This window comes from Jaculus jaculus, chromosome 9 (genome assembly GCF_020740685.1).
Source record: "Jaculus jaculus isolate mJacJac1 chromosome 9, mJacJac1.mat.Y.cur, whole genome shotgun sequence".
Taxonomy (NCBI): Eukaryota; Metazoa; Chordata; class Mammalia; order Rodentia; family Dipodidae; genus Jaculus; species Jaculus jaculus.
Window position 1 is genome coordinate 88093314 of NC_059110.1, and position 71375 is coordinate 88164688.

Genomic DNA, 71375 nt, shown 5'->3' on the forward strand with positions numbered 1-71375 from the left:
ATGCACCACCACACCCAGTTTATACGGTGCTGAGAATTGAACCCAGGGCCTTGCGCATGGTTAGCCCAGCCCGTGCATGGCCCTCCGCAGCAGCCATTACCACAGCGCTGCAGTTTCGGTTCCCCCAGCACGCAGGCTTTGGCAGTGCTTCCGTGACGGGGTCTCACGATTTCGGTAGGGTTTCCTCAGCATCTTCCACTTCCCATAGCTTCTCTCCAGCTGCGGCCAATTCATGTTAGCCTCCCCTCCCCCAGCTCATCCACCCAAGACGAACATGACAAGGGGACCAGAAGAGACTGGGCTGGCCATGGTGGCGCACTCCTTCAATCCCAGCACTTGGAAGGCAGAGGTAGGAGGATCGCTGTGCGTTCGAGGCCACCCTGAGACTACATCGTGAATTCTAGGTCAGCCTGGGCCAGAGTGAGACCCTACCTCGAAAAAGCAAAAGAGAGAGACAGAGAGAGAGAGAGAGAGAGAGAGAGAGAGAGACTGTTCCGGAGAAGCTATTGGTCGGGCCTAATGTTGCAACACCAGGGAGCAGCACAGGAGGGCACCCCCTGGTTGGCTCAAAAAGTGAACTGGTCAGCAGAGGACAAGGTTCTAGAAGGCTTTCTCTGATAGTGTGCAGCTTCTATTGTGTAGGAAGTGGGCCCCAGATCATGGAAAACTGAAGTGTAATCAGTTTCGTGGGTTTTTTTTTTTTTTCTTTTTGAATTAACAAACTGGAAAAGTAGGAAGAGCAAGTGAGTGCAACAACCTGATTGGATGCATGTTTGTATGTATGTGGGGTGGATATGCACACACGTGTATGGGCGTATGCATGTGGGGGACAAAAATTGATGTCCAGTGCCTTCCTTTATTGCTCTCTACCTTATTTTCTTTTTTAAAAAACACTCTTATCCATTTATTTGAGAAAGAGAGAGAGAGAGAAGGGGTGTGCCAGAGTTTCCAGCCACTGCAAGTGAACTCCAGATGTATGTGGTATCTTGTGCATCTGGCTTATGTGGGTCCTGTGGAATTGAACCTTTGGCTTTGCAGGCAAACACCTTGGCCACTAAGCCATCTCTCCAGCCCTCCACCTTATTTTCTAGAGACAGGGTCTCTTTGAAGCTAGAGCTCATTGCTATCACTAGTCTTTTAAATTGGCCTGTTAAAGATGGGGAGGATAGATGCTACCTTGTTAGGGCTGCCAGAGCCCAGGTTCTGACCCTGACAATGCCAGTAGCAACCAGGGGAATGCTCTTACTCCTTAGGACCTGATTGAAGACAGCTTTGGCCAGGTAGATTGGGGCCCTCTGGGGTCTTGTCTTCAACAGCCGTCATTATAATTTTCCTTGAGTTGGAGTGAAGTCCTCTCTGGACAACTTCCCCCCTCATAGCTGGCAATTGCAGGGGAAGGTTCTATGGAACCACTCCCCACAGCTTCCTTCATTACAAACAGACACCACAGGGCACTCAAAAAAAAAAGAAAAGAAAAGAAAAAGAAAGAAAGAAAGAAAGAAAGAAAGAAAGAAAGAAAGAAAGAAAGAAAGAAAGAAAACACCTAACAAAAGTTTAACTAAGCTTGGAGTGGTGGCGCACGCCTTTAATCCCAGCACTCAGGAGGCAGAGGTAGGAGGATTGCAGTGAGTTCGAGGCCACCCTGAGACTACATAGTGAATTCCAGGTCAGCCTGGACCAGAGTGAGACCCTACCTCAAAAACCAGAAGAAAAACAAATCTTAACTAGTATTCCCAAAGACATTAAACAGTGTTTGACAGGTTTTTTTTGTTTGTTTGTTTGTTTTTTGTTTTTTTTTTTTACCAGTGCTTAACCTCTGCTCTAGTGCCCTAGGAAGAGTTGGCATCCTCTGATCTAGCTCAGTTATGAAACTGGAGGGCAGCCGGTGGTCAAGCTGGTGGCCATGTTGGTTAGAACCGGCCTGGTTCTGTGGGGCCCAACATCTTGTTTTTTCACAGAAACTCAGCACCGTGAAGTAACCATTCCTAGTGCATGTGCTGATCATGCAGGGCTGTGGGCTCAGGGTTCAGTGAAGAGAAGCAAGGGAAGACAGAGTGTGGGGATGGAGAGAAGAAAAGGAGAGATCTCTGGGGATTCTAACTCAGCCCCTCTGCTCTGACCAGTTCCCACCCAGGGTCTTCATTCTTCCCAGCCATCCTGCTCATTTGGGCCCAACATCAGTCTGTGTTCACGCTCCAGCCTACGATGGTCACCGTGTCTGCCATGCTGCTATGGGAAACTGAGGCTCACAGAGCCAGAGAATCAGGATGAAAGTTCATTTTCACACCAGCATGGGCCCAGGGAAACCTCTTCCAAAGCCTGGACCCTGATTCTTGGTGATTCAGAGCTTATATAACTTATCTTGGACTACTTTCATTGTTATTATTATTAAGTCTCGGAGCTCAGAGCCCCAGCCTAGTGCCAGAGACCTTGAGTATGTGATAAGCATGTTTTACAGAAGACAGGAAAAAAAAAAAAAGGTTAATTTGCAGACAGAGGCCTGCAGCTGTGCTGTGGAGATAAAAAAAAGATGATTTTCAGTGTAGGTCACAAGCTGCAATACAAATCATGGCCTTGATAAAAGTGTTAGGACAAAAAAAAGCTATTATACAGTACAACATAACCAGTACAAAAGTCACAGTAAATGGGCTGGAGAGATGGCTTAGCAATTAAGGCAGTTGCCTGCAGCCTGCAAGGGGTATGAGTCCCCAGGACCCACATAAGCCAGATGCACAAGGTGACACACACATCTGGAGTTCATTTGCAACAGCTGGAGGCCTGGCATGCCCATTCTCTCTCTCTCTCTCTCTCTCTCTCTCTCTCTCTCTTTTTCTCTCTCTTCCTTTTTCTCTCTCTTAAATAACTAAATAAAAATAAAATATTTGGGTCTGGAGAGACAGCTTAGTGGTTAAGGCTTGCCTGTGAAGCCTAAGGACCCTGGTTTGAGGTTCAATTCCCTAGGATCCATGTAAGCCAGATGAACAAGGTGGCGCATGCATCTAAATTCGTTTGCAGTAGCTGGAGGCCCTGGTGCACCCATTCTCTCTCTCCCTCCCTCCTTCTCTGTCTGTCATTATCAAATAAATTAATTAAATAAATAAAAAACAACATTTTTTTAAGTCTATAGTACAGGACATAACTTTGAGGCAGGGGTTTCTAAATCACCTCACCCCAATTTCCATCTCAATGCCACCCAAGCCCATCTAGTCCCCTCTTATTTCTACCTCTGTCCTGAAGTGTCTGGGGGGTGGCATTTCTTTTTCCTCCCAAATCATCACTTTTTGCTAAAAAAAAAAAAAAAAAAAAAAGGACACTTTCAGGCCGGGCATGGTGGCGCACGCCTTTAATCCTAGCCCTCAGGAGGCAGAGGTAGGAGGATTGCCATGAGTTCGAGGCCACCCTGAGACTACGTAGTGAATTCCAGGTCAGCCTGGGCTAGAGTGAGACCCTACCTCAAAACAAAACAAAAAAAAAAAAAAAAGGACACTTTCATCACCTGGTCCAAAGGTATGATGAGCTGCAAAGCCTTAGCAAAACCGGAAGCAGCCTGCACAGACCAGATCTGTCCAGCTGCACGGGAGACAGCTGGAGATGGCTGGAGAGACCCAGGTGGGATGGGCACCTCCAGAGAAGGGAGCAGGGAACTGCTGGCATGCATGGTGGAGCGAGGCTGTGCCCCCGTGGGAGAGCAGCCGGGAGGCCATCACTTCCTTCTCTCCTGCCTCTTCCCCAGCACCCTTGAGGTTGGACCCAGCCGACATTGCAGGGTTGTTCATGGAGCTGGGCTACCGCCTTGCATGCTGGGTTTTGTTAGCGGTTGTTATCTGACCCACCCACTCTCCCCAAAGCCTGTTTCTAGGGGCTCCAGGGCATGTGCCTGCACCTTGGGTAGAAAGGAGCCACATCATTTCAGGAACCATGGCCAGCAGGAGGGTACCCCAGAGGATGAGGTGAAAATGCTGGGTTGCCTTTGCTGCTACAACACTGCTCGTGTCATGGAGTTGAAGGCAACAATTTGTCTTCAGCATTTAATTTTGTTGTTGTGTTTGTTTCTCGAGGTAGTCTCTTTCTCTCTCTCTCTCTCTAGTTCAGGCTGACATGAATTCACTACATAGTCTCAGGGTGGCCTCGAACTCATAACGATCCTCCTACCTCTGCCTCCCGAGTGCTGGGATTAAAGGCGTGCGCCACCACGCCCAGTAAGTGGCCCTTTAAAAGCTTGCTGTTGCCAGCGCTGACAGGTGCAGGAAAAGCCACATGGAATCACCACACTGTGGGGTGCGAAGTCTCAGCCTCCAGCGTGCCCTCCCTCACCAGCTGTTTTCCTGAATCCCAGGCTCCCTTGTCCTTGAGCCTAGAAGTGGTCAGATAGACAAGCGTCCCATCATGGAAGATTCTCCAGTCCTGCTATACATTGGAAAACTCTCCCTTTTGTAGGTTTGGTAACACACACCTTTCCCTTCTTTCTAAGGAAATGACAAGGGTTGGTAACAGAAGGACGGAGGCTGGTGACATGAAATGATGACACTATGGAGGATTTCTTGTCCCTGAACGTTTGGGTGAAATGCCATCATGCCATCTTTCCTTTTTGACCTGGATGTGTCTGTTCATGACTATCTGTTCTCTGCCCAAATAAAACACCACTCCCTGCCTCAGTTTTCCCTTCTGTAAAATAGGGCAATCATGATTATAGTAGAACCAAACTTATGAGATCATTATAAGAATTAGAGGGGGTATCTGGGCATGGTGGCACATGCTTGTAACCCCACAGATGGGAAGACAGAGGTAGAAGAATCACTGAAAGTTCAAGGACAGTCAGGTCTATAGTGAGTTTCAGGCTACATATTGAGACCTGTTCTCCCCAACCCACCCACTCCCCCCCACTACATTTTTTTTTTGTTGTTTTTGTTTTTGTTTTTGTTTTGAAGCACAGTATCTCACTAGCCCAATCTGACATGGAACTAAGTCTGCAGGCCAGGCTGCCCTCAAACTCCCAGTGACCCTCCTACCTCAGCCCCTGAGCGCTGGCCTTGTTCCAATTTGAGTGTGCTACACGCCTATAATCCCGCACTTGGGGACTGAAGCAGACATAACAAGATTGCCTCAAAAAAAGTTAAAGATTCTGACAAACAAATATTAAAAACAACAACAACAACAAGGGCCGGAGAGATGGCTTAGCAGTTAAGTGCTTGCCTGTGAAGCCTAAGGAACCCAGTTTGAGGCTCAGTTCTCAGGACCCGCGCAAGCCTGATGCCCAAGGTGGTGTACGCGTCTGAAATTTGTTTGCAGTGGCTGGAGGCCCTGGTGCACCCTATCTCTCTCTCAATGCCTCTTTCTCTCTCTGTCATTCTCAAATACATAAATAAAAATTAAAAATTAAAAACAACAATAAGTCAAACATGGGAGTGCATGACACCTGTAATCCCATAAATTAGGAGTCTGAGACAAGAGGGTCAGGAGCTCAAGGTCATCCTCTACTACATGAAACCCTATGGAAGATAGAAAGAAAGAAAGAAAGAAAGAGAGAGAGAGAGAGAGAGAGAGAGAAGGAAGGAAGGAAGGAAGGAAGGAAGGAAGGAAGGAAGGAAGGAAGGAAGGAAGGAAGGAGGAAGGAGGGAGGGAAGGAGAGAGGGAGGGAAGGAAGAAAAGAGGGAGGGAGGGGGGAAAAGAAAGAAAGTGGGTGAGCCTGGTGTGGTGGGGCACACCTTTAATTCCAGCACTTGAGAGGCTGAGGTAGGAGGATTACTATGAGTTTGAGGCCACCCTGAGACTACAGAGTGAATTCCAAGTCAGCCTGGGCTAGAGTGAGACCCTACCTTGGGTGGGGGTGGGGGGAGGAAGGGAAGGAAGGAAGAAAAAGAGGAAGGAGGGAAGAAAGGAAAGAAAGGAGGGAGGAAGGAAAGAAGGAAGGGGGAGTTTGACAAGGTAGGAGTCGTGAAGAATGCAGACAAAACACTAAAGTGTTCTTTTCCCATCATACTTCCCCGGGTTGGATGAGGTCTGAATCCATCCATTCTGAAGGCTTCAAATTATACCAACAGCACTGTCCTATATGAGTGATTGATTATGCTTTCTTTGGTCTACAGTCATGCTACCCTACCCCCCCCCCCACACACACACACAGGTAGGGTCTCACTCTAGGCCAGGCTGACCTGGATCTCACTCTGTAGTTCCAGGCTGGCCTCAAACTCTCATGATCCTCTTACCTCAACCTCCCCAGTGCTGGGTTAAAGGTGTGTACCACCATGCCTGGCTATGGCCTACATTCTTTAATAAATTTATCTTATTTTTGTTTATCAGAGAGAGAGAAAGAATGGGTTCACCAGAGCCTCTAGCCACTGCAAATGAACTCTAGACACATGCACCACCATGTGCATCTGGCTTACATGGGTTCTGGGGATTTGAACCTGGGTCCTTAGGCTTCACAGGCAAGCACCTTAACCACTAAGCAATCTCTCCAGCCCTGGCCTACATTTTCTTTACTCCATGGTGAAGTTGAGGTTTATAAATCAGAACAAAAAAACTAATTGGTACAATTTATAGAGAACTCACAGTACCTATGACTTTTTAAAACTAGGATCTGTTTAAAACAAGTCTATTTCAACAGATGACCATGTACAATGCCATGTGGTGATAGTGAATTGAGACTTTTAAATATGAGCTTGGAACAAAAGGGCGGGCGTGGTGGCATACACCTTTAACGCCAGCATTTGGAAGGCAGAGGTAGGAGGATCACTATGAGTTCAAGGTCACCCTGAGACTACATAGTAAATTCCAGGTCAGCCTGGGCTAGAGCGAGACCCTACCTCAAAAAGCCAAAATAAGCCAGGCATGGTGGTGCACACCTTTAATCCCGGCACTCGGGAGGCAGAGGTAGAAGGATCGCTGTGAGTTCAAGATCATCCTGAGAATACAAAGTGAATTCCAGGTCAGCCTGAGCTAGAGTAAGACCCTACCTTAAAAAAATAAAATAAGGGCTGGAGAGATGGCTTAGCGGTTAAGCGCTTGCCTGTGAAGCCTAAGAACCCCGGTTCGAGGCTCGGTTCCCCAGGTCCCACGTTAGCCAGATGCACAAGGGGGCGCACGCGTCTGGAGTTCGTTTGCAGAGGCTGGAAGCCCTGGCGTGCCCATTCTCTCTCTCTCCCTCTCTCTGTCCTTCTCTCTGTGTCTGTCGCTCTCAAATAAATAAATAAAAATTTAAAAAAATAAATAAATAAAATAAAATAAAATCATATAAGGTTTAGGAGGAGGACGGAGGGGTAAGTGCAGCGAGGAAGGGCGGGGAGAGGGTCCACGGTGCAGGAAGCCTAGGCTAGGGAAGGGTGTGCAGAGGGAACTTTCATGAGGCCTAATCAGGTCTGATTTGCATTTAAAGAGTAAACTGTATGAAGGTCTGTGGGGACAGCATCAGCAAGTCAATGCCAGAAGGTTATATCTGGCATGGAGAAAATGAACACAGAATTTGGAGTGCATGCATTTTTCTCCAGAGTCAAAGGCTTCTGTCTCCATAAGGTTACTAAGAGGGCCTCACTGGGCTAGGGTATGGCTCAAGAGTAGAATTTTCACTCTTGCTGGTGTCTGGTTAAATGCATATATTATGCTCACCAAACTGCCCTGTAAGCACATTTCTTAACATTCATACCCATATATTAATGCTACTCTCACTTTTGGCTAGAGCTTCTCCTTTCAGATGGTGGTGACCTTTGGGATGACCAAAAAGGCACCACAGTGCTGAGAAGAAGTGACAGAGGGGCGCTCAGCACTGAAACATCTCTATCACATCTTCCAAGGATCAGAGTCCATTGCGGGAAGAGGTGGTGGGAAGAATGTAAGAGCCAAAGTAATGCACTCTTCCTGACACAAAACGGCCTGGATATCCATGACCTCACAGTGCCTGACACTACCTACACAAGACCATCATAATAGGAGGAAAAGATGATGACATCAAAATAAAAGAGAGACTGATTGAGAGGGGGAGGGGATAGGATGGAGAGTGGATTTGCAAAAGAGAAAGTGTTGGGCGAGGGAATTGTCATGGGTTGTTTTTTATAATTATGGAAGTTGTCAATAGTAAAAATAAAATAAAATGAAATAAAAAAAGAGTGGAATTTTTGAGCAGGGTGTGGTGGCTCACACCTTTAATCCCAGCACTTGGGAGGCAGAGGTAGAGTATTGCTGTGAGTTCAAGGCCACGTGAGACAACAGAGTGAATTCCAGGTCAGGCTGGGCTAGAGACCCTATCTCAAAAAACCAAAAAAAAAAAAAAAAGAGTAGAATTTTTGTCTTAACATGCCCAAGCCCCAGGCATTGTGGGGGGGGGGGGGAGAGTTAATTGTGGGGAGAATATGGTCTCCCTCATCAAGGATGGAGGAAAGATAGATATAGATTGAAGCTTGCAGAGGGCAGCTGGGCCAACTCCTTAGCAGCCAAGCTCCCAGTCAGAGGGAGACGCTCTGGTTCTAACTCTCCTGCCTTGACCTTCTTCCTGCCTGGTCAGCTTGGCCCCAAATGCACAGACTCAGCTCTGTGGCCAAGCCCTAGGGGTCTAAGGGGTGTTACAACCACCCATTCTCCTCACTGTGCCAGGAGCCAGCACCCCAGCAGTGCGGTCAGTGAGGGGGCAGCGGGGGGCATGGAGGTGGACCCTGAGCCTGCTGGCAATGGGAAGAGGCAGCCCGCAAGGGCAACGGATGCTGCCCAGATGCTGTTCCCCAGCTTCCTGCCTGGCTTCTGGTGGTTTCTGCTGTGACTTCCCTCCTTGGGGAGTCCCCATGTGCAGCTGGGGGCAGGGACAAAGCGCCAACGGACCGGGCATGGCCTGGGTTGGTACCGAGACCCAGAGTCTCTCACCAGGAGCCCGCCAGGTACAGTTTCAAAACTTCTGCAAGTAACTGTGAGGGTCAGCGTCGCTCCTAGCGCATGCCCGGAGCCCATTGCCATCTGGAAGAGCTCGCTCTAGGAAAGGCCCATCTGCCTGTACTGGGCGCTGTTTCAGGTCCCATTTCAGTGTTAGGACTCTCAACCTTCCAGCCCTCTTAAATAGACCTACACGGATGTAACTATTATTGTCTTCATTATTTGTTTTTTTTTTTTATTTTTATCTATTTATTTTTGGTTTTTCGAGGTAGGGTTTTGCTCTCAGCTCAGACTGACCTGGAGTCCACTATGTAGTCTCAGAGTGGCCTGGAACTCATGGCGATCCTCCTATCTCTGCCTCCCAAGTGCTGGGATGGGCATGTGCCACCATGCCCGGCTATTCTTTTTTTTTAATTTTATTTATTTGAGAGAGAGAGAGACAGAGACAGAGAAGTAGACAGAATGGGCATGCCAGGGCCTCTAGCCTGCAAATGAACTCCAGATGTATGTACTACCTTGTGCATCTGGCTTACATGGGTCCTGGAGAATGGAACCTGGCTCCTTTGGCTTTCCAGGCAAACACCTTAATTGATAAGCCATCCCTCCATCGCCCCCCCCCCCCTTTTTTTGAGGTAGGGTCTTGTTCTAGCCAAGGCTAACCTGGAATTTACTATGTAGTCACAGGTCTCAGGGTGGCCTTGAATCACGAAGATCCTCCTACCTCTGCCCTCCCCACCCCCCAGCCCTGAGTGCTAAAATTAAAGGCATGCCCCACCATGCCCAGATACTTTCTAATTTTTATTTTTTATTTATTTATTTGCAAGCAGAGAGAAAAAGAGAGAGACAGAGAAGGGGCGGGCATGCAGCAGGATCTCTAACCACTGTAAAAACACCCCAGATGGGCTGGAGAGATGGCTTAGCGGTTAAGCGCTTGCCTGTGAAGCCTAAGGACCCCGGTTCGAGGCTCGGTTCCCCAGGTCCCACGTTAGCCAGATGCACAAGGGGGCACACGTGTCTGGAGTTCGTTTGCAGAGGCTGGAAGCCCTGGCGCACCCATTCTCTCTCTCTTCCTCTATCTGTCTTTCTCTCTGTGCCTGCCGCTCTCAAATAAATAAATTAATAAATAAATAAATTAATTAATTAATTAATTAAATTTAAAAAAAAACACTCCAGATGCATGTGCTACTTTGTGCATCTCCTTGGCCTAGTTTTAACAGTAAGAATGCAGTAAATTAAGAGACTCTGCCACCACCGAGTCTCTGTTGCCTCCTGTGACAAGATAGTCTGGCCCTACCTAGGGACGGTCTTTTCCTCAGCTCGACAATGGTGTGTGACAGAGATCTGTGACCTCTGCCCTTAAGGTTGGAATCTTTGGGGGAAGAACGCAGACTGGCCTGCGCCCAGCATGGCAAGATCTCAACTGCTGCTGTGAATGACTGAGCGCGCATGATTGAGTGAGTGAAGAAATGAATGAGCAGTGATGGGAGAGAGGCGGGCGGGAGGGAGGCCCAGGATGTCAAGAACAGCCACTGCGGGGCCCAGGCTCTGGGTCAGGCCCGAGTGTCAGTGTGAGTGTGCGTCTCTACTTGAGGAGCTCCCAAACATTGCCCTCAGCCCGCCTCAAGGAATGGTCCAAGTTCTGAAAGAGCCTCCACCCCTCCTGGGCTGCAGCCTGCCCAGCCTGGCCCAGCTCGCCCTGGGAGGAGGCTGCTCCAGGCCTGGGCCTTAGGGAAGGGAACCCGACCGGGGTTTGCATCCACTTCTCTGCCTCCCTTCTGCCCTCCCTCCCTGCCCTCTCCCATCATACGGCACTCACTGAAGGTCCAGAGAAGGAGGTAGTTGTTTTTAAGGCCTTCAGTGGTTGTTTGGGGGAAAAACCCAAGTCAATAAACAAAACTACTACTCAATGCACTAACAACCCTGGAACTCTGATTTGCTTCAAATGTGTGTGGCTGATGAGATCAGCATAAACACCCAAGGCTGGTGCTGTGGAGATGTGGTCCTCCAGACAAATTAATAACAGCTCCCTTCTGGGTGTAGGCGAGGCCCTGGTCCGAGTGCTTTTGGGGTGGGACAGGCCTGGGCTAGAAGTGTGATTATCATGTCTGTTTTGTAGGTGAAGATGAGGTTGAGAGAGGTGAAGGGATTTGCCCAGGGTCAAGAAACTAAAATTACAGCAAAGATTTGAAGCCAAGCTTTTGTTCGTTTTTTTTTTTTGTTTGTTTGTTTGTTTTGTTTTGTTTTGGATTTTCGAGGTAGGGTTTCACTCTAGCTCAGGCTGTCCTGCAATTAACTATGTAGTCTCAGTGTGGCCTCGAACTCACGGCAATTCTCCTACCTTTGCCTCCCAAGTGCTCGGATTAAAGGCGTGCGCCACCATGCCCGGCAAGAGGGGGAGGTTATTTTTGAGGTAGGCTCTCGCTGTAGCCAAGGCTGACCTGGAATTCACTATGGAGTTTCAGGGTGGCCTCGAACTCACAGTGTACCTCCTACCTCTGCCCCCTGAGTGCTGGGATTAAAGGCGTGCGCCACCAAACCTGGAGCTATTATTATTAAAAAGAAACAAAAAGCCGGGTATGGTGGCGCACGCCTTTAATCCCAGCACTCAGGGGGCAGAGGTAGGAGGTACCAGGGCAGCCTGAGCTACAGTGAAACCCTACCTCAAAAAAAAAAAAAACCTAAAAATTATTGTGTGTGTGGTTTACATGTTTGTCTATTGGCAAGTGCACATTAGGGTACAAGTGTGCATGCACATGTGTGTGTGAATGTGTGTGGAAGCTAGAGGTCAACATCAGGTATCTTGTGCTATTGCTTTCTACACTTTACTTTTTAAAAAATATATTTTTAATATTTTATTTTTAATTATTTGGGAGAGAGAGAGAAAGGCAAATAGAAAGAAAGAATGGCATGCCAGGGCCTCCAACCACTGCAAACAGACTCCAGAAACATGTACCACCTTAGGCATCTGGCTTATGTGGGTCCTGGGGAAATTGAACTTGGGTCCTTTGGATTTGCAGGCAAGTACCTTATCTGCTAAGCCATCACTCTGGCTCTTAAAATATATATAATTTGACAGAGAAAGAGGGAGAGAGAGAGAGAATGGGTGCGCCAGGACCTCCAGCCACTGCAAATGAACTCCAGATGTGTGTGCCCCCTTGTGCATATGGCTAATGTGGGTCCTGGGGAATTGAACCTGGGTCCTTTGGCTTTACAGGCAAACACCTTAACTGCTAAACCATCCCTCCAGCCCTTAAAAATATTTTAAATTTATTTATTTATTTATTTATTTATTTATTTATTTATTTATTTATTTATTTATTTTGCAAGCAGAAAGAGGTAGACAGGAGACAGACAGAGAGAATGGGCACACCAGGACCTCCAGCCACTGCAAATGAATTCCATGTACATGGGTCACTTTGTGCATCTGGTTTTACATGGGGACTAGGGAATTGAATGCAGGTCATTAGGCTTTCAGGCAAGCACCTTAACCGCTGAGCCATCTCTCCAGCCAGTATTTTCAAAATTTTATTGTAAGGAGAGAGAGAATGAGAAAGAGAAAATGGACATACTAAGGCTTCTGGCTGCAAATGAACTCCATATGCATACGCCACATTGTGCATCTGGCTTTACATGGGTAATGGGAATTGAACCCAGGCTGTCGGGCTTTGCTAGCAAGCTCCTATAACTGCTAGACCATCTCTCTAGTCCCCACATACTTTTCAAGACACGGTCTCTCACTAAACCTAGGCCTCACCAATTGGGCTAGACAAACTACCCCCGAGCCTATGGCATCCTTCAGTTTCTGTTTCCCCAGAATTGGGATTGCAGGTATGTGCCACCTTGCCCAGCAGTTTACGTGAGTGCTGGGAACCTGAGCACAGGTCCTCATGCTTACATGGAATCAGAGGGCCTGGGGTTGACTCCTGACTCTGCTATTTAGGATAAAGTGCTTTTCAGCAGTTACTTAACCCCTCTGTGCCTTAGTTTCATTTACTTATTTTATATTATTATTTTGGTTTTTCGAGATAGGGTCTCGCTCTAGCCCAGACTGACTTGAAATTCACTACATAGTCTCAGGGTGGCCTCAAATGCATGACAATCCTCCAACCTCGGCCTTCTGAGAGTGCTGGGATTCAGAAAAGGTATGCCCCACCATGCCCAGCCTTTTGTTTCATTTATAACAATGTTCACGGGGTTATTATGAGGATTAAACTCCACAGATTAAGCATTTACTGTCTGAATTATAGTACACGTATTTCTTTTCTTATTTTGTTTTTTTCAAGGTGGGGGCCTCACTCCACCTAGGCTGATCTGGCATTCACTCTGTAGTTCCAAACTGGCCTTGAACTCACAGCTATCCTCCTACCTTTGTCTCCCAACTGCTGGAATTAAAGGCATGTGCCGCCGCACCTGCTTGTTTCTTGACTTAATATGATTCAGTTGGCTGTAACTGTCATTTTTCAGGAAGGTCTCACAGATAAATGTCAAATGCCTTAACTTGCCTCCTACCTCATGCTTCACTTACTACCTGTCTGGCATGTTTTATTCTTGATATTATAGTATATATATTATATTATACTACCTATGTTATATATATAATGTTTTGTTGTTTTGTTTGTTTTTTGAGGTAGGGTTTCACTCTACTCAGGCTGACCTGGAATTCACGACATAGTCTCAGGGTGGCCTCAAATTCATGGCAATCCTCCTACCTCTGTGCCCAAGTGCTAGAATTAAAAGGCATGCGCCACCATGCCCAGCTTTTTCTTTTCTTTTGAGACAAGGTCTTAGGTAGCTCAGCCTAGCCTCCCATTTACTATGCAGCTGGGGGCTGACCTTGAATTCCTGATCCTTCTACCTCTACTTCCCAAGTGCTGGAAACACAGGTGTATGGCTACCATGCTAGGAATAGTGAGAGGAATGAAAACATAGCTTTTGACTAGTGAAATATGACAAAACAATGATTAGAGTTTTGTTACTGACCGGGGCCTTCCCAGTTCTGAATCTGCTCTGCTCTTTCAATAACATTTGTGAGTTGACCTGGCCAGTGAGACCAGCCTTGCCCCACACAGCTGGTACAAGCAGCTCATACCAGTTTACTGCTTGGCCAGGTATTGATCAACACCAGCCCAGTCAGCTGACTTCCCACCTCCAGGACTTACGATCTGCTGCACCCTGCTACAGTCTGTTTCAGCTGGATTTGTCACACGGACAAAAAAATGATTTGTTTTAGATACGTGCTCAAGGAGAGCAGAGCAGAGAGAAAAACTAACCAACATCTAGTGTAATTTTCCTGGACAGAAAACAGGGCATAATAGTCATTGCATTCATTTTAGTCAACAAACTCTGAAGTCATTCTGTTCTTCTGATTCAGTACAAGGCAGAGTGTTCTGAAAAAAGGGTTAGCCTAGCTGTGCGTGGTGGCGCACACCTTTAATCCCAGCAGTCGGGAGGCAGAGGTAGGAGGATCGCCGTGAGTTCAAGGCCACCCTGAGACTCCAGAGTGAATTCTAGGTCAGCCTGGGCTAGAGTGAGACCCTACCTCAAAAAAAAAAAAAAAAAAAAAAAAACCAACAGAAATAAAAGGGTTAGCCTGACATCGAGAGGCTGGCTCCGGGGATGGGGGATGGCAAGGACACAGGGAGGGACTTGTTGAGGAAACTGATGTCGACTGCTTTCTCTAAACCCCAGTGTCCACCCATGGTCATGACGAGAGCTCAAGGTCATCATATCAGCTTTATCTGGAGAATTGGTCTCTGAATCTCCACAGCCATAAAATGAGGACAAGAATACTTTACAGGGGCTGCAGAGACGGCTTAGCTGTTAAAGTGTTTGTCTGCAAAACCAAAACACCCAAGTTCAGTTCCCCAGGACCCACATAAAGCCAGATACACAAAGTAGCACATGCGTCTGGAGTTTTTTTTTGCAGTGCCTAGAGGCTCTAGTGTGCCCATTCTCTCTATTTCTCTCTAATAAAAATAAAAGCCAGGCATGGTGGCACATGCCTTTAATCCCAGCACTCGGGAGGGCAGGGGTAGGAGGATTGCTGTGAGTTTGAGGCCACCCTGAGACTACATAGTGAAATCCAGGTCAGCCTGAGCTAGAGTGAGACCCTGCCTTGAGAAAACAAAAACAAAACAAAACAAAATTAAAAAAAAAATTTTTTTTGCTCATTTTTATTTATTTATTTGAGAGTGACAGGACAGAAAGAGGCAGAGAGAGGGGGAGAGAGAGAGAGAGAGAGAGAGAGAGAGAGAGAGGGGATGGGCACGCCAGGGCTTCCAGCCACTGCAAACAAACTCCAGACGCATGCGCCCCCTTGTGCATCTGGCTAACGTGGGTCCTGGGGGATTACGCCTTGAACCGGGGTCCTTAGGCTTCACAGGCAAGCGCTTAACCACTAAGCCATCTCTCCAGCCCCAAAATATTTTTAAAAACAACGAACACTTGACAGGACTGTTGAAAAGGCTGTGATCAGTGCTCAACAAATGGGAGCAATGAAAGTCAAGTGTCTGCCTTGACCCAGCACTGTGCAGACAGGAAGTGAGAGCCAAGTATCACCCCTGCAGATAGGTATTATTACAGTGTCTTACACATATCAAAGCTCTAAAGTTACAAGCTGCTAAGCAGCCAGGTTAGCAATCGCCTAAGCCGTTAAGAGTGCAGCCCCAGTCACCATCTCTGCAATGTCCTCTGGGCAGCAGTCCCTGGGGCCAGGAACCCAGCCAAGCTGCTATATGCACATCCTCTTGACCCTAGGCCAGATGGGACAAAGCCCAGAGGACTGGACCTCTGCCAGTTGTGGAGCAGTGTGACCCAGTTGAGGGAGTTACTCTCTCCACCCGGCACAAGCTGGGTTAGTGTGCCCGTCCCCGCGGCTCTCATCCAAACTCCCGACACTTCAGGGGCACGTCCATGCCTGCTGACCGGGGGGGCTAGTCTCTCATCTAGCCTTGGCACCAACAGTCACCGTGACCCAAATACCAGACAAGGCAAGGACAGAGCCCATGGCAAGTCTGTGGAATCCCCCCAGGTGTGAGGAACTGGCCTTCTAAATGAGCAATCACCATCTAAGAATGATTAACTAGCGGCAGGGCATTAGCTAAAGTCCAGGGAGGTGAGGCGGGGGCTGATGGAATGTGAAAAAGAAGTGTGAGGCTAGGCTACCTTGACTGCAGGCAGTTTATAACCACCTAAAAAGAGGTCCTGATGTAGGTAATGGGTCATAAAATGTGAGGGGGGGAGCGGGGAGCCTGGTGAAGTTGGTGAAGACAGACTGTCATGTAAAGGGATGGCGGGAGGGGGGTGTCTTTTGTCTTGGGGCTTCCTTGCTCTTCATCTCCCAGGCACTCCCTCAAGACCATTGCTACACAGAAGACCCATGGTAGCAACCAATTCTCTTATGAACTTCACTGGCATCCAAGAGAATGTGAAGATGGGATCTCTGCCAAATGATGATAGAAGCAGACATTCGTGGTTGATGAGTGACTTTTGTTTATTTTTATTTTTACCTTTTTTTTTTTCCTAATTGAAAGTGAGAGAGAGAGAGAAAGAGAGAATGGGTGCGCCAGGGCCTCCAGCCGCTGCAAACAAACTCCAGATGAGTGCGCCCCCTTGTGCATCTGGCTAACGTGGGTCCTGGGGGATGGAGCCTCGAACCGGGGTCCGTAGGCTTCACAGGCAAGCATTTAATCGCTAAGCCATCTCTCCAGCACGATGAGTGACTTTTGTAATACTGACAGAAACAACTTAAGGAGGAAGTTTATTTTGGGAAACTATGAGACTGCAGTTCATCATGGCCCAGCGGGCTTTGAGCAAAGGAGGGTCTAATCAATTGTCTGTTATTCCCTCCAAATGTCTTATATACATGGTGGCCAAGGTTGTGACCATTCCTCCAGGTGCAGTCTATCATTTCTGCCAACCATTGACTTCTGATATAAAGGACTGAAAGCAAATTTCGATGGTGTTTGAGTTATTACCTCCATGACTTCTGTCCTGGGGGATGGTTAGCCTCTCGGGCTTTGTTTTTCCTATCCTCGGGCCCTGCACCACCTCGGCCAAGGATCACAGTAGTGCAAACCAGCCGAGTCCGACTTCATCTCCATCACAAGCAGGAATGGAATGTGAAGGATCATGAATTGAAGATCACCAAGTGAAGATCAAGTTCAAGGTCTTACAGTACTACTGTTCAGAGTATGAGAGGCATTTTTCCTGTCACCCACACCCTTACAGGCTTAAGAGGAAATCAATTCTGAACATAAATGATCTCCTGCCTGGTCTCCAAAAGGCATGGCTGTGGCAAATAAAAACACTTAACAATTTAAAATCATTCAGCTAGAATCTGAGCCGTTTCCCTCCCTCCCAGGAGTCTCTCATTCCGAGGCATTACTGCTACCACCCTCTTCTCTGGACAAGGGAAAGCTTTGAGCATGTTTCTGAGTTAAGATTCTTTGCTGGGTGTGGAGGCAAAGGTAGGAGGATTACTGAGTTTGAGGCCACCCTGAAACTACATAGTGAATCCCAGTCAGCCTGGGCTAGAGAACCTACCTCAAAAAACAGCTGAGCATGGAGGAACATGCCTCTATTTCCCAGCACTTGGGAGGCAGACGTAAGAGAGCACCTTGAGATTATTACATAGTGAATTCCAGTTGAGCCTGAGATAGAGTGAGACCCTACCTCAACCGCCACCCCCCCACCCCAAAAACAAAAAAGCAGGGCTGGAAAACTGCCTTAGTGGTTACGACACTTACCTGTAAAGCCAAGGGACACAGGTTTGATACCCCAGGACCAAGATGCACAAGGTGGGAACATGTATCTGAGTTAGTTTGCAAAGGCTCTAGAGGTCCTGGCATGCCCATCCTCTCTCATTATCAATAAACAAAATATTTAAATTAAAAATAAAAGATTCTGAGCCGGGCATGGTGGCACATGCCTTTAATCCCAGCACTCGGAAGGCAAAGGTAGAATTGCTGTGAGTTCAAGGCCACCCTGAGACTCCATAGTGAATTCTAGGTCAGCCTGGGCTAGAGTGAGACCCTACCTTAAAAAAAAAAAAAAAAGATTCTGCAGTGTGCCTTTCACAGACACTAGTTTTCACTGTGGGAAAAGTATGCAAACAATAATTGTGGCTGAGAATGTTTCGATTAAGTATTCTTACTTGATCACACTGGTGTGACCAGTGGAAAAAGTGAGGAGTTAAATATTGGTATCTTGTTTCTTTAAACAAATTTTTATTTATTTGCAAGGAGAGAGGGAGGGAGGGACGGAGGGAGGGAGAATGGGCACACCAAGATCGTTAGGCTTTGTGGGCAACTTGTCTTAACCACTGAGCCATCATTCCTAGCTTGGTGTGTGTTTGTGTGTATATATATATATATTTATATATATATATATTTATATTTATATATATTTCATTTGCAAGCACAAAAAAAATATGTAATACTTCATAAATGTGCATGTCATCCTTGCACAGGAGCCATGCTAATCTCGGTACTATTCCAATTTTAGTATACATGCTGCAGAAGCAATGGTATCTTACTTTTAAAAATTACAAAAGCAGATATACAAGAGAAATGATTTATAGGACTGAACAAATGGCTCAGCAGTTAAGGGCTCTTGCTCACAAAGTTTGATGGCCTGGGTTTGATTCCCCAAAACAGGCAGATGCACCAAGTGGCATGTGGCCTGGAGCTCGTTTGCAGTGGGGGGGGCCCGGTGCGCTCGTACTTCGCTCCATCTGCGTTCCCTCAAATATGTTTTAAAAAGAAACATTTGCAATAAGTAGGATTTTTTTTACAAGTCTTTAATAAAAAAGTCAAAGATATAAAATCAAGCATTTGACACAACGTGTACATTCTAGGTATCTGTAGATGAGATAAATAACAGGGCAAAGGCAGATGCGCTGGCTGCTTCTCTTTGGCAAGTCACCAGTATCTCTGCAGAAACAGAGTAAGGGCTTTAAAAAACAAGTCCCAATGGTCCTAAAATATGTCCCTTAGTATAAACAAAATATCCAGCAATGATACAGTAGGTGTATTGCAGCAAGCCACTTTGCAGAGCTGAGGCCCACAGAAAGACCCTTCTCCAGCTGTGTACCCTGTTCCGTGTACCACATTCCAGCTCCCTGCCACACGCCATTCGTACGGAAAATACAATCTCTTCCACACACAACTCTCCTCACTGGCTACTCTGACACCGCATTCTAACCAAGTCGACTTTACATGAGGCAATTCTATTTTTGAACTATCATTTAAACTCAGTGTCCCAAAATTTAAAAAACAGAAAGACTGTCCTTTCCAACTTACAGCACAGATACATGTGGTGCCTCTACTGAAGCAGTATATACAGGCCAGAAGGAAAAGCTACAAAAGCAAAGGTCCACTCAACACACATAGCAGCTATGTCTAAATATATACATAATGTGTGTGTGTTCACAGGTAATCTTAAAAAAATTACACTTGACATAAATAATATTTTAAAAGCTTAACTAATGAAAATGCATTACAAGAATGTATCATATTAAATAAATTTTCTAAACATAAAAACAGACAGTTAAAATCAGTAAAGCTTGAGGTTTGTGGATTCTGTCAGTCTTCTAAACACGGTAGGAGAGAAACTCCAAAACTTTGGATGGAACTGGCAGCCTCTGGACTTCTTGAGTGGACATCACTCTTCGGACTGACATGCGACATAAATGTTGAAGGCTAGGGACTTGCCTTGGAGTTGCCCAAAAATATACACTTCCATCATTTGTCCTAAAGAAAAACCAAAAAGGGAAAAAAAAAAAAAAAAAAAGTCACTCAAGCCCTCATATGTCAATGTCCTCCTTACAGCTCTAACAAGTATAATCCAAGAGAGTATTAGCATCACTAATTTCACCTTAAAAATCTTAACCCAGGCATGGTGGTGCACGCCTTTAATCCCAGCACTCAGGAGGCAGAGGTAACAGGATCACCATGAGTTCAAGGCCGCCTTGAGACTACACAGTGAATTATTTCAGGTCAGCCAGGGCTAAAGGGAGACTCTACCTTGAACAACAACAACAACAATCTAACTTAAGCCAGGTGTGGTGGTCATGCCTTTAACCCCAGCATTAGGGAAGCTGAAGTAAGGGACTGCTGTGAGTTCAAGGCCAGCCTGGACTACAGGATGAGTGGCAGGATCAGCCTGGCCTAGAGTGAGATCCTAACTTAAGACTGCCCTCTATGACAAGGCAATTAACAGCATCAGGAAGCGCTCTCAGGGGACTGGTAGCAGCCACCTCAGCTGCATCTTCATGAGAACAGAAACGCATGCTTACCCAGCAGCTAAAACACTGCCATCAGTAGAAAAGGCACAGCAAAGACCATTGCTCAAAGGTGCAGCCTGTACTGGGTGATCCTCATCAATCCTCCAGAACCTTACCAACCTGGATTGAAAAGAAATTAGCTAGTGAGTATCTGGTAGGAAATTTAAGGCAAAAATAATGGTCAGAGAGCAATGTCACTGTATTCAGTCACAAAACACACACAATCACTTAAGCACGAGACACATGCACCACTCTGTGCACCTGGCTTTAAGTGGGTACCGGGGAATGGATCGATCCCAGGCCTTCAGGTTTTGCAAGCAAGTGTCTTTAACCACTGTGCCATGCATGTCTCCAATGCTCCAACCCAACTTCTTGTTTTGGCACAGGAACTCATGTAACCCAGGCTGGCCTTGAACTCTTGATTCTTCCTCCAACAGAACTACTGAGATGGCAGGTATGAAGGACCATATCCAGCTCACTCATGGTAACTTTATAAAATCCTTCACAAGAGTCTTCTTTGCTCTTACCTAGACATTATTAAGCAGCTCTCCCTTCCCCCGGGGAACTGTGTGTCTAGGAACACAGTGTGGAAGTATATTCAGAAACTTTCCTGATGGCCGGGCGTGGTGGCGCACAAGGTAGGAGGATTGCCATGAGTTCAAGGCCACCCTGAGACTACATAGTGAATTGCAGGTCACTCTGGACTACAATGAGACTCTACCTCAAGGAAAAAAAAGAAAAGAGATTCTCCTGACAAGTTTGCTAACATTCTGAAGAGGGTAACGAGTCGCTTTATGAACTCAGGTGAGTAAACTGTTTGATAATAAATCCAGGAGCACTGGGACACAGACCTGAGAAAGCAGAATGGCTGTTTTGGTTTCTGCTTCTCGTCCATGTGCAGAACCTCTTGCATGAAATTCCTCTAGTGCCAACAGCAGTGGTCACTAATTACTCTGCTTTTATTATTTTACTTTAGGAAATTTTTGATTGTTTCACCCTTTACATTACTTCCAGCCCTCAAGAGGCAGGTATGGAAATTGGTATGGATTAGGAGTAAGGTACCATTTTCTGATAGCTATCTAGGGGCTGGCCCATGGAAACATGGAGGCCACTTTGCCTATTCAGGCAAGACTAGAACCCATGGCTGGTCCCGTCTCATCCAAGATGGTTGCAAGCCAGCAACTTCTTAGGAATAGCTTCTCTCTCAAGTTTTCCTATAGCCCGGGTCAAAGTGAGACCCTACCTTGAGAAACAAAAAGAAACAAAACCAAAAAAGTAGTAAAGCCAAACTGCAAATCATATACTTACTTATCATCAGCAAGAGTTGCAACATGCAATCCATCATGACTAAAAGACACAGATCGGACCCACCGGTCATTTGCTCCTCCAGCAAATATTGGAGTGGGCGGGGGAAACAGGTGCCTGAAAGTCAGACATGTTATTCAGTGGGTTTCAGAATCACTTCAAGAAACAAAACTACCCAGATTCCAAGTACCAGAGTGTTTGAATAAGGCTTAAAGCAGCCTTAATAAATACAAACTCAGCAGAGCTCTCTAGCAGCCAAACCACACTCACATAATCTTGGAAGAGTATTATTTTTCACAATATGGGTAGGACAACAAGGTCAACTTAAACTTTAGTTTTGACTATTCCCCCCATAATTCATTCTGTACCCACCCAAATTCCATCAGAATTTCTCCATTATGTGGATCCCAGATATATACTCGAGTATCGTAGGATGCAGTAGCTAGTAATGCTCCATCAGGAGAAAAGTCACAAGCTACAACATCATGGTGATGTCCTTCTAGTTTCCGTATCATGGCATATGTATCCATATTCCAAAGGAAAGCCTGTAATAAAAAGGCCAATGTTATAGCTTCATTCAGACACACACAGGACAAAAGGGCACATCTTAAACTAACACTGCTACTTTAAGATTACAGTAAATTAAACATTACAAATTATGAGTAATTTAAATATGCTCAGTGTCATAGATTAAATCAGTCTTTAAGTTAATTAAGGCAGACATGCAAATTTGTTTCAAATGTTTCTGTTAAATGTTAATTAAAAAAATAAGCCTACACAGAAAATAAAGGCAATGCAATTTAACCACAAATACTGAAATCCAATTATTCCAAAGCTAATTAACTAAAATATACAGAAATAAATAGGGTTAAGTACTACAAACCCATTTGTTTTTTTTTTTTTCCAGAAACTACCAATTTTTAAAAAAATATACGGACAGAAAACGTAAGGTTAACAAATTGTTACTCCATTGGCATCTCCCTTTGAGATAATCACTTGTTTACAATAGGCTTGGGTCACCAACGTGAGCCTAGGAAGAGAAACAGATACTGCAAGCAAAGAGAATTTTCACAGCCAAATGAAACTTCTTGGCAAACAAGGATGTTAAAAACCACATTACAACATGGAAAATGCTACTTTAGGAAAATTATACAACATTTTTATAAATCAATATTTACCAATCTTACTTTCTCCAAACTGACTAGATCAGTTATTTTCAATATGAAAGTTAAATTACTTAAGAACAAGTTCTAAATTCTAGACATAAATAGTTAAAGACTGTGCAGAATAGTCTAAAGATTTAAAAAATATTTTAAAGGCAGGGTCTCACTAAGTTTTCCAGACTGGCCTTGAACTATGTAGTTCAGGCTGGCCTTGAACTTGTGATCTTCCTGCTTCAGCCTCCCAAGTAGCTTTAAATAAGATTCTAAGGTTTACTTAAATCTGTTATATTAATTATAGGCTTGGGAATTTATAACAATCCTAATAAGACAATTTCTCAGAGTAAAGCAATTTTTTGCTACTTTATTTCTGCACAGATACAACATATTTCCAAAGGAAAATAAGTACAACTTTTTAAAAATTGCACAAGACTTAAGGTATCTCAAGTTTAAGAAATTCCCCAAAAATGGCAGAGAAATCACTTGAAAGCCAATTACTTTACATGACACTGGTTTCACTAAGCAGACTCCATCACACGGAAGAGCAATTTACTCAGGAGTCAGTAGGTTTTACAGTGGGGGAAGTTACTTTTAAAAAGAAAAAAAAAAAGAAAGAAAGAAAAGCAGAAAGTGGACATCGACCAGCACCTGTACGTACAGTACACCTTGCAGCCGAACGCAAGGTTACTTCATCCTATGGTAAAGGTCGCCCCCAGCCCGGCAGCCAGAGATGCCACTCTTTCTGCCCAGCTAGCACCATTGTGCGCCTGTGTGCGAGTGGTGCCAGCATAACCTCAATCACACCAATATTGCTGCCACCACCTGTGACAGGGAAAGCAAGAGGCATATGGAAAACACACAGCCTAAAACAGCAAGTCAACATCTAGCTTTGTTCTTATCATTGCTTAAAACGCTAAGATCTTTTGCTATAGACTTCTAACATTTCAGCTATCATTTTAACATAATTTTGGCAAAATGAAATGCATTGTATCTAGCCTCTACCCCACCCCCACTGTTCACAATACTGTGACTAATACATGTATTTGAACTTTAATCATTTCATAAACACCTACAGCTATTAAGATCCCTGTTACTAACTCAGAGCTAGTAAAACAAACAAGAGCTCACTACGAAGCATGGCCCTCTTAAGACTCACTACTTAAGCTGTCAATAGTATATATATGTAAGACAGACAAAAATCAAATTTCATCTATACGTCACTCTAGGACATACATGATTGCTAGTTTATGTTTAAGTTACTTTTTGTCAGTTAAATGTCCAGGACCAGCTGGGACTCAAAACTTAAAACAGCAAACTGGACAAAAAGAATAGAACAAAGAAGATAATTAGCAAAGGAATATTTCAACATATAGACTACATCTCTTCTATATAGCGCATAAACTTTCCTGTCTTACCCCTCATTTTACAAATATTTCTAAAAGCAATCCAACTCTGACTTCACAAGCAATAACTAAATTTCTATGTGCAAATTCCCCCATCATGAAGTAAAACATTTAAGATATTCATGACACCGAGCACAGACAATGTGTTTAGATTTAAAATGATTATGCATACATTATAGTCCAATTCACAACTAATGTACAAGAACTTTGATACATACTGCCTTACTGGCTCCAACTGAACACAGCATAGACGAGTCAGGAGAGAATGCACAGCTGTACACCCAGTTCTGGTGTCCCCTCAATACTTTCATCATGTTTCCTAAAAGACACGAGTACCTGTGTCACTAGAAAGTACTTCAAAGCAGCACTAACCCAGTGTCACAAACTTCTACAGCTGAAAGCAATCTATGTCTGTCAAGGCTGCAGTGTCCGGCACCTGTTCTTTTGTCAGTGAACTGTGACTAGAGCACAAGCATTCCCGTCTACTGCGTACACTGCTGCCACCATGGCAGAGACAACAGTCCAAAGCCCAAGGTATTTGTCATCTAACCCTCAGCAAATGTTTATGATCTGTCTCTCTACTAGATGTGGTTTTAATTAATTACTTATCTGAGAGAGAGAGCGAGGAGAGAGAATGGGCATGCCAAAGCATCCAGCTGCTGCAAACGAACTCCAGATGCATGTGGTACCTTGTGCATCTGGTTTACATGGGTCCTGAGGAATTGAACGTCAGTCATTTGGCTTTGTAGGGAAGCACCTCAAACACTAAGCCATCTCTCCAGCCTGACAGAAATTTTAAAAATACTTTCTTGGCAATTATATGTATACATTGATCCTATTCCTTCATCCTCCACTATGTTTTGTTCCATTCCCACTGGACTCCTTCCCATTGAGTCCTCTTCTACTTTAGCATTTACTTTTCATTTTAATGTTTTTTTTTAATTTATCCTTTCTTGGGTTTTTTTTTCTCCTTCAAGGTAGGCTCTCACTCTAGACCAGGCTGACCTGGAATTCACTATGTAGTCCCAGCCTACCCTTGAACTCAAAGGGATCCTTCTACCTCTGCCTCCTGAGTGCAGGGATTAGAGGTATGCAGCACCATTCCCGGCTTTGCTTTGTTTTGGTGAGCCATAGTTTAGTTAGGGTTGCTACCATGATTATGGATGAGAGTGGATAAGAACATCTTCAATGCCTCTCCAGCCTTCTTCTGTTCTGGTAACCAATATTCCACTCCAAAATCCTTGTTTGTATTATACAAGGCAGTACACAACTATGCTTCCCCTAAACTTCCGCACAATCCAAACTGACAAAATGAAGGGGAAGTACCTCATGATTTGACATTAGCATGTTATTTGATCAAGCAGTAATTCTGTCCACAAGTGGGAACAATGACTAAATCTGAGGTACCAGCTTCCTCATACCCTTTTTAAGCATTTTACTCCTAAAGTAAGTCTGCAACTTCCAGCATGAGGCTGCAGGTCTTACTTCAATATAAGTTGTAGTTTAAAAAGTACACTCTGGTAAAGAGCAGAGGAGGAGAGATGTTCATTTCTGGTTCTCTCAAACAAGACAGCACCCATAAACTTTGTAAGCACTTTTAAAGCTCAATGTCCCAGATATTCCCAATAGTAATATGAAGAAACAGGTCCTTTTTCACAGCTGGGGTAAGACATACCATCATCTTTTAGGTCCCACACTCTGAGGGTTTTGTCCCTTGAAGCTGACACTAGGATCAAGCTCCCATCTGGAGCAAAAGTTAAATCTCTGACCACTTCAGTATGATCCACCAAGTTAAGGAGGAGTTTTCCTAAACGTGATGGGAGGAGGAAAAAAAAAAAAAAGACAATGTTATCATTTTACAGCAACTTCTACTGTTTTTTTTTTTTTTTTTTTTTCTTTTTTGAAGGATTTTACTCTCACCCAGGGTGATCTGGAACTACAATGTTAACTCACAGCAATCCTCTTACCTCAGCTGGAATTAAAGGTGTGTGTCAAGCTGTAATAAACTTCTTTTAAATTACAGTTTCTGCCTGATAGTAAGAACAGGTCAGCTTGGGCTAGAGTGAGAGCCTACCTTGAACAGGAGAAGAAAAAAAAAAAGCCAATGGTGGTGCACACCTTTAATCCCAGCACTCGGAAGACAGAGGTAGGAGGATCACCATGAGTTTGAGGCCACCCTGAGACTACATAGTGAATTCCAGGTCAGCCTGAACCAAGGTGAGACCCTACCTCCAAAAACCAAAAACCAAAAACCAAAAAAAAAAAAAGAGTAAGAAGATGTTTTACAAAGATTTTCTTTATTACAGCTAATATTTATTACCTCTACATACTATGCACATTTTAAAATGGCTTCTCAGATGCACAAGGTGGCACAAGTGTCTGGAGTTTGTTTGCAGTGGCAGGTTCATTCTCTTTGCCTGCCTCTCATAAAATAAATAAAATGGCTTCTCAAGATTACAAAGCCAACATTGATTGAAATGGGCAAATGGGCCGGGCATGGTGGCACACACCTTTAATCTGAGCACAGAGAGGCAGAGTTAGGAGTATCGCCATGAGTCCAAGGCCACTCCCTGAGACTGCAGTCAGCCTGAACTAGAGAGAGACCCTACCTCAAAAATAAATACAAAAGAAAACTGTAAATGGTGGCTAGCCTCCTAAGAGTGAGCAGCTAGCAGGTATTCCAACTCTCCAGTTTGGTTAAATACTGTCACACTGCTCAGCTAGTGTACTGTGAACTAATCCAATAAATTTACTGAATCTTTTTTTGTTTTGGTTTTCGAGGTAGGGTCTCACTCTAGCCCAGGCTGACCTGGAATTCACTATGTAGTCTCACGGTGGCCTCAAACTCACAGCAATCCTCCTACCTCTGCCTCCCGAGCGCTGGGATTAAAGGCATGCACCACCACGCCCGGCTCTAAATCTACTTTAAAAAAAAAACATAAATGTGGGCTGGAGAGATGGCTCTGGAGTTAAAGCACTTGCTTGCAAGGCCTGCTGGCAGGGTTCAATTCCCCAGTACCCACATAAAGCCAAATGCACAAAGTGGCACCTCTGTGTCTGGAACTCCTGTATGAGCAGAACTTTCTCTTACAGTGCTGGAGAGTGAACACAGGGTACTCAACATGAGAGGCCAATACTTTACCTCTGAGCTAGCTCTGTGAGCCTTGAGCTGAGACAGGATCTTGCTATGTAGTCAGACTCCCTTGAACAGCCCAGGCTGGCCTCTCAGTCTCCAAGGACCGAGATCACAAGAATGTGCCACCACAACCAGCTTGAACAAAACACTGATTTTAAATTGCTCAAAGAATTCCCTTCTCAACCTACACACTTGAACTTTGGATAAACAGTCACTTAAAACTTTCTGAAAGTTAGGTATTGTTAAAATTTCATTTGCAGGGGGTTGGGGAGATTGCTCAGTGGTTAAAGGTACTTGTTTGCAAAGCCTGATGGCCCAGGTTTGATTCTCTTGTACCCATATAAAGCCATATGCACAAAGTGAGGCACATGTCTGGAGTTCATTTGCAGTGGAAGGAGGCCTTGCACACCCACACTCACTGTCTGCCTCTTTCTATTCTCTCTCTCAAATAAATAATTAAAAAATACTAAAAAAAACCGGGCGTGGTGGCACATGCCTTTAATACCAGCACTTGGGAGGCAGAGGTAGGAGGATCGCTGAGAATTCAAGGCCACCCTGAGACTACATAATTCATTCCAGGTCAGCTTGGACCAGCGTGAGACCCTACCTTGAAAAAAATAAAATAGAATTAAAAAATCTCATTTGCCTCAAAAGCCTCCAAACTATTAATGTATACATACCTTTCCTATCTAATCAAGCAGTGTGAACTCTGTATTGCCTTCCTAAATTTAACACTATAGGCCAAAGATAAAGAACTGAAAGATACACTCATAAAAAATTATTTTTAGTACATTAAAACCCCCAACCGTGTGTGTCTATATACCTAGCCTGTGCCTATGAGCAGTACTATCATAAAACAACCAGGTTTACTTTTTAAAACTATGAACACATACCTGTATATACATCCCATATTTTGATGCGACCATTGTTTAATCCTGTGGCAAGTAGTAGTTGATCTTGTCCAAATCTGAATCGATGCCATTCTACATTCACACAGCGACTTTGTTTTTCGGGAACTGAAGACCCAAAAGCAAGACTCCAAACTATATCTCCACAGTCTATAATATGTTCACGAGGCTTATTTTTCTGACCACCATCACTATTTTGTCTTGATAATCTTAGACCACTTGAATTTGTAACATTCTTGGAGCCATGCAAAAGACTGAGGGGAAAATAATCAGACACATACATAATTCTTATATATTCTAAACTCCTATTTTGTTAAATAACCTCAAGCCAATTTTAACAATACTGAGTAAACAATAGAAACCTAGTTCTTATATGGAAGAGAATGACCAAATAAATTCAGTTCACTAATAAAAATTAGCAGAGGCTGAGAAAGTCTAACAATAAAACAAGTTATTCCTCACTTGCCTTCCAAGTTTACCAATGACATTACAAATTAGGACTTCTTTAATGTACAGGTAGAAGTAATGTCACAAAATACTTAAGATAAGTCAGCACACGACGAGGGCCACATGCTCAATTGGTAGGCTGCTTGGTGATTATCAACAGAGCTGTACTCCATCCATGAGGCCTAGCAGAGCCTGCCTATACTCTCAGCACGTTTTATACAGTAGGGGTCATTAGTTCAAGGTCATCCTCAGCTGCATAGAGAATTCAAGGCCAGCCTGGGTTTGGAAACCTTGTCTTAAAAGGGGGTAGAGCTGAGCATGGTATAATGCCTTTAATCGGAGCTGAGGTAGGAGGATTGCTGTAAATCCAGCCAGCCGGAGACTAATTCAGCCTGGGCTAGAGCAAGACCTTACCTTTAAAGACCGCCCCCCCCAAAAAAAGGAGGGAGGGAGGGAGGGAGGGAGACTAGGGGCATGCAGAGATGTCTAAGTGGGTAAGTGCTTGCTTCACAAGCATTAGACCCCAAATTCAATCCCTAGCACCCATGTAAAAAGCCAGAGCCAGGCTGATGGCACACGCCTTTATCGCACACTTGGCAGGAGGATCTCCTTGAGTTTAAGATACCTGGAGACTACACAATGAAATGTAGGCCAGCCTGGGCCAAAGCGAGAACCTACTTCAAAAAAACCCAAAGGCCGGGCGCGCCCACCTATGCCTGTAACTCCAGCTCGGTATTTGTGGTGGGAGGGGCAGTGGCAGGGAGACAGGAGGAGGCCCGCTGGGGCTCACAGGTTGGCCAGCTTAACCAAAATGGTTAGCCCGGGTTCAAATTTAAGAAAAGGTAGCAGAAGAACGATGGAAAATAGACTCTGAAAGTCTTCCTCTGGCCCCCACATACTGCATCAGTATATGCATGGATATACACACACCATATGCACGCATACACATAAAAAAGTAATCAAAAACTGGGCGTGATGTGCACACCTTTAATCCCAGAACTGGGGAGGCCTGAGTTCAAGGCCACCCTGAGCTAGGGTGAGACCCTACGTCAAAAAACCAAAAAAGGAATAAAAAGCCGGGGATGGTGGCATATGCCTTTAATCCCAGCATCTGGGAAGCAGAAGTAGGAGGATCACCGAGAGTTCAAGGCCACCCTGAGACTACATAGTGAATTCTAGGTCAGCCTGGGCTAAAGTGAGACCCTACCTCAAAAAAAAAAAAAAAAGTAATAAAAACACTAATGCTTCTGGGGATGTACTTCAGCTGGTAGAGCATGCGTGAAACTCTAAGTCAATTCACAGTAAAAGAATAACAAACAGTAAAGATATAAGCATCTGAGAAAATATTCTACACAAACCTTCAATGAATAAGAAAAAAGAATGAGACTTACAAATTCTTAAGGCACTGGGACCAGGGAACTAGCTTTACTGTCCGATGTCCTTGTGACCAAGCAAAGTAGGAACCATCCGGAGCAAAAGCAACAGTCCAATTTTCACGACCACATTTCTTATCAAAAGGAGCTGCTGGAGCTAAAAGTTCCCCTACAGTACGTGATCTGACTAAAGGAAAGGAAACAAGCAGGACATCATATAACCAGCAATGCATTTCAGACAGCTTCCATATTACTTCGGAATTCATGTTTCTTCCCCTTTTCTTGAAAGTTTTTTTTAATTTATGAGAGACAGAGAGAGAGAAAAGCAGACAGAGAAAGAGCACACCAGGGGCTATAGCCACTACAAATGAACTCCAGAAGCATGTGCCACCTTGTGCATCTGGCATGGGTACCACTGAACCTGAGTCAATAGGCTTTTCAGGCAAGCGCCATAACCCATTGTGCCATATCTCCAGCCCCATTTTCTTTTAGATGGGTTGAGAGTTCTTTACAACAGCTACATAGAAGTAGTTATCTTCTAGTTTTGTGATAAAGTGACTATCTTAAAATTTCACAATGCACTTTTTAAGAAAGTTTTAGTGTGTCACTGGGCAGGGTGACACAGACGTGTAATTCCAGTATTTGGAAGAGTGAGTTGGGAGGACCAGAAGTTCAAGGCCAGCCTGGGCACCTTAGGGTGACTCTTCACTCAAAATATGAGCAAGCATGAGGCTCTGGGTAGCATGCTCAGTAGTACTTTTGAATGTGTATAGCGTCTCTAACTAGTGTAGCAACTAGCATGACAGGCAGTCAATATTTACTTAACAGGAAAGCACATGCATAAACTCCAATCTTAATTTCCTTACCCATTTGTTTTTTATGCATTAACAAACTAGTATGTGGTAACAGCACTTGGGAGGCAGAGGTAAGAGGATCGCTGTGTGTTCAAGGCCAGCCTGACACTACATAGTGAATTCCATGTCAGCACCTGGACTTACAGCAAGACCTTACCTCAAATAAATAAATAACTCTGATGCTGAGGGCTGGGGAGATGGCTCAGTAATAAAAGGTGCTTGCTTGCAAAGCCTGCTGGCCATGGTTCAATTCCCAAACTGCCCAGATAAGCCAGATGCAGAAAGTGACTTAAGTGTCTAGTGTTCATTTGCATCAGCAAGAGGCCTTTAAAGTACCCATACAGACACACAATTTTTTTTTATGTCCCTCAGGTCTCCATGTGAGAAGTTTTGTTAAACTCATGGGCACCCAAACCAGGGCAACAATGCCCTAGCTGGTGGCTCAGTATTAGCATGGCAGCTCATCATTGGGACTCTTTCTGTAGGGTCTCTAGGCCAAGCTGACCTGGAATTCACTATGTAGCCTCAGGCTGGCCTTGAACTCAGCAATCCACTGGGATTAAAGACACACAACACCAAGCCCGGTTTTCTTCTTTGGAGGTGGGGTCTCATGTATCCCATGTGGGACTTGAACTTGCTATGTAGCCAGGATGACTTTGAACTGATTCTCTGACCTCTACCTTCTAACTGCTAGGAGTCCAACACCAGGACTTCATGCGTACCAGGAAGTGCTCTACCAATCGACTAGAAACCCAGCCTTTTCTTTTTAACAACTCAAAATCTCCCTTCTACCCCCTCCACACAAAGTCCTGATTCCAACAGGCCCATCTATTTTATATTTTAGTCCCTTTAATCATTCTTAAGATTACAAAGTTTCAAGTCCATCCTCCATCTTAATTTCTTCACACTTTGTGGATAAACTCCAGCCATGGCCCCCATAAAAGTGGCACCCATGCGGGGTGTGGGATTTTAAACTGGGATTCCTGGGCTGGAGAGATGGCTCAGCAGTTAAAGGCTCTTGCTACCCACATAAAACCAGCTGCACAACATGGCACGAGCCTGTGGAGTTCATTTGCAGTGTAAGAGGCCGGGTGTACCTACCAACCCCACCCCCTGTGCCTTTCTGCTTGCAAATAAACTTATTTTAAATCCCCATTCCTAGCCAAGTGTTGTGGCACACTCCTTTAATTCCAGCACTAGGGAGGCAGAGGTAGGAAGATTGCAGTGAGTTCGAAGCCAGTCTGGGACTACCAAGTGATTCCAGGTCAGCCTGGGGCTAGAGTGAGACACTACCTTGAAGGAAAAAGCAAAAAAATACAACACACGGGGATTCCTGCTTAACTTCATCCATCTTTCAATATTGCTTCATTTTAGGAGGAAAGGGCTATTCACAAATAAAGAAAGGAAGGTTTAAAATTCAACAGATGGGGCTAAAGGATAGTTCAGCATTAAAGGAACTTGTTTGCAAAGCCTAATAATCTGGTTCGATTCCCCAGTACCCACATAAAGTCAGATACACAAAGTGGTGCATTTGTCCAAAGTTTGCTGGAGGCTCTGGTGCATCCATATTCCCCTCTCTAATAACAAAAATAGTTAAAATTCAACTGCTAAAGCAAGTAGCTGAGCATGGTTGTGGATGCCTTTAATCCCAGCAGTGGGAAGGTATGAGGACTGCTGAGTTAGAGGCCAGACTGGGCTACAGTGAGACCCTACCTCAAAAAAAAAAAAAAAAAAAAAACTACCAAATATACTACACAGTTACAAGTATTTTAACAATTGTCTTTATGTGTCCTTTTTGATTGACATACCAAATGATTTTTACACTTTAATCAAATGCTTTAGGTACTCAAATCTTTACTGATATATCATCAACCTAGCTTAGGGTTTATGCTACTAACATGCTTGGGGGAGGGGAGTTAACCCTTTACTACATTACCTACAACTGTTTACTGTTAGCATCCTAGGAATGTATGATTAATGACCTTGGATAAGGGTGCCAGGGCTGCCGGCCATGAGAAATCAGCCACAAAACCCGGTCAAGACACCATCTGTACAGCAGTTAACACATCGTGAGTCACCACGAAACCCAGCCGATTTAGGCTCTCCTTCACATTCCTCTCTCAATTTCACAACCAGAAAGACGGGGTGGCAGAGCCTGGTTAAAGAAGACAGTAGCTCAAGGCAGTTGCGTCTCTGTCACAGAATTCTTTCATGATTCACGCAATCTTGCCTCTGCTTCCAGCATGTATTTGAAAGCCACACTTGGCAGGGCTACAATTAGTGAAGGTGTGTGTGGGGGGAGGTTTCTGGTTCATAGACACAACCTTAGAGATAAATTTTAACCTTGTATCTAAACAATACTTCAAAAACAAACAAACAAGGCAACAAAACTGAGCTTTTTCAAAAAGAAGCTTAAAAAAGGCCAAAGTCCCAAAACACTTGGCACTTAGTAACTGTTTGCTTTTTACATCCGGGAAATGAGACAAAAAAATGAGAAAAAAAATTCTTAAAATTAATAAGCACTATTTAATGAATGGTTCTAATTTACTATCCACCTCTTAGAACTGGACCATAACATTTCAAATTGAGTTAAAAGCAAATCAATGTAGTATTCATGCAGTGACGGAGGGAACCGTTCCCTACTACATAATTGTAAGAATTTTTGAAGGCTGTGGATGTGGGTCAGTGGTAGAACACTTGCCTAGTACGAAACAAGGCCTTGGGTTCAATCCCTAATACGTCCCCCCGCCAAAAAAAAAGATACTTTCAAGATACTTTGTACTGGTTTTAAAATTTAGTACTAAGTTAAAAACTGGACCGGAATTTCATGTGTGTTCTGTGGCTTTAGTACCGGTATTAAAGACAGCCATCTCCTAATCGCCCATGAACCTGATCCTAAGACAATGAAACTTCCCAATTCAAGGGCTTTTCAGGAGAGAAACTTGACTCGCACACAGGATGCAGAGCCTTTCGCTACTTCCGCCTCTCCCCATCCTAGAACTGCCTTCTCGCAAGCATTTGGCCAAGGCGGAAACTTCCTTCAAGAGCAGGGAGATGCGAAGGCTCTCCCCTCAGCGGCTACTGCCAACTTTCTATTAACACAGGGCAGCCACATCGGGGTGCAAAGGACTTCAGTCACTGCAGCGCACCCCAACAGCTGCAAAGGTGGTCCCAATTTTTTACTTGTGAGAGAGGGTATTTGAATATAACACCAGGTGCTTCCAAATGAGTCGTCTGGCCCACACCCTTCCAAGCCCCATTGTCCAGTCTCCAGCCTGGCGCGTGGCAGGAACTGCCTCCCGGCCTTCGCCCCTCCGCCGCTCGCGGCTTTCCACTTGTCTCCCCACCCAGACACTGCTCCTCCCACATGCACCCGAAAGATAATCGGGAGTCGGCTCCTCGGAACCGCTCTTTCGTAGGGCCAGGTTTTTTTGTTGTTTGTTTTTCGAGGTAGGGTTCCCCTCTAGATCAAGCTGACCTGGAAGTCACTGTGTAGCCTCAGGGTGGCCTCGAACTCACGGCAATCCTACCACCCCTGCCTCCCGAGCGCTGGGATTAAACGCGTGCGCTACCACGCCCGGCTACGATTTCACTTTTTGCCCCACGGCGAGTTGAAGGGACCCCGAGACACTAAGCCGGGCCAGCGCGGGGCCCGGGGCCGCCGAGTGCCAGCCCGGGGCGGCCCGGAGGAGGGGACCTTCCCCCGGGGCTCTTCCTCTCCGGGCCGCTCCCTCCCTCTCCGCGGGGCCCAGCCTCACCGATCTCTTTCTCGTTGACCCTCGGAGGAAAGCTGGCCATCTATGGGGCACCGTCTGATTCCGGGGACGCGGTGCGGACGCAGCGGCGGAGAAGGGCAGCGGCGAGCGCCGAGGGGCGTGACGCGGGCTCGCTCGCTCCCTCCCGGGTGCGGGGAGGGGGAGGGAGGGAGGGACGGACGGGGCCGGGCGCTTCGGTTCCCACGGGCTGCCCGGAGGAAGTCGTGGAAGGTCTCGGAACGAAGGAAGAGGTTAGACGCAGACAAAAGACGCGGTGCGCGGCGTCCCGGCCCACGAGCAAGCGGCGACACGAGCGAAGCGACGGCAAAGAGCACACTGAGACAAGATGGCGGGCGGCGCCGATACTAGCCGGGAGGCGTGGTGGGCGTGGCCTGTGACGTCAGCTGCCTTGGCTCCGCCTCCCGACGCACGGGACGTGAGGATCCGGGCCCGGGCGCGAGGGCGTTGTCCCGAGGAGTGGAGTGCTGAGAGGATGGGATGGACGCCGAGGCGGAGGTCCGCTGCGTGCGCCCGTCTCAGGCCCTGCGCAAAGGGTCCACAGTAGAGCGCATGTTGACCCACAGCTGGAAGAAGACACAGGATTTAGGCTGACGGAGCCGAAAAGCACGACGTAGACCTTTTCAGACGTTGAACTCGATTTGGCTGCGTCCCCTGCCCCCCAGGCCCTAGGGAGCTGGAACTGGAGGTTGCACGGATGAAAGAGATAGATTGACAATCAGCTTTTAGCGAGCGTCACCAGGCCAGACAGGAGCCAGCGGGTTTTAGGAAAGGCCCTGGCGAACAGGGAGGCGATTGATGCCGGGACCGCCCTGGGGTGCCTTTTGTCTTGACTTCCCTCACAGGCCCGCCTGTGTGCTCAGAGTTCGCAGGACTCCTCCGAACATCTAGATCTAGGTCTCCAGGAGACAGCTCGCTCGTCACGTATCTGAGGTGTCTACCTGATGCACACTTGATTCCCACTTAAAGAAGATGTATCATATTTGCGTCATTTTGTTGCTTGTTCTTCGAGGTAGGGTCTCGCTCTAGCCCAGGCTGACCTAGAATTCTTTATGTGGTCTCAGGGGGTGGCCCGCGAACTCACAGCAGTCCTTCTACCTTTGCCTCTCAAATGCTGGGATTAAATAAAGGCATATGCTACCACGCCCAGTATTAAAATAAAATTTTAAATTATTTATTTACTTATTTCTGAGAGTGAGAGAATGGAGGCTCCAAGTCCTCTAGCCTCCGCAAACACATATGCCACCACGTGCATCTAGCTTACATGGGTTCTGGAGAATCGAACCTGGGACCTTATGCTTCACAGGCAAGTGCCTTAACCACTGAGCACAGGTCTGGAGAGATGGCTCAGTGGCTAGAGGTGCTTGCTTGCAAAGCCTGATGGCCCAGGTTCAGTTCCCCAGTACCCACATAGAGCTAGAGGCACAGGGTGGCACATGAGTCTGGAGTTTGTTTGCAATGGTAGGAGGCCCTAGCATGCCCATACTCTCTTTCTGTCAAATATTTTTTTTTAGAAATTTTTTTTAATTTTTATTTATTTATTTGAGAGCAACAGACACAGAGAAAGACAGATAGAGGGAGAGAGAGAGAATGGGCGCGCCAGGGCTTCCAGCCGCTCCTAACGAACTCCAGACGCGTGCGCCCCCTTGTGCATCTGGCTAACGTGGGACCTGGGGAACCGACCTCGAACCGGAGTCCTTAAGCTTCACAGGCAAGCGCTTAACCGCTAAGCCATCTCTCCAGCCCCAAATAAATATTTTAACGAACATTTTTTTCAATTTTTTTTTTATTGACAACTTCCATGATTGTAAACAATATCCCATGGTAGTGCCCTCACTCCCCCCACTTTCCCCTTTGAAACTCCATTCTCCATCATATCCTCTTTCCCTCTCAATCAGTCTCTTATTTTGATGTCATGATCTTTTCCTCCTATTATGATGGTCTGTGTAGGTAGTGTTGGGCACTGTGAGGTCATGGATATCCAGGACATTTTGTGTCTGGAGGAGCATGTTGTAAGGAATCCTACCCTTCCTTTGGCTAACAAACGTTTTTAAAAAATATTTTTATTTATTTGCATGTGGAGACAAAGAGAAGAGAGACAAAGAGAATGGGTGTGCCAGGGCCTCCAGCTGATGCAAACAAACTCCAGATTCATGGGCCGCTTCGTGCATCTGCCTTTATGTAGGTACTGGGGAATCAAATGCACGTCATTAGTATTTGAAGGCAAGTTCCTTAACTACTAAGCCGTCTCTCCAGCCCACTAAAATAATTTTGATGCCTTCAGTCAACATGTTTATTGAAGACTTGATGGGAGGCATTGGAGCTTGTTATTAGAGTAGAACAAAAAAAATTAATTGTCTTTCCCGGCGTGGTGACACACACCTTTAATCCCAGCACTTGGGAGGCAGAGGTAGGCAATGAATTCTAGATTCACCTGAGAATAGTGAATTCCAGCTCAGCCTGGGCTAGAAGGAGACACAACCTTGAAAAACCAATATGTGTGTGTGTGTGTGTGTGTGTATGTATGTATATATGTATATATATATGTGTGTATATATATATATATATATATATATTTTAATTCAGTCTTGAAGCTTACATACCAACATTTAAAATTTCTATTTTATTTTATTGTGGGGGGGGTTGGGGGTCAGAGGACCACCTCCCTGTATCAGTCCTCTCCATCTTTTGAAATAAGGTCTCTCTTGTTTTGTCACTAAACAGTCCCACCAGCTTCCAGATTCCCCTGGGTTCACCTCCCATTTATATGCCTGTTAGCATTACACACTGAGCCACTTTGCATCCAGGTTTACATGGCACTGGGGAATTAAATGGGGCCAGCAGGCTTTGCAAGCAAGCCCCTATAACCCCTGAGTCATCTCCTCAACACCCACATACCAACATATTATCTCCAGGCTGGGGACATGGCTTAGTGGTTGAAGGCCCATGCTTGTAAAGCCTTCTGGCTAGAGTTCAACCCCCCGGTGCTCACATAAAGCCAGACGCACCCAAGTGATACAAGCACCTGGAGTGTGTTTGCAATGGAAGAGGCCCTGGCGATCTCTCAGTCTCTCTCTCTCCTTGCACATAGAAATATATATCAGGGCTAGACAGATGGTTTGGTGGTTAGGCACTTGCCTGTGGAGCCTAACAATTCATGTTTGAATCTCCAGGGCCCACATAGCCAGACACACAGTGATGCAAGTTCATAATGTCGCACATGTGCACAAACAGGCACACACGTCTGGAGCTGCTGAAGGCCCTGGTGCTCCCATTCTCTCTCTCTCTCTCTCTATCTATACACACACACACACACACACACACACACACACACACACATAGAGATTCTATATATATATGATATCCAGTTCATTCTTTTTTAATATATTTTATTTATTTGAGAGAGAGAAAGATGCAGACAGAGAGAGAGAATGGGCATGCCAGGGCCTCCAGCCACTGCAAATGAACCCCAAATGCATGTGCCACTTTGTGCATCTGGCTTATGTGGGTCCTGGGGAATTGAACCAAGGTCCTTTGGCTTTGCAGACAAGCGCCTTAACTGCTAAGCCAACTCTCCAGCCCTCCAGTTAATTCTTTTAGCCAGTAGCTATTAGTGTTGCAGAATTTTGGAGTTCAGGAGGGTTCTAACAGAATCTATGAACCCCAATTTTTGGGTTCTGTCCTAACTTTAATAAGGAATTAACAAAGATGGACTCAGGAAGGATAAATTATAAATTATTTGTGGTGGTTTGAATAGATGGCCCCCAATATATGCAGTTTTTTATTTGTTTGTAGTTTGCATCTGCAGCCACCTGGCTGGAGGCAGTGTCACTGGGTGGATCTTAAGGTGTGGTGGTGGGTTTCAGGTTTCAATCTAAAGATATGCAAAGTGTGCCTAGCTAGAGTTCCTGAAGTGTGCTATGTGGCTTTTGGCCTTAAGGCTTGTGCTTTTCTCTCTCTCTGCTTGGTCCTGTGAAAGCAGGCCAGCTTCTTCTGCCATTATGGAACTTCCTCTGTATCTGTAAGCTTCAATAAATCCCTTCCTGTGCTTGGTCTGAAAGTTCATCTCGACGAACCTGAAGCTGTCTGCTACCAGGAGGCATCTAACAGAATCCATGAACCCCAAGTTCTGGGTTCTGTCCTAACTTTAATAAGGAATTAATAAAGATGGACTCAGGAAGGATAAATTATAGATTATTAAACCTATTTAGAGAGAAATCACAAATTGTGGAGCTTATTTAAGGGAGATTTGGAACTAGAACAGAGTCCTAAACACGTGGGAAGCAGGAAACGGGCTCTCATGTGGAAACTCTGCATAGTTTATAAGGTACATTTAAAAGAAATTAAGGCCTTTAGAAAGAGACTAAGTTTGCTGGCATGTGGAAAGTAGAATCTAGGAGCATCTGCCATGTGCTTTCAGAGAAAAAGACAAATGGTGAGACTTCAGGAAAAAATGAGAAGGCAGATATCAAAGCAAAGACCAAGAGATTCAGAAGAGAAATGAGTAATGAAGAGGGTTACACTCATAGCTACCCCAAGTTTAAAGAAATTATACAGGTGCCCAGGCATGGTGGCGCATGCCTTTAATCCCAGCTCTTGGGATCCCAGGAAGGAGAAACACTGCAAGTTCAAGGCCACCCTGAAACTACATAGTGAATTCCAGGTCAGCCTGGGTTAGAGTGAGACCCTACCTTGAAAAAAAAAAAGGAATTACACACGTAGCAAGCCTAAAGTTGGTGAAGAAGCCACATGGTAGATCTGGAGTGCAAGGAAAGTACTCACATGGTAGATTCAGAAACCAGTAGAAAACTATGCATATAATCAAAATGAGAAGTTACTCCAAACTGTAAAGCAGAGGCAAGAAGATAAGTTCCTCCAGACCAAGAAACAGTTTTATGCCCCTCTAGCTAGACTCACATGGCCTATGGCCATTCAAAGAGAGGCACAGCTGAGCAACAGAGCCAGAAAAACAGCTAGGCTGAGCTGAGCAGAGCAGGAGGAGTCTGCCACAGGAAGAAGACAGGAGCCTTTAATAGGCAAGGGGAAGACCCAATTGGCTGGTAGATTTAGAGGGTGGATCCCGGGGCCAACTCATGCAGGGCCCCTGCCTAGGTAGTGCTAGTCTGGGCTGCAGGGGGTGCTGTAGATTACGCTCAATCAGGTAAGAGTGCCATTTCTATGTAGTCTCAGGGTGGCCTCGAACTCACAATGATCCTCTTACCTCTGCCTCCCAAGTGCTGGGATTAAAAGCATGCATTACCACGCCTTGACCAGAGTTCCATTTCTTTTTTAAATGTTTTTTGGGTTATTTTTATTTATTTATTTGAGAGCGATAGAGAAAGAGGCAGAGAGAAAGAGAGAATGGGCGCGCCAGGGCTTCCAGCCACTGTAGACGAACTCCAGATGCATGCACCCCCTTGTGCATCTGGCTAACGTGGGTCCTGGGGAATCGAGCCTCGAACCGGGGTCCTTAAGCTTCACAGGCAAGCACTTAACCACTAAGCCATCTCTCCAGCCCCAGAGTTCCATTTCTGCCAAGAGTTCTGTTCTTGTGTCAGGTTGAGATGAATTGTGGGGTGGCACCTCCTGGTTCTCTTTGAGCCTCAATCTCTAACTAAAACTGCCTTAAAAAGCTAGCTTTCTACTATCCTCCTTCATTACTGTACCACACAAATTTGAGTGTCTACTTGGGGATTTTTGTTGTTGTTGTCATTTTCCAGGTAGCGTCTCACTCTAGCCCAGGCTGACCTGGAATTCACTATGGAGTCTCAGGGTGGCCTCAAACTCACGACGATCCTCCTACCTCTGCCTCCGCAGTGCTGGGATTGAAAGCATGTGAACTATTTGAATGGTTTCCTCATAGAACTGTTTAATTCCCACTTCAGTGTATTTGTGCTACTCAAAAGACTTCCTGACCATGTTCCAACTGGCAAAGTATGGCAGTGGAATGAGAAACAATCTTATGTTTTGTGTACCTATTAGTGATGGGCAATACCTAATACTGGCCCATGGTACCATGCTAGGCACTGTACCATTTAAGAACTTTGTTTGCTTGTTTGTTTTGGTGGAACTAAGGGTTAAACCCAGGGTCTCATATATTCTAGGCAAGCACTTTATCACTGAGCTCTCACCACCTTGTGAATCGCTCACAGCTGTAAGACAGGATCTAGAATCACCTAGAAGACAAACTTCTGGGTATATGTGTAAAGAAGTTTCTTGCTTAGATTGACTAGAGATGGGAGGACCCATCCTAAGTGTGAGTGGCACCATTTCATGGGCTGGCATTACAGAATGAATAAAAAGAAGAGAGTACCCGGTGTGGTGGCACATACCTTTAATTCCCAGCACTCGGGAGGCAGAGGTAGGGGCGTTGCTGTGAGTTTGAAGCCAGCATGAGACTACATAGTGAATCCTAGGCAAGCCTGGAGAAGAGTAAAACCCTACCTCAAAAAAAAAAAAAAGAAAGAAAAAGAGAGACAGAGAGAGAAAGTATAATGAACATGAGCATTCATCTCTCTCTGCCTCCTGACTATGGATGCAACCTGACCAGTTGCTTCTTGTGCCTTCCTCCACACCTTCTCTGGCATGATGGAGTACATCCTTACTTCTGTGTTTCTTCCTTACTTTGCTGTTATCACAGCAACAAGACAACTAACTAATACATAGACACTGCATAACTGTCTAAAAACAAAACAAGCAGGGCATGGTGGCACATGCATTTCATCCCAGCACTTGGGAGACAGAGGTAGGAGAATCACCATGAGTTTGAGGCCAGTCTGAGATTACATAGTGAATTCAAGGTCAGCCTGGGTTAAAATGAAACCCTACCTCAAAAAAAAAAAAAAAAAAAAAAACCAGGGGGCTAGAGAGATAGGTTAGAGGTTAAGGCGCTTGTCTATAAAGCCAAAGGCCCCAAGTTGGATTCCCCAAGACCCACATAAATCAGATGCACAAGGTTGCGCAGGTGTCTAGAGTTCATTTGTAGTGGCTGGAGGCCCTGGTGCACCCATTCTATCTGACTTTTTCTCTCTCCCTCTCAAATAGATAAATAAAAATTTAAAAAATATTTGGGAAAAAAAAAAAACAACAAACAGAGCTGGAGAGATGGCTTATCAGTTAAGGTGCTTGCCTGCAAAGCCAAAGGACCCAGGTTCAATTCCCCAGTACCTATATAAGCCAGATGCACAAGATGGCACATGCATCTGGAATTCGTTTGCAGTAGCTAGAGGCCCTGGTGTGCCCATTTTCTCTACCTATCCATCTATCTATCTATCTATCTACCTACCTACCTACCTACCTACCTACCTACGATCTATCATCTCTATCTATTGTCTATCTGTATGTATATCTGCCTCTCTCTTTCTCTCAAATAAATAAACAAATAAAATATTTTTTAAAATTTTGTTGTTTGTTTTTATCAAGGCAAGGTCTTATTCTTGCCCAGGCTGACCTGTAATTCACTATGTAGTTTCAGGGTGGCCTCAAACTCAAGTGAACCTCCTACCTCTTCCTCCTGAGTGCTGGGATTAAAGGCGTGTACCACCATGGCCAGCTAAATAAATTTTTTTTAAAAATCCAGGCATTGTGGCATATGCCTTTCATTCCAACATTCAGGAAGCAAAGATAGAAGGATTGCCCAGGCTGACCTAGAATTCACTATGTAGTCTCAGACTGGCCCTAAACTCACAGTGAGCCTTTTACCTTGACCTCCTAAATGCTGCAATTAAAGGTGGGCGCCACCGTGCCCAGCCTTCTTCAGGTTTGCAAACCTCCCAAAACAGTAGCACTGGCTGGGAGGTGTTCTAATCACCTTTATGTTTCTGGGACAAAACACCCAGTCAAAAGAAGCCAATAGGAGGAAAGGATTTATTTTGGTTTCTAGTCTGGAGGAGAAGGTTCAACATGGCCGGGAAACGATGGTAGAACAGAGAACTGACATCATTTCTTGTCACAGCAACTAGTGAAAGCATGAAGAGAGTGAGTTTATGGGGGACATTTGATTCAAACCACCACAGGAACAAGTAAGTATAAAATAAATGAGTTGGGCTGGAGAGATGGCTTAGCAGTTAAGCGCTTGCCTGTCAAGCCTAAGGACCCTGGTTCGAGGCTCGATTCCCCAGGACCCACGTTAGGCAGATGCACAAGGGGCGCATGTGTCTGCACGTCCTTTGCAGTGGCTAGAGGCCCGGCGTGCCCTTTCTCTATCTATCAGCCTCTTTCTCTCTCTGTCTGTCGCTCCCAAATAAATAATTAAAAACAAAAAAATTAAAATAAATAAATAAATAAATAAAAATGAATCTATCGGTGGCATTTCAAATTCAAACCATGGGTCAGACATGGTAGCACATCCTTTAATCCCAGTACTCCAGAGGCAGACAGAAATTGAGGATTGATGTGAGTTCAAGGCCAGCCTGAAACTACAGAGTGAGTTCCAGGTCAGCCTGGACTAGAGTGAGACCCTACTTTAGAAAAACATTCAAGCTGGGTGTGGTGGCGCACACCTTTAATCCCAGCACTCGGGAGGCAGAGGTAGGAGGATGGCCTTCAGTTTGAGGCCACTCTGAGACTACATAGTGAATTCCAGGTCAGCCTGAGCTAGAGTGAAATCCTACCTCAAAAAACGAACAAACAAACAAAAAAATCAAATTCATGGGGCTGGAGAGATGGCCTAGCAGTTAAGCACTTGACTGTGAGGCCTAAGGATCCCAGTTCGAGGCTCATTCTCCAGGATCTACATAAGCCAGGTGCACAAGGTGGCACATTCATCTGGAGTTCATTTGCAGTGGCTGGAGGCCCTGGCATGCCCATTCTCTCTCTCTCTCTCTCTCTCTCTCTCTCTCTCTCTCTCTCTCTCTCTGCCTCTTTCTCTCTCTGTCTGTTGTTCTCAAATAAATAAACAAAAAAGTTAAAAAAACAATCAAATTCAAACCATAACACTTCAAGTAGGTCTGAAGGTTCAGTAAGCAGCTGCTAAATTAGGAAAGAGGAGTCCTGAAGATTTTTTTTTTTTTTTTTAAGGTCTCCCTCTAGTCCAGGCTGACCTAGAATTCACTATGTAGTCTCAGGCTGGCCTCGAATTCACATTGAACCTCCTACTTCTGCTTTGTAAGTGCTAGGATTAAAGGCATGCACCACACCAGATGAGTCCTGAAGATTCTTATTTCTAAACTTCCCTCTTAGTGAGAAGAGAAACTGAATTTCTGCTTTCTATAATTAAGGAGAAGTAACACTTAAGTAACAACCAGCTATGACAGAAGTGCTAATAAATTGTACAAGCAGTGTTTGGAATTTCACCACCACCACCACAAATATACACACCAATAGGCACAGACACCCAGAAACCCAACAAAAATTTTGTTTATCATGAATAAATCTCAAAGATGAAAAAGATTGCCATAGCTCTTCCAACACTGTGGTGGTTTTCATTGTCAACTTGATAGGATCTAGAATTACATGTGAGGATTTATATAGGTTAAGTCAGGGATTATCTTCATTAAGTTAATTGAAATGGGAAGACCCACCTTAATTTTGGACAGCACCATTTCATACCTTGGATTCCTGTTTTATAAAAAGAAGAGTGGGGAGCCAAGTGTGGTGGCACAGGCCTTTAATCCCAGCACTCGGGAGGCAGAGGTAGGAGGATCGCCATGAGTTCGAGGCCACCCTGAGACTCCATAGTGAATTCCAGGTCAGCCTGGGCTAGAGTGAGACCCTACCTCAGAAAAGAAGAAGAAGAAGAGCAGGGGCTGGAGAGGTGGCTTAGTGGTTAAGCAATTGCCTGTGAAGCCTAAGGACCCTGGTTCAAGGCTCAATTCCCAGGACCCACATTAGCCAGATGCACAAGGAGGTGCGTGCATCTGGAATTCATTTGCAGTGGCTGGAGGCCCTGGTGCACCCATTCTCTCTCTCTCTGTATCTGCCTCTTTCTGTCTGTCACTCTCAAATAAGCAAATAAAAATGAACAAAATTAAAAAAAAAAAAAAAAGAAGAGCGGGGATGGGGGTGCTGGAGAGATGACTTAGTGGCTAAGGCACTTTGCCTGTGAAGTCTAAAGACACAGGTTTGATTCCCCAGTTCCCACATAAGCCAGATACACAAGGTGGTACATGCGTCTGGAGTTTGTTTGCAGTAGCTAGAAGCCTTGGTGTACCCATTCTCTCTCTTACTCTCTCTATTGAGCAATCTATCTATCTATCTATCTATCTATCTATCTATCTATCTATCTATATATATATATATTTGCCTCTCTCTCAAATAAATTAATAAAATATTTGGGGAAAAAAGAAGAGCTAGGTGTGGTGGTGCACACTTTTAATCCCAGCACTCCAGAGGCAGAAGCAGGAGCATCACTGTGAGTTCAAGACCAGCCTGGGACTACAGAGTGAGTTCCAGGTCAGCCTGGGCTAGAGTGAGACCCTGCCTTAAAGATAAGACAAAACACCACCAACAGCAAAAAGAGCTAGGACAAGCATGGTGGCGCATACCTTTAATTCCAGCATTTGGCAGGGAGGAGGATGGGCTCCATGAATTGGAAATCAACCTGGACTACAGAGCGAGTTCCAGGCCAGTCTAGGTTAGAGTAAGACCTTACCTCAACACCCCCTTTCCCCCCAAAAAAATAAAGCAAAGTTTGGCCCAGCACCAGCATTCACCACTCTTTGCTTCCTCGGTGTGCTAAACCTGACCAGCTCATGCCTTCCCTGTCACGATAATCTGTAACCTGGAGCTGTAAAATGGATAAATCCTACCTTCTTGAAACTGATATTGGGCAATGGTTTATGACTTAAAGGCACTTATGTGCCAGGTCTGACAGCCTGGGTATGATTCCACAGTACCCACTTAAGGCCATATGCACAAAGTGGTACATACATCTGGAGTTTATCTGCAGTGGGAAAAGCCCTGATGAGCCCATCTCCTCTTCTCTCCTATATACCCACCTACCTACCTATGTATCTTTCTATTTCCATATAAATATAAATATAAATATATATATAAATATAAATACATATATATATATATATATATATTTTTTTTTTTTGAGGCAGGGTCTTGCTCTAGCTCAGGCTGACCTGGAATTCACTATGTACTCTCAGTATAGCCTTGAACACTCAGTGATTCTCCTACCTCTCCCTCCCAAGTGCTGGGATTAAAGATGTGTCCCATCAAGCTGGGCTAATAAAAATATTTTTAAGCCAGGTGTGGTGGTGCATGCCTTTAATCTCAGCACTTAGGAGGCTGAGGTAGGAGGATCACTGTGAGTTTGAGGCCAGCCTGGGGCCACAGAGTAAGTTCCAGTCAGCCTGGTTTAGAGTGAAACCCTCCTTCAAAAAAAAAAATTAAAAAAAAAAAAATGATCAACAACTCCCAAAACACTATAGGCCATTGTCAAGGCTCTTGGTTTCCCACCAGAACTAGATGCTAAGTCCATAATGATGGAGACTCCGCAGGCTTGGGCTGCAGGTCACTGAGAGATCAAGCTGGAGCTGAGCTGAAAACCTCCTCCCTGTGGACCAGCTGACAGAGAGCTGGAAAAAGCTATGCTGCATGTAGCCCTATGGGAAAGAGAAGCCATCAACAGTGATAAACAGCAATGGATTTAGCAAGCCTTGAGATTGGCTAGCCAGACGAGATGTGCCAACTGGTGCAATAGTGGCATGTCTGTTATATGGGAAACCAACTGCTTTCCAACTGGACTGCAGGCCCACTTTAGGGGAGGGAATACATGTCTAGAACTGAAAACCTAGTCAAAAGCCTATGGCGGGGAGGTCAGGAGCCCTAGGGGTGTAACATCTGTTGATGTCTGGCATATATATATATATATAATATATTATTATATATTATATTATAATATATATGTATATAGTATGCTCACCATACTGCCCAGTCAGCACTTTTTTTAAAAAAATTATTTTTTATTTATTTGACAGAGAAAGAGGGAGAGAGAGAAAGACAGAATGGGCACATGCCAGGGCCTCCAGCCACTGCAAACAAACTCCAGACACGTGTCCCCTTGTGCATCTGGCTAACGTGGGTCCTGGGGAATTGAACCTCAGTCCTTCAGCTTTGCAGGCAAATGCCTTAACCACTAAACCATCCTCCAGCCCCCAGTAAGCCCTTCTAATGTTCATGCCCGTATATTAATGCTACCTCACTTTTGGTTAGAGAAGCTTCTCTTTTCAGATGGTGCTGACCACTGGAACGGCCCAAAAGTTACCATAGTGCTGAGAAGTGACAGTGGAGTGTTTAGCACTGAGACATCCCTGTCGCACCTTCCAGGGCTCAGGTTCAATTGCGGACAAGGTGGCAGAAAGAATATAAAAACCACGGAGTGGGTAATACTGCTTACAATGCACTCCTGCAGACACAAAATGGCCTGGAGATCCATGATCCCGCTATGCCTGGCACCACCTACCCAAGACCTTCATAATAGGAGGAAAAGATGATGACATCAAAATTAAAGAGAGACTCATGGAGAGAGAGGATATGATGGAGGGAGGATTTGTGAGGGGGAAGGTAGGAAAGGGTAGGGAATTATGTATTATTGTCTATAATTATGGAATCTGTCAATACAAATTTTAAAAAAGAGCTGGGCAAGATAGTGCATGCCTTTAATCCCAGCACTCAGAAGGCAGAGGCAGAAGTAGGAGGATCATCGTGAGTTCAAGGCCACCCTGAGAATAGAGTGAATTCCAGGTCAGCCTGGGCTAGAGTGAGACCCTACCTTGAAAAACCAAAAAAAGAAAATTTTAAAAAGAGGGATGAATAAAACTTTACAAACTAAATGAACAAAAAGCTTTAAGAAGTAGAAAATTGTACTTTAAAAAATTCTAGAACACACTACTTGATATGCAGAAACACTTAGTGTTTATTGGATAGAGCTCTGTCGACATTAGGGTAGAAATGTAAAAGGTAAGCAAGTGCTAACAACACCAAACTGGAAATCCTGGAAGAACAAATGCCTATCAAAACCTCAAAAAGAAGAAGGAAGAGGGGGAGGAAGAAGAGGAAGAGGAGAAAGAGAAGAAGGAGGAGGAGGCTTGGAGAGATGGCTTAACAGTTAAGGTGCTTGCCTGCAAAACCAAAGGACCCAGGTTCTATTCCCCAGGACCCACATAAGACAGATGCACAAGGTGGCACATGCATCTGGAATTTGTTTGCAGTGGCTGGAGGCCCTGGCGTACCCATTCTCTCTCTCTCTCTCTCTCTCTCTTTAACAAATAAATTAAAAAAAAATTTTTTTAACTTTTTTAAAAAAAGAAAGGAAGCAAAGATCAGTGGCCTGGAAAGCATGCACTGGTGTTTGTGGAAAGAAGGTCTTGCTAACTCAATAGCTCAGGTAGGCCTGGAACCAGAGCTTCCCTCCCTGAGTGCTGTGATTAGAAGCCTGTGGACCCCACCTCAGCAAGCATGTACCGGTCATGCAATAGGAGAGTTGCCAGGTTTTGCTTGTTGGATCTCTCTGCTATTGTTACCATTACTATAGCTCCTAAAGGCTAATCCTTGGGCTGAACCTAGGATTTTTATCTAAATTTATCCAGGGTTTGGATTCTGAGGTGGGAGTTTCAAATTAAGGCATTAAGTCTGAGGACCTAGATTAAAGATTATGGGGTTTACTCTGGATTCAGCTGGACATGTATAGTTTATACACAGACATGTGCATTAACAAGCAGTAATAGATGCAGCTATAATTCCTATAGTTCTATAATTGTGGAATTTGCTGGAAAAGTAACAGGGCACAATGTGGGGTGGAGAGATGGCTTAGCAGTTAAGGCGCCTGCCTGCAAAGCCAAAGGACCCAGGTTTGATTCCCCAGGACCCAAGCCAGATGCACCAGGTGGTGCATGTCTGGAGTTCGTTTATGGCAGCTGGAGGCCCTGGAGTGCCCATTCTCTTTCAAATAAATAAATAAATAATAGAAATATTAGAAAAGCATCTAAACAGATTAAAATATTTTTTAAAAATAGGGCACAGTGTGAAATTCCTTTTTTTTTTTTTTTTTTTGTTAGTTTTCATAGGGTCTCACTCTAGCTGGGACGAAGGGCATGTGTCACCATGCCTGGCAGCGGTGCGACATTCTTCTGGCTGTGGCACTTCCCTGAAGATGAACGCCCAGCATGGCCTCGCCGCCTCTGCCCCATGTTGCTTTCTGCCTTTTCCCACGATGTTACTTTTTAGTTTTGGTTTTGCCAGGTACATTTTACTCTTGTTCAGGCTGACCTGGAATTCACGCTGTAGTCTCAGGGTGGCCTCGAACTCACGGCAATCCTACCTCTGCCTCCAGAGTGCTGGGATTCAAGGCATGCGCTACCACACCCAGCTACGATGTTACATTTCTGTGGGATGTTTTGACTGTTGTAAAAACAGAACATCAGTAGTGGGTTTTTGAAGATATATGATTTGATTTTAATTTACAACCATCCCCAGAAGCATCACAGTGTGGAAAATGGTACAGGCAGTGTAGACGTTTCTGCAGCTCTGCCCGAGCCAGCTCACTCTTAGCAGTGTACAGGAAATTATATCCAAAAGAGCAAGCAAGGGGCTCCTGTCTCTTGTGTGGCAGGAGGGTTTCCTAGGCTGACCCAGCTCCATCCCTCTCCTCTCCTTCCCTCAAACACAGGGAGGTTAATCACAAGCTGTGTCTTTAGCTCAGACCTCCTGGAGCAATAAGGGCAAACAGAATATTCTATGCTGTTTTGGAGATGTTTCTGATGACAATCATTTTGAGAGCTTTGCAGTTTCACTTTTCTGAATATCTCTGCCCTCATCTCCAAAGGTCACACCTGCCAGCCAACTGAGTAACTGGAAGGTAAGAGTGTCCTTCCCATAGATGCCTTTTCTTGCTAATATATGTGTCAGGTTTTTTTGTTTTGTTTTGTTTTGTTTTTTCAGGCTGAGAACTTTATTCTCCTCTCTCTTTCCTCTTCTCCCCTCCCCTCCCCTCCCCTTCTTTCCTTTGCCCTCCTCTCTCTCCTTTTCTTTTTTCTTCTTCTTTCTTTGGTGAATCAGTGAGTTTATTGGGGTTGCCTAACAGCAGGACAAGGGGTTGCTTATAGGAACAATAGATGACTTACAGGCAGCCAGACCCCCAAAAATCTCATCCCGTCCTGGACGACAAACTCCCCAGGAAGCCAGCTCAGCATAGGTGGACACTCAAAGAAGCCTCACCTCTGGATCCCAGAGCTCTCAGCCTACAGGCAGCTCAATAGCAGTCTCTCCGTAAGCAGCTGTTTTCCCCTTTATACCCTTTTTCTTCTTTGAATTTTTTCCAAAAACCTCTTTGCAAGCAGAGAGAGAGAGAGAGAGCAGGTACGCCAGGGCCTCTAGCCACTGCAAGTAAACTCTGGATACATTTGCCACTTTGTGCATCTGGCCTTACATGGGTACTGGGGAATTAAACTCAGGTTGTTAGGCTTTGCAGGCAAGCACCTTAACTGCTGAGCCCTTTCTCAAACTCAGTGTCTTTGCTTTTTTTTTTTTTTTTTTTTTGAGGTAGGGTCTCACTCTAGCCTAGGCTGACCTGGAATTCACTATGGAGTCTCAGGGTGGCCTCGAACTCATGTAGCTGAGGATAATCTCCTGATTCTCTTGCCTGTGCATCTCAGTTGCTGGGACTACTGTTGTGCACCACAGCACTTGGCCCAAGCTAAGGGATTCCTGATTGATTTCCAGCTCATCCCTACATCATTTCTTTAAAAAACAAAAACCCCAAAACCCAAAACTTACATATTATTTCACTTTATGAATCTGTTTTCTTTGTATGAAATAAATAATCTTAATATAATGTAGAGACTTTCTTTTCTGTGCTTAATTGAAGCTTTCTTAAGGGACATGACCTTCCTTTGTCTTTAGATCCATTTGGGGACATTGCACATACATAATGTTTGTTGAATGGAATGGAATTTTATCCTTCATCTAACTTCCCAAGACAGTGTTTGAAGTTAATTTAGTTTTGTTTGGGGGAGGGTGTTTTGCTCTAACCTAGGATGGCTAGGAATTTACTCTGATGTCCAGCTGGCCTCACACGCATGGTGATCCTCCTACCCACCCGCTAGGATCACAGGCATGAGCCACTGCACCTGGCTTCTTTTTGTGTTAGAATTTAAAAAAAAATTTTTGTTGTTGACAATTACATACACATGGAAAATTTATTTTGAAATGGGCATGGTGGCACATGCCTTTAATCCCAGCACTCGGGAGGCAGAGGTAGGAGGATCGCCATACATTCAAGGCCACTCTGAGACGACATAGTGAGTTCCAAGTCAGCCTGGACTATATAGAGTGAGACCCTACCTTGAAAAAACATTTTTTGTTGTTGTTTTTGTTTTTTGAGGTAGGGTCTCACTCTAGCCCAGGCTGACCTGGAATTAACTCTGTCATCTCAGGGTGGCCTTGAACTCCTGGCGATCCTCCTACCTCTGCCTCCCGAGTGCTGGGATTAAAGGTGTGCACCACCACACCCAGCAAAAACATTACTTTGAACCATTATCTTCTCTCTCTCTCTCTTTTTAAATCATTTTATTTATTTATTTGAGGGTGAAAGAGAGAGAAAGAGGCAGAGAGAGAGAGAGAGAGAGAGAGAGAGAGAATGGGCGCCACTGCAAATGAACTCCAGACGCATGCGCCCCTTGTGCATCTGCCTAATGTGGGTCCTGGGGAATTGAGCCTTGAACCAGGGTCCTTAGGCTTCACAGGCAAGTGCTTAATCACTAAGCCACCTCCTCAGCCCCATTATCTTCTCTTAATCTCCTCCCATCAAATCCCTTTTTCTTCCCAACTAGTCCCCTTCAACTAGCTTCCTTCGCTCCTTTCTTTTCTTCCCCCAACTTCTCAAAGGTAGGGTTCCACTCTAGCCCAGGCTGACCTGAAACACACTCTGTAGCTCCAAGCTGGCTTCACAACAGTCCTCCTACCTGTGCCTCCCCAGTGCTGGGGTTAAAGGTGTCTGCCACCCACTGAGTTTAATTAGGGATTCTTTCCTGAGCATGGGTGGGGTTTATTTACCAGAGCACAGGCAAGTTATCAGGGGCTACACCACTCCTCCTCCCTCCCAATAATTCCTTAGGTTCTTCCCTTTCAATTCCCCTCTGCTTCCTCTCTTCGTCCCTTCCCTTCCCTTCTTCATTCCTTTCTGAAGCAGGTTCTCATATATCCCAGTCTGGTTTTGATCTTCAATGACCTTGAATGTCTGATCCTCCTGCTTCGACCTCTAGTGCTTAGGATCAAACCCAGAGCTTCATGCAAGCTAGACAAGCACTCCAAGCACTGAGCTGTTATACTCTGACCCCCAAAAGTTGTTTTTATTAAAAAAAACATTTATTTAATTTTATTTATTTGAGAGAGAGAAAGAGGCAGAAAGAGAGAGAGAGAATGGGCATGCCAGGGCCTCCAGCCACTGCAAATGAACTCCAGACACATGCACCATATTGTGCATCTGTCTTACATGGATCCTGGGGAATCAAACCTGGGCCCTTAGGCTTCCCAGGCAAGCACCTTTTATTAAAGCCTGGCATGGTGGTACACACCTTTAATAACAGCCCTCAAAGGTTTTATTAGTTTTTCATCACCTCACACGGGTGCTAAGTGATCCAGGAATAGGCCTCCTTACTGTTGAGTAAGTTCCATGCATTTGGTCACCATTTCATAATGCATTGTCCTGTTATATCAGAGCAATGGCCAAATGTAATTGGACCTATATCACATGACAGGTGAACAAATAATGTATTCCTCTTATTTCTCAGTGGTTTTTCTGATTCAATCATTGATAATTCATCTACTATTCATTTTATCTCCCAACATAGTCTGTATTCCACACCAAAAATTTTTAATAATTTTCATTTTTTAATCAGTAAATTAATTTTTAAATTTTATTTATTTGCAAGCAGAGAGAGAGGGAAGAAGAGTGAGCAAGTAGTACAGAGGAAGAGAAAGGGAGGCCGGGCGTGGTGGCGCACGCCTTTAATCCCAGCACTCGGGAGGCAGAGGTAGGAGGATCGCCGTGAGTTCAAGGCCATCCTGAGATTACGACTACATAGTGAATTGCAGACCAGAGTAAGACCCTACCTTGAAAAACCAAAAAAAAAAAAAAAAAAAAGGGAATGGGAACACCAGGGCCTCTTGCCTCTGCAAACGAACTCCAGATGCATGTGCAACTTTGTGCATCTGGCTTAACGTGGGTACTGGGGATTCAAACCGAGGCCATCAGGCCTTCCAAGCAAGCATCGTTAACCACTGAGCCATCTCTCCAGCCCTTCATCAGTAAATTTAAAGACTGTGTACAGAAAAGACAATTAAAAAACTGGGAACTGGGTACATAAGTCAGTGGTACAGCACTTGCCTCTCACACATAAGGCCCTGTGTGTTGGGGCGGGGGAGGAGGGACTCTCATATTATTTTGAGATGAGTGGTCTCAGGATGTAGCTCTGTTGTCAGAGTGTTTGCCTAGCATATATGAAGCACTGGGTTAAATCCCCCATAATCCATCATTACCTGGGCACACCTGTAATTGCAACACTTAAGAGGTAATGATACGAGGTATTGTTGGAGTTCAGAAGAGTCCTCAAACCCTGAACCCTGAGTTCATGTTTGCATTTAACCAAAGAATTGGACAAACTAAACTGAGGAGGATAATTATTAAATTACCACATTTATTGAGGGAAGTACAGAGCCGAAGGAAGGAAAATCGCTGCACCCACATGGTGGGCCAGGGAGTTCGAGAGGAAAGAAAAGAAAGTGCCAAGACCTCCTGCCATGTGGAGGGCAGGAGGGGGTAGAAAGGGCTACGGGGGAGACTCACCAGAGCCTGGAGGTTCAGGAGTGATGGTCAGGCGGTCCCAAAACAGGCTCCTCCCCTGCCATGCACCTACTTATAACCTTATTGTAGTGGCTCACCTTCCAGCTCTATTGCCCTGGGCTAGGGGTAGCTCAAGAAGAGGCTAGCCAAGATGCTAAGTTCTGGGGGCTGAACTTGACCAATCACAATGGCAGGATTAGAAAAAAAATAATTTCAGCCCCCAAAGGCAAGCAAACATCCCCAAGAGGGAATGAAAGCCTAATACAGGGCTGAAGAGACAGCTTAGTGGTTAAGCACTTGCCTGTGAAGCCTAAGGACCCTGGTTCAAGGCTTGATTCCCCAGGACCCACATTAGCCAGGTGCACAAGGGCGCGCACGCCTCTGGAGTTCGTTTGCAGTGGCTGGAGGCCCTGGAGTGCCCATTCTCTCTCTCTCTCTGCCAATTTCTCTCTGTCTGTCGATCTCAAATAAATAAATAAATAAAAATACTTTTTTTAAAAAAAAATTTATTTATTTATTTGAGAGCGACAGACACAGAGGGAAAGACAGATAGAGGGGAGAGAGAGAGAATGGGCGCGCCAGGGCTTCCAGCCTCTGCAAACGAACTCCAGACGCGTGCGCCCCCTTGTGCATCTGGCTAACGTGGGACCTGGGGAACCGAGCCTCGAACCGGAGTCCTTAGGCTTCACAGGCAAGCGCTTAACCGCTAAGCCATCTCTCCAGCCCAATAATACTTTTTTTTTTTTTAAGCCTAACATAGCTGAGAAAGGATTGAGAGACTTCCTGGTCCCTGAGGGAGCCATCTACTCCAGGCCATATCCACTCCAGAGGGTTATGTCTTTGATTTTGTTTATTGGAGACAGAGCGTGCGATAGCCCAGGCTGGCCTCAAATTCACAATGTAGTTGAAGATGATCTTGAACTCCTGATCCCCTAGCTCAACTTCCCACGTACTGGAAGCTTTGTACCACTCCACTTGGCAACATTCTTTTTTTTTTTTTTTTTTTTTTGGTTTTTCAAGATAGGGTTTCACTTTGGTCCAGGCTGACCTGGAATTAACTATGGAGTCTCAGGGTGGCCTCGAACTCACGTTGATCCTCCTACCTCTGCCTCCCGAGTGCTGGGATTAAAGGCGTGCGCCGCGCGCTCGGCTCCATGTTGTCTCTATAGTGAGTGCCCAAATACGTGACCTGTGGCTTTCTCAGCCACATTGCTCAGGCAATGTAACTTACCATGAGGCATAAAGGTTAAAGAAGTCTCTTTTGTAATCGAAGTTGTAAGGTGACTTCGGAGTAGTGTTGTTCAGGGTTAGGAATGAGAGGGGATGTGCTGAAGACTCCGGGTCTAGGTTTCTCTGGCTCTAAGCAAGCAGAGTCTATTTACTGTCATTGTCATCTGTTTGCAATCTATTTAGGAGAGCACATGTTGCCTCTGAGGACAGTTTTGACTTTCTCAGTGGTGTCTGAATTCCCTTCTCTGTCGGCTGGAAAAGGAGACCAGACCCCCAGATGGCGAGCCTCTTCCTTCCCACGTCCTCCTGTCTGTGTGCCTTCCATTTTCTGCCTTTCTATCCTGCCACACTTCCAGGGCTGCATCTTTTTCATAGACTTGAGGAAATGTGAACCCTGAGCCTCATTACAGTAACAGCATTCCCAAATAATCGGTAAGCCAGGCGTGGTGGCTTCCATCTGTAATCTTACGTTCAAGAGGCTGAAGTAGGAGGATTACAAAGGAGTCTGAGGCTGGTCTGAGCTGCAGAGTGAGGTCCAGGTCAGCCTTAAAAAAAATGTCTTGGGGGCTGGAGCGATGGCTTAGCGGTTAAGCGCTTGCCTGTGAAGCCTAAGGACCCCGGTTCGAGGCTCGGTTCCCCAGGTCCCACGTTAGCCGGATGCACAAGGGGGCGCACGTGTCTGGAGTTCGTTTGCAGAGGCTGGAAGCCCTGGCACGCCCATTCTCTCTCTCTCCGCACACCTTTAATCCCAGCACTCGGGAGGCAGAGGTAGGAGGATCACCAAGAGTTCAAGGCCAGCCTGAGACTACATAGTAAATTCCGGGTTAGCCTGGGCTAGAGTGAAACCCTACCTCGAAGAACAAAACAAATGAACAAACAACGACAACATCAGAAGACAATGTGGTAGGACTCTTCCTTTTTTTTTTCCCACAGCAATTCTCCTACCTCTGCCTCCTGAGTGCTGGGATTAAAAGTGTGCACTACCAAGCCAGGATTTATTTTCCTTTTTCCTTTCCCTTTCCCTTTTCTTTCCTTTCCTTTCCTTCCCTTCCCTTCCCTTCCTCTTTCTTTCTTCCTTCCTTTCTTCCTTTCTTCCTTTCTTTCTTTCTTTCTTTCTTTCTTTCTTTCTTTCTTTCTTTCTTTCTTTCTTTCTTTCTTTCTTTCTAAAAAATATTTTAGAGCCAGGTGTAGTGGCGCACGCCTTTAATCCCAGCACTCCCGAGGCAGAGGTAGGAGGATTGCTGTGAGTTCGAGGCCACCTTGAGATTACATGGTGAATTCCAGGTCAGCCTGAGCCAGAGTGAGACCCTACCTCGAAAACAACCGAAAAAAAAATAATAATAAAAAAAATAAAAAATATTTTATTTATTTTTAAGTAGAGAGGGAGGAAAGGGAGACAGGGAGGACAAAAGAAAGAATGGGCACACCAGGGCTTCCTGCCACTACAAACGAACTCCAGACACATGCACCGCTTTGTGCACCTGGCTTGCATTGGATGCTGGGGAAGTGAAGCCAAGCATTCAGGCTTTGCAAGCAAGTGCCTTTAACTGCTGAGCCGTCTCTCTAGCGCTCATTTCTTTTTTTTTTTTTTTAAATAAATTCTTTCTCTACTGTATACTGACTGGTTCATGCTTAAATTCCTTTCTGTGGTGAAGGCAAGAATCCGGGCTTTGTCGGAGTGGAGTTCCCTAAAGGGAAGGTAACTTTTGGGTCGTGGCCAATGACAGCTGGGGCTGTGTCCCTGCCACCTGCCACCTCCGGCAGAAGGAGCGGCTTCAGGGTATCATCTTGTCTAGATGACTTCCTACGGTTGGTTTGTCCAGCATAAACGATATTATTACCAGGGGCCAGGCGTGGTAGCACACGCCTTTAATCCCAGAACTCGGGAGGCAGAGGTACGTAGGATCGCCGTGAGTTCGAGGCCACCCTGAGACTCCATAGTGAATTCCAGGTCAGCCTGGGCTAGAGTGAGACCCTACCTCGAAAAACCAAACCAATCAATCAAACAAACAATAATAACAACAACAAAAAGGAAACTGAGAAATGGGGAAATGGGAGAAGAAGCTGAGACTATGTTGCCAAGATTTTTTTTATTTTTTCTTTTTTTCAAATTTATTTTCTATTGACAACTTTCATAATTCTAGACAATAAACCATGGTAATTCCCTCTCCCGCCACTTTTCCCCTAGCAACTCCATTCCGTATCATATCCCCTCCCCCTCTCAATCAGTCTCTCTTTTATTTTAATGTCATGATCTTTTCCTCCTATTATGATGGTCTTGTGTAGGTAGTGTCAAGCGCTTTAAGGTCATCGATATCCAGGCCATTTTGTGTCTGGAGGAGCACTTTGTAAGGAGTCCCACCCTTCCTTTGGCTCTTATATTCTTTCCTCCACCTTTTCCACAATGGACCTTGAGCCTTGGAAGGTGTGATAGAGATATTGCAGTGCTGAGCACTCCATTGTCACTTTTCAGCACCATGGTGCCTTCTGAGTCATCCCAAGGTCACCGCCATCTGAAAAGAGAAGCTTCTCTACCAAAAGTGAGAGTAGCATTAATACATGGGTATGAACGTTAAGAGAAGTACACCTTGTGCACCTGGCTTTACATAGGTACTGGGGAATTGAAGCCTAGTTGTTAGGCTTTGCAGGCAAGTACCTTAACTGATAAGCAATCTCTCTAGCCCTCTTTCTTTCTTCCTTTAAAAAAAAAAAAAAAAAACCTTTTTTTTTTGTGAAAGAGAGAGAGAAAGAGAGATAGAGAGATATATAGAGAGAAAGAATAGGCAATCCAGGGCCTCCAACCATTGTAAATGAAATCCAGACACATGAGCCACCTTGTACATCTAGCTTATGTGAGCCCTGGGGAATTGAATCTGGATCCTTAGGCTTCCCAGGTAAGTGCCTTAACCATTAAGCCATCACTCCAGTCCCCCTTTCTTTATTTTTTTTTAAAATTATTTATTTGAGAGAGAGTGGAACAGGAAAGTATGGGTGTGCCAGGGCCTCCTGCCACTGCAAATGAACCCCAGATGCATGGACCACTTTGTGCATCTGGCTTTACATGGGTACTGAAGAATCAAACAGGCCAGCAATCTTTTGCAAGCAAGTGCCTTTAACCACTGTGCTATCTCTCCTGACCAACCATAGTCTATTCTATTTCCTGTCTTCTTTTGTAAATTTTTCTTCTAAGTGTTATTTTTGTTTGCTTTTTTCAAGGTTGGGTCTCACTGTAGCTCAGGATGACCTAGAATTCACTATGTAGTTTCAGGGTGGCCTCGAACTCATGGTGATCCTCCTACCTCTGCCTCCCGAGTGCTGGGATTAAAGGTGTGCACTACCACACCTGGCCTAAGTGTTATTTTTAAAATTTTAGTCTCAAGCTTTGTTACCTACACAACAGTGATCTTTTGGGTGCAATTATTGTATAACATAAAATGGACTACATTAGGAGCAGTTTTAGTACAATAGCGTACTAGCAGCTTTGAAGTATTTTCTCAAGGATGGAATAAAGCACTCTCTTCAAATTTCACTTTTTAAAAAAATTATTTTATTTAGTTATTTGAAAATGAGAGAGAGAGGCAGATAAAAAGAGAAAGAATGGGTCCATCAGAGTCTCTAGCCACTGCAAATGAACTCCAGATGCATGCGCCACCTTGTGCATCTGGATAACATGGGTCCTGGGGAATCGAACATGGGTCCTTAGGCTTCACAGGCAAGCGCCTTAACCACTAAGCCATCTCTCCGGCTCCCCCTTTTAAAATTTTTATTTATTTATATATTTGAGATAGTGAGAGTGAGAAAGAATGGGTGCATCAGGGCTTCCTATCACTGCAAACACACTCCAAATGCATGCACCACTTTGTGCATCTGGCTTTATGTGGTTACTGGGGAAATGAACCTAGGTTTTTAGGCTTTGCAGGCAAGTGCCACAACTGCTGAGACATTTCTCTAGCCCATTTTAAAAAATTAATTAACATGTATGTGTGTGGGTGTACTAGGTCTCTTCCCTCTTCCAAAGAATACAAGATGTTTGAGCCAGGCGTGGTGGTGCATGCCTTTAATCCCAGCACTCAGGAGGCAGAGGTAGGAGGATCGCCATGAGTTTGAAGCCACCCTGAGACTCCATAGTGAATTCCAGGTCAGCCTGAGCCAGAGTGAGACCCTACCTCGAAAAAAAAAAAAAAAAAAAACCAAGATGTTTGTGCCACTTTTTGTGTTCATCTTTTGTGCATGGGTGACTTGGGAACTGAACCCAAGCTGGCAGACTTTGCAAGCAAACACCTTTAACCACAGAACCACCTTTAACCACTGAACCATCTTCCTAGTCCCTCAAATTTTCTTTGATTGCTGATAAAGGAATATTACTATTCATACCTGTTGTTGGGAAACAGATATGCATATTAGTCTAACTACATATTGCCTTTTCACTATTTATATTGACTTGAACGTCTTTTAAGATTTTTTTAATACAATTTTTTTGTTTTTTTTTTAATTATCTTTCATGATTGTAAACAATATCCCATGGTAATACCCTCCCTCCCCCGACTTTCCCCTTTGAAACTCCATTCTCCATCATATCCCCTCCCCTTCTCAATCAGTCTCTTATTTTTTTAAAATATTTTTTATTTTTATTTACTTGAGAGAGACATAAAGAGCCACTGTAAGCAAACCCCAGACTCATGTGTCACCTTGTGCATCTGTTTTATGTGGAAACTGAGGAATCGAACCTGGGTCCTTTAGGCTTTGCAGGCAAGCACCTTAACCACTGGGCCATTTCTCCAGCTGACTTGAGTTTCTAAAGTTAACTATATTGTCATTAGAGTGTGGGGACTAGCAGTCAAATGCAGAGTCCTCTCAAGAACAGGGAATAATATAAAGTATCATTCAGCATTTGTTCCTAGAGGATGCTTTGTTTGATTAGAAGTCTTTTTTTTTTTTTTTTTTTTTGAGGTAGAGTTTCTCTCTAGTTCAGGCTGACCTAGAATTCACTCTGCAGTCTCAAGCTGGGCTTGAAATCACATTGATCCTTCTACCTCTGCCTCTCAGTGCTGAGATTAAAGGCCTGTGCCACCATGCCCAGCAAGAGTATACTTTTTTTTTTAAAGCCTCTAAAAAGATATGGCAAAAGTTTGTTTGTTTGTTTTTTGGGTTTTGGAGGTAGGATCTCTCTCTAGCTTAGGCTGACCTCCTGCTGGTATTCACTATGTACTCTCAGGCTGGCCTTGAACTCATGGATATCTTCCTATCTCTGCCTCCTGACTGCTGGCATTAAAGGCATGTGCCACCATACCTGGCTTTTATTTATTTTTATTTTTATTTTTTTAGGTAGGGCTTCACTTTAGCCCAGGCTAACCTTATACTCACTTTGTAGTCCCGGGCTGGCCTTAAACTCACAGAAATCCTCCTACCCCAGCCTACCTGGAGCTGGGGATTAAAGGTCTGCACCACCATGTACGGCCTCACTAGAAATCTTGATGAAAGGGCTTTGGAGTTGCTCAGCAGTTATGAGCCCTGTTGCTTAAGTATGAGGGCCTCTCGGGCTGGACTCTGCCAAGTTCAACTTTCCAGAACCCATGTAAACAGCTGGGCATGGCCACACACACATTCCTATTTTATTATTATTATTAGGTTTTCTGAGGTAAGGTGTCACTCTAGTTCAGGTTTGGTTGTTATTTTGTTGGTGGGTTTTTTTTTGTTTTTTTTTTTGGTTTTTGGAAGTAGGATCTTGACTTAGCTCAGGCTGACTTGGACCTATGTATTCTCAGGCTGGCCTTGAACTCATGGAAATCTTCCTACCTCTGCCTCCTGAGTGCTGGGATTAAAGGTGTGCACCACCACGCCCGGCTTCAGATATTCTTTTTATTGCTCACCCACATACTATCTTGAGATGGGGGTCTCTCCCTCAGCCCATCATCAAGCCCCAGTGATCCTCTGGTCTCCACACCCCTACCCCCACTGGAGTTATAGAAGCGTGTGTGTGGCCAGGCGTGTGTATTGACACACTTCACAGTGTCCTGGCAGGTAGTCAGTCTGTCCATCAGTCAGAGTGGGTCTAGAACTCCTTGCCTTTACATCACTATAGATTTCAAAGACTCTGCTACCTAATTTCACATATGTGTGTGTATATTTACATATATACATAATTTTTAGGGCTGGAGGGATGGCTCAATGGTTAAAGCGCTTGCTTGAAAAGCCAAAAGACCCAAGTTCAACTCCCCAAAGACCCACATAAAGCCAGATGTACAAGGTGGCACATGTACCTGGAGTTTGTTTGCTATGGCTAGAGGCCCTGGCACACCCGTTCACTCTTTCTCTATCTGCCTCTCTCTCTCTCTCTCTCTCTCAAATAAATAAAATAAATAAATTTATATTTTTTAAACTTAGTTTATTTTGACACATAATATATACTGTATTTTGGTCACATTCACACCGCTTACCTGCTCTCCCACTTCTGCCTCTTTTCTTGTCCTTCCTAATTAGCCCTCCTCCTACTGTGTGCATGCGAGCGTGCGTGCGTGTGTCCCACTGAATTTAAAGAGGGTTGCTTTCCTGAGCATGAGTGGAGTAATTTACTAGGGCAGAAGCAACTTGCCAGTGGCTACAGCACTGAGGATAACATCTTTCTCTCCTCCCGCAACCAGGGAGGGGTGGGGCCTCGCCAGCCTTGCCCTCTTGTTTCCTTGCTTGTCTGCACTGGAAATACTGATTGCACTTTTCATAGCAGAGCAGGTTACTAAATAAGAATCCCAGAGAGGAAAAGAATTCAAACTTAACCCAAGCTGTTGGATATGCCTGCTACACAAATACTCTAGTATCAAACTGACAATGTTTTTTTCTTAAATTTTTTTTTAATTTTTATTTATTTATTTATTTATTTGAGAGCAACAGACACAGAGAGAAAGACAGATAGAGGGAGAGAGAGAGAATGGGCACGCCAGGGCTTCCAGCCTCTGCAAACGAACTCCAGACACGTGCACCCCCTTGTGCATCTGGCTAACGTGGGACCTGGGGAACCGAGCCTCGAACCGGGGTCCTTAGGCTTCACAGGCAAGCGCTTAACCACTAAGCCATCTCTCCAGCCCTTAACTATTTTTAAAAATATTTTATTTATTTATTTGAAAGACAGAGAGAGGCAGATAGGGAATATAAAGGGAATAGAAAGAGGGGGGACTTAATAGGATGGTATTGTATATATTTAAGTAAAAGAACCAATTAATGGGGGTGAAAAGGCCTAAGTGAGGTCAGGGGAAGAGACTGAGTAAAGGGAAGGTGGAGGGAAGGCTAATCAAAATCTAAGAGGATATAAATAAGTCATATTGAAACCTACTTTTTAGGATGATGGAACACTAAGGAGCTGTGGATTATTGCTAGAAAATTTTCAGTGCCAGGGATGAGATACCTTCCAGTGAGTTGTTGGTCAGGAAGCTCCTTGATGCCCCCAAAACATTACAGGCCATTGCCGAGGCCCTTGGTTTCCCACCAGGAAGAGATGGTAAGACCCAATTGCTGAAAACTCCACATACTTGGGCTGCAAGGCCACTGAGAGATCCTGCTGGATCTGTGCTGAAAACTTCCTCCATGTAGACCAGCTGACAGAAAGCTGGAAAAAGCCACCCTGCATGCAGTTCAATGGGAGAGAGAGAAATCACCAGTGAAGATACTCAACAGTAGACACCGCAAGCCTCACAGGAGAGATGGTGTTGCAGTCAGGTTTACATTGCTGGCAGAAAACACTGGACCAAGAGCATCTTGTGGGAAAAGAAAGAGTTTATTTTGGCTTACAGATGTGAGGAGAAGTTCCATGATGGCTGGGGAAAATGATGGCATGAGCAGAGGGTGGACATCACCTCCTCACCAACATCAGGTGGACAATAGCCTCAGGACAGTGTGGCAAACACTGGCAAGGGGAAGCTGGCTATAACACCCATAGCCCGCCCCCAGCAACACACTGCCTCCAGGAGGCTCCAATTCCCAAATTGCCATCAGCTGGGGACCTAACATTCAGAACACCTAAGCTTATTAGGGACACTGAATCAAACCACCACAGATGGCTCAGCAGTTGTAGGTACTTGGCTTATAAAGCCTGATTGGCCTGTGTTCAATTCCCCAGTACCCACATAAATCCAGATGCACAAAGTGGTGCATGCATCTGGAATTCATTTGCAATAGCAGGGGACCCTGGTATGACCATACTCTTTCTCTTTCTGTCTACCTCATTCTAGCTCTCTCTCAACTAAATAAATAAAATATTTTAATTAGCTGGGCATGGTGGTACACACTTTTAATGCCAGCACTCAGGAGGCAGAGGTAGGAGGATCACTGTGAGTTCAAGGCCACCCTGAGACTGTAGGGTATAAGGTTAGGATTAACACACTGAGGTTGTTCTGCGACCTCCACACACGTTCATGTGTGTGTGTATGTGTACACACACACACACAAATTTCAAAACAGACTGAGGGCACGGAAGTTCAGATAGAGTAGCACTCAGAAAACCCTCTTCTAAGACTCACTAGGGACAGGTCTCAATGTGAACTGTGAGTTCAGCCTTCCTTGTTGACCTCAGAGGAAATAAGACCAAGCAAAACCTAAGTCATCCGAACTAGGAGGATCACTGTGAATTCAAGGCCAGCCTGGGATTACAGAGTGAGTTCTAGTGAGCCTGGGCTACAGTGAGTTTCTACCTCAAAAAAGAAATATAATGATAATAAACATAAGAGGGTTGGAGAAATAGCTTAGCAGTTAAGGCACTTCCATGCAAAGCCTAAGGACTGAGGTTCAATTCCCCAGTACCCACATAAGCCAGATGCACAAGGTGACACATGCGTCTGGAGTTATTTTGCAGTGGCTGGATGACATGGTATGCCCATTCTCCCTCTCTCTCTCTCTTTCACACTCGTAAATAAGTAAATAAATAAGACAAAATAAAAACTAAGTCACTTAGGCAGTGTCCCTCACCTCATGTTTCAGGGTCTAGGATGAAACCTGTGTTTGGAAGCAAACCCAGTTATCAGTGCAACAAACAAAAAAGACTGTGATTAGATTTGAAGGGGCAAGAACGAGGGACAAGGCACAGACACAATCACAACTGGATGACCCTGTCTGGAGGAGCAGGGTCTCCCAGGAGACAGGCAATGAGAAAAAAATAGGACTCTAAAGCGGGACGTGCAGAAAGTCCATCAAGACAGGCAACCTAGGGGACAGTCAGGTTATCAGCCAGCAGCCGTGTGGACATGGCCGCAGGGGAAAGATTCCCTAGCAGAAGCCAAGGAAGAACATCTATAACTATTTTAAAGGAGCCAGGACTAATGTCTGTGCAGTGCCAGTATGTTCTCTTCTGCCCGAGGGTACCACTGGCCCTGGAAGTGGAGGTGGGGGTGGGGAGCCGCAGTCAGCTGATTAGACTTGTGAATCGAGCCGGCCTATTCAAGGTAAGAACTTATTTAGTCAGAAACTAACTCTGACTCCACACAGAGAGCAGTGACTGATGCCCCAGACTCTCCTAATAGGGGTGTACAAAAGTCATGGTCTTCACTCACTCCCAGAGCCCTGAGCCTGGAGTTGGTGCATCTCAGGCGCAGCTCAAGAGTCTGTGTTCATACCCGCCTGGAAGCTGTTGTGCCCACGTTCAGCACGATCCTTTCCACTTGACCGCTGGCCCAAGGGTGACAAGGGGAACCGTATCAAGGTTTCACAAACAGAATAGCTAGAATTTAGAGGACACGAGGGGACAGCCCTACCTTCATTCATTGACTTTTTCTGGTGCTGGGACTCCAACTCAGCATAGCAGGCGAGGGCTGTGCCGCCAAATTCTGCCCACAATAGGGCTTCGCTTTGAAAGCACTGTGGTGGAGCTGTGATTACCTCATCAGAAGCTTCATGTGTAATGAATGGCATTTCACATCAATCAAAAATGATCAGAATTCAAGACATTTTCCCAGCCCTGTCTTAAAAGCAGTGGACTTGGCATTAAAAATACTTGTCAAGGGTCTGGAGAGATGACCCAGTGGTTAAAGACACTTGCTTGCAAAGCCTGATATCCTAGGTTCAATTCTGTAATACTCATGTAAAGCCAGATGCACAAAGTGGCACATGCATCTGGAGTTTGTTTGGAGCTGTTTGGGGCCTAGCATGCCCATTCTCTCTCTCTCTCCTTGAAAAATATTTTTTTTTAAAAAAGAGGGCTGGAGGGATGGCTTAGTGGTTAAGGCGCTTGCCTGCAAAGCCAAAGGACCCAGGTTTGATTCCCCAGGACCCATGAAAGCCAGATGCACAGAGTGGCACATGCATCTGGAGTTCATTTGCAGTGGCTGGAGACTCTGATGTGCCCATTCTCTCTGTTTCTCTCAAATAAGTAAATAAAAGTTAAAAAAAAAAAAAAGCTGTGGATGATGGTGCATGCCTTTAATCCCAGCACTTGGGAGGCCAAGGTAGGAGGATCCCCATGAGTTTGAGGCCATCCTAAGGCTACAGAGTGAATTCCAGATGGGCCTCCAAAAACAGAGAGAGCCTCCAAAAACAGAGAGAGCCTCCAAAAACAGAGAGAGAGAGAGAGAGAGAGAGAGAGAGAGAGTGAGAGAGAGAGAGGGAATCCTGAAGTTCACTGGCCAGCTAGACTGGATTATAGCAGAAAAAAAAAAAAAAAAATCAACAAGAGAGACTGTGTCTCAAACCAGGTGGAAGGAGAGGACCAACACCCTACAGTTGTCCCCAGACCTATACTTGTTTACCATGGCTATGCACACGCACACACACACACACACACACACACACACACACACACACACAATTTGAAACAAAAGCTGAGTACAGGCTGGGTTCTGGTGGTGCACACCTGCCGTCCCACAGCACTTGGGGGGCTGAAGCAAGCGCACTGTGAGTTTGGGGCCAGCGTGGACTACGTAGCACGAACCAGGCTACTAGGGCTCCAAAAAAAAAGTTTAATAAAAAAAGCAAGAACAACGTTAGTTGATAATAGAAAATTAAATGTTTAGATAAGCAAAAATAATATTTTTAAACATCCATAGTCCTGCCACCCAGAGATAACTGCAGTTAATTCGCTGATAGGCAGCTTTCCCGCCTTTGTCTAGACGAATTTATCCACATAGCGGCTTGTTTTCCCTCCCTTTGTGGTGGCAAATGAAATGGTGTTGTACCTGCCAGGGAAGGGGGACTGTTTTTAAAGCTTTTGGCTTAGGACCGGGCTCTAAGGTCACCTTTTCCCTCCTAGATCTCACCACTTCCCACCTCTACTTCCTGAACCATTTTGGCTTTGTTTCCCCCTATTTGACTGCCGAATACGTAGAGACCCAAACTGACTGCTTCTGCAAATTACTGCCAGAGGTGATAACAAGGTTTTGGGGGCTCAAGAAAGGTTCTTAAACTCCAAACCCTGAGTTCATGTCTGTTTTAACAAAACTTTGGGATAAAACAAGACTGAGAAGGATAATTTATGAACCATCACATTTGTATTCAGGAATTTACAAGGGAGAGGGAGGGCCCATGAACTGAGGAAGGGAAAATGGAGGCTCCCCGTGGTCTGAGAGCCCATGTGGGAAGTGAGCCTGGGGCCTGAAACATGAGGAGGGAGTTAGAGGCCTGGAGAGATGGCCCAGCTGTTAAGTTGCTTGCCTGCAAAGGCTAATGGCCCAAGTTCAGTTCTCCAGTACCCATGTACAGCCAGATGTACAAAATGACACATGCATCTGGAGTTTGTGTGCAGCAGCTGGGGGCCCTGATCCGCCCATTCTCGCTCTCTCTCCTCTCTCTATTGCTCTCTACTTGCAAATAAATAAATAAAAATATTTTGGGCTGGAGAGTTGGCTTAGCAGTTAAGGCATTTGCCTATAAAGCCAAAGGACCCAGGTTCCATTCACTAGGACCCACTTAAGCCAGATGCACAAGGTGGCACATGCGTCTAAAGATTGTCTGCAGTGGCTGGATGCCCTGGTGCACCCATTCTCTCTTTCTTCCTCTCTTTCTCTCTGGTCCCCTCAAATAAATAAGTAAATAAAAATATTTTCTAAAAGAAATAGGGACGGCTGGAGAGATGGCTTAGCAGTTAAGGTCCTTGCCTGCGAAGCCTAAGGACCCATGTTCAATTCCCCAGGCCCTACATAAGCCAGACACCCAAGGTGATGCATAAGCAAGGTCACACATGAGCACAAGGTGGTGCACGTGTCTGGAGTTTGATTACAGTGGCTGGGGAGCAGTGATAATAGTGATAGATCCCCCACTTTGTACTGCAGCTAGTGGGGATCCCAGGCCCAATTGTACAAAAATATCCACCTGCTCTGGTAAAACCAGTACTGACCTCTGAGAACACAGAGGTTTTATAATGAACTCTGCACAATAGTGATAAGGCTAGAGAACAAAGAGATGAAATACAAAAAGGTCCTGACTAAACATGGTTTTAGCTGACTGACCAACAGCCATTTTTTTTTTAAAACTTTCTGGTTCTCTCCTTAGGACCTTGTGGTGAGCTTTTTATTTATTTGTTTTTTTATTTTTGGTTTTTTGAGGTAGGGTCTCACTCTAGTCCAGGCTAACCTGGAATTCACTATGGAGTCTCAGGGTGGCCTCGAACTCACAGCAATCCTTCTACCTCTACCTCCTGAGTGCTGGAATTAAAGGCATGCACCACGATGCCCAGCTTTACTTAATTTTTAATTTATGCTTTTTTTTTCTGTTTTTTCAAGGTAGGGTCTCACTCTAGCCCAGGATGACCTGAAATTCACTATGTAGCCGCAGATCAAACTCACGGCGATCCTCCTACCTCTGCCTCCCAAGTGCTAGGATTAAAGGTGTGCACCACCATGCCCAGCAATTTATGCTATTTTTAAAATTTTTTATTTTTTCTCAATTTTTATTAACATTTTCCATGATTATACAAAATATCCCATGGTAATACCCTCCCCCCCCCACTTTCCCCTTTGAAATTCCATTCTCCATCATATCCCCTCCCCATCTCAATCATTGCACTTACATATATACAATACCAACCTATTAAGTATCCTCCTCCCTTCCTTTCTCTTCCCTTTATATCTCCTTTTTAACTTACTGGCCTCTGCTACTGAGTTTTTTCCTTCTCCCACAGAAGCCCAGTCATCTGTAGCTAGGATCCACATATGAAGAAAAACATGTGGTGCTTGGCTTTCTGGGCCTGGGTTACCTCGCTTAGTATAATTCTTTCCAGATCCATCCATTTTTCTGCAAATTTCATAACTTCATTTTTCTTTACTGCTGAGTAGAACTCCATTGTATAAATGTGCCACATCTTCATTATCCACTCATCAGTTGAGGGACATCTAGGCTGGTTCCATTTCCCAGCTATTATAAATTGAACAGCAATAAACATGGTTAGGGTCTCACTCTAGCTCAGTCTGACCTCAAATTCACCATGTAGTCTCAGGGTGGCCTTGAACTCATGGTGATCCTCCTACCTCTGCCTCCCAAGTGCTGGGATTAAAGGAATGCACCATCACACCCAGCAATTTATGCTATTTTTTAAAAACATTTTATTTATTTACTTGAGACAGAGAGAGGGAGAGAGAGAGAGAAATAGAGTAAAAATGGGTGCTCCAGGGCCTCCAGCCTCTGCAAATGAACTCCAAACTCATGTGCCACCCTGTGCATCTGGCTTATATGGGACCTGTAGAATTGAACCTGGGTCCTTAGGCTTTGCAGGCAAGCTCCTTAACCACTAAGCCATCTCTCCAGCCTATGCTGTTTTTTTTATAAACTTTTGGTTTTTTGAGGTAGGGTCTCACTTCTAGCCCAGGCTGACCTGGAATTCACTATGTAGTCTCAGGGTCTCTTGTAGGCCTCCAACTCACATCAGTCCTCCTACCTGTGCCTCCCAAGTGCTGGCATCAAAGGCATGTGCCACCACACCTGGCAGGCTTGTTCTTATGATATAAAAACCTCAGGTCGGGGCTGGAGAGATGGCTTAAAGGTTAAGGCGCTTGCCTACAAAGCCAAAGGACCTCTATTTGATTCCCTAGGGCCCACATAAGCCAGATGCACAAGGATGTGCATGCATCTGGAGTTCCTTTGCAGTGGCTGGAGGCCCTGATGCACCCATTCTCTTTCTCTCTCTCACTGTGCCTCTTTCCCTCTCTTGAATAATTTTTTTTTAATTTTTTTTTTGTTTATTTATTTGAGAGCGACAGACACAGAGAGAAAGACAGATAGAGGGAGAGAGAGAGAATGGGCGCGCCAGGGCTTCCAGCCTCTGCAAACGAACTCCAGACGCGTGCGCCCCCTTGTGCATCTGGCTAACGTGGGACCTGAGGAACCGAGCCTCGAACCGGGGTCCTTAGGCTTCACAGGCAAGCGCTTAACCGCTAAGCCATCTCTCCAGCCCTTGAATAAATTTTTTAAAAATATATTTTAAAAAAGCTGGGTGTGGTGGTGCACACCTCTGATCCTAGCACCCGGGAGGCAGAGGTAGGAGGATCACCATGAGTTCAAGGCCACCCTGAGACTACATAGTAAATTCAAGGTCAGCCTGAGCTAGAGCAAGACCCTACCTTGGAAAACCAAACCAAAACAAACAAACAACAACAACAAAAAAAGTATATCATAGCTGGGTAGAGTGGCTCAAGTCTGTATCTCATGGGAGGATGGAAAATTCAAGGTCAGCCTGGCTTTGGCTATAGAGTGAGCCCTGTCTCAGAGACAAGCAGAGAACAGCAACATGGACACACAATTGGAGCGGCTCTGTGGCTTGCAGCCAGCCTCGTTCCTTTCTTTAGGAGAAACTCTGAGATTCAGCCCTGTGGCCATAGTTGTGTAGGACTCAGTCCATCTGCCACAGGCAGCTAGCCGGGGGTGAAATGTGAACCACGCCAGGCCATCCTTCCCCAGCTTTTACACAGGTGACTGGCTTCTTGGATGTGCAGTCCAGGGCTGTCAGGAAGCAGGTCATCTGTGTCAGAGAGCAGACACAGCATGTGGAAGGGTAGAAAGGACGGCCGAGGGGCTAGAGAAATGGCTTGACCATTAAAGTGCTTGCCTGCAAAACTTAAGGACCCAGGTTCGATTTCCCTCAACCCACATAAACCTGATGCACAAGGGAGCGCAGACTTTTGTAGTTCGTTTGCAGTGCCTGGAGGCCCTGGCACACCCATTCCCCCCCTCTCTCTCTCTCTGTCTGTCTCTTTCCGCCTCTCTCTCAAATAAATTTTAAAAAGTAAAAAAGAAAATTAATTTTTTTAAAAAAAGTACAGCTAGGCTGGAGAGATGGCTTATCATTTAAGTGGTTTGCCTGCAAAGCCAAAGGACCTCGGTTTGATTCCCCAGGATCCACGTACGCCAGATACACAAGGATGTGCATGCACAGTTGCAGTGGCTGGAGGCCCTGGCTCACCCATTTTTTTTTTCTCTCTCTCTCTCTCTCAAATAAATAAATAATTTTTTTTAAAAAAAAAAAAAAAAAGGACAACCAAGTGCTGGTAGAAAGGCAGTATGTATGACCGCCAAAGCAATTCATTTCAATCACCAGGTCTAAATGTACAGATCTGAACCCTGCACTGACTTTCCCGACCCAGTGCTAGAGAAAATTCCAGGGCTTGGCCTGAGTAATTATCAGAATTGCCAGAAGCGGGTGTGAGTGGAGGGTGTAGGCTCTATGGCCAGAGGACTAACCTCAGGCTGGCCATCCAAGCAGTAAGTATCAGGACATCTTCAGCACCTCTGAAAGGGCTCCAAGTGCTGGCAATGGCGTTGCTAACAAGAGCTCTGCTGTCGGGACACCTTGTATTGCCAGAGACAGGCAATAAACTGGTAATGAGAAAGAGACAGATGGCAGTGCGAGGCAGCCCTACATTTTTTTTTTTTGTTTTGTTTTTGTGGTTTTTTTTTTGTTTTTTCAAGGTAGGGTCTCACTCTGGTCCAGGCTGACCTGGAATTAACTCTGTAGTCTCAGGGTGGCCTTGAACTCATGGCGATCCTCCTACCTCTGCCTCCCGAGTGCTAGGATTAAAGGCGTGCGCCACCACGCCCGGCGCAGCCCTACATTTTATGAACAAGTAAGGTAATAGAAGAGGAAGTGATTTTGGCCGAGGGGGCTGCTCCATGCTGGGAGACAAGACCAACAAGGAGGGGCCCAGGCAGCGGAACCAGTTTCTCCAAAGGCTTCCAAGACAGCAGGAGCTCAAAGTAGTGGAGGACAAAGAGCCTGTGTGGATGGAGTGCCGTGAGCAAGGAGGGGGAGCGCTGCACGGTTACATTTCCATGTTCAAAGGTTGCTGCCAGTAACACATTTAGAATGACAAGAGTGACCACCTAGGTAAGAGGCTGTCACAGTCTCTCACGCAGACTCTGGATTGAAAATGTATGTATGATGGGGGGGGGGCGGGGGAGATTACCATGGTTTATTGTCTATAATTATGGAAGTTGTCAATAAAAAAGTTAAATTAAAAAAAAATCACCCCCAAAATATATTGTAAGATTCATCTGCAAAAAAAGAAAGAAAAAGAAAAGTAAAGAAAGAAATATATGGGCTGGAGAGATAGCTTAGCGGTTAAGGTTTCCTGCGAAGCCTGAGGACCCATATTCAACCCTACAGATCCCACCTAAGCCAGATGCACAAACCAGAGGCAAGTGCAAGGTCACACATGCCCACTAGGTGGCGTAAGCATCTGGCGTTCAATTGCAGTGGCTGAGGCCCTGGCATGCCAATTCTTTCTCTCTCTGTCTCTCTCTCTCTCTAAAATAAATGTATGTACGTGGGGCTGGAAAGATGGCTTAGTGGATAAGGTATTTGCCTGCAAAGCCTGGATATCCATGACCTCACAGTGCCTGACACTACCTACACAAGACTCTCATAATAGGAAGAAAAGATGATGACATCAAAA

The 71375-nt window shown here is 45.1% G+C and overlaps 1 protein-coding gene, 1 non-coding gene and 1 pseudogene across 5 annotated transcripts; all 3 read right to left on the reverse strand.

Annotated features, from left to right (window-relative positions):
- Nucleotides 1-18280: 18280 nt before the first annotated feature.
- On the reverse strand, nt 18281-18380 carry LOC123463780 (annotated as a pseudogene).
- Nucleotides 18381-18634: 254 nt separating this feature from the next.
- Wsb1 (WD repeat and SOCS box containing 1) lies at nt 18635-34816 on the reverse strand. 4 transcript variants are annotated; one of them, XM_004664590.2, is made up of 9 exons: nt 34485-34816; nt 29891-30059; nt 28038-28306; nt 25684-25815; nt 24227-24327; nt 21818-21990; nt 21449-21562; nt 20153-20260; nt 18635-19607 (listed from the first exon to the last, which is right to left on the reverse strand). In XM_004664590.2, exons 1-9 carry the CDS (start codon nt 34522-34524, stop codon nt 19448-19450), a joined length of 1266 nt encoding a protein of 421 aa, XP_004664647.1. In that variant the 5' UTR covers nt 34525-34816; the 3' UTR covers nt 18635-19447. The 4 variants fall into 4 exon arrangements, with proteins under 4 accessions (XP_004664647.1, XP_045014645.1, XP_045014644.1 ...); XM_045158710.1 differs by lacking the exons at nt 24227-24327; nt 25684-25815; nt 28038-28306; nt 29891-30059; nt 34485-34816 and adding an exon at nt 23264-23403; XM_045158709.1 differs by lacking the exons at nt 24227-24327; nt 25684-25815; nt 28038-28306; nt 29891-30059; nt 34485-34816 and adding an exon at nt 23254-23403.
- Nucleotides 31090-31199, reverse strand: LOC123463849. Its single transcript, XR_006639221.1, has one exon. It is a non-coding gene; the product is annotated as a small nucleolar RNA U6-53/MBII-28 (small nucleolar RNA).
- Nucleotides 34817-71375: the final 36559 nt, after the last annotated feature.

Coding starts and splice junctions, on each gene's coding strand:
- Wsb1 (XM_004664590.2), bottom strand. CDS start 34,524: ATGGCCAGCTTTCCTCCGAGGGTCAACGAGAAAGAGATCG. Junction 24,328..25,683: donor GTGGGACCTAAAAGATGATG/GTATGTCTTACC, acceptor CGTGTCTTTTAG/GAAACATGATGAAAGTATTG. Junction 19,608..20,152: donor GGCAGTGTTTTAGCTGCTGG/GTAAGCATGCGT, acceptor GTTTTTCTTTAG/GACAAATGATGGAAGTGTAT.